Source organism: Tamandua tetradactyla, chromosome 14 (genome assembly GCF_023851605.1).
Source record: "Tamandua tetradactyla isolate mTamTet1 chromosome 14, mTamTet1.pri, whole genome shotgun sequence".
NCBI lineage: Eukaryota > Metazoa > Chordata > Mammalia > Pilosa > Myrmecophagidae > Tamandua > Tamandua tetradactyla.
Genome location: NC_135340.1, coordinates 52,139,643 through 52,211,731, shown reverse-complemented (window position 1 = coordinate 52,211,731; position 72,089 = coordinate 52,139,643). Strand labels below are relative to the sequence as shown.

The 72,089-nt window shown below is 38.8% G+C and overlaps 1 long non-coding RNA gene across 1 annotated transcript; it reads right to left on the bottom strand.

Moving 5' to 3' along the window:
• Positions 1-23,060: 23,060 nt before the first annotated feature.
• LOC143655109 (uncharacterized) lies at positions 23,061-34,460 on the bottom strand. Its single transcript, XR_013162054.1, has 3 exons — positions 33,949-34,460; positions 29,256-29,325; positions 23,061-23,201 (listed from the first exon to the last, which is right to left on the bottom strand). It is a non-coding gene; the product is annotated as an uncharacterized LOC143655109 (long non-coding RNA).
• Between the last annotated feature and the right edge of the window lie 37,629 nt (positions 34,461-72,089).

Below are 72,089 nucleotides of genomic sequence, written 5' to 3'. Positions count from 1 at the left end.
TCTCACAAGTTGTTACTGGTAGTGAGAACAGGTGTCATTGTCATCAGTCGAAATGGTAAGGTGGTTTCACCTATCAAAAGGAAAAATGCACAACCCAACAATGCTGCTCCTAGTTATTTTGTTTGTTTGTGTTTTGCATGGGCAGGCACCGAAAATGGAACCTGGGTCTCCGACATGGCAGGCAAGGACTCTGCCGCTGAGCCACCGTTGCCCACTCTGCTCCTAGGTATATATACCTAGGTCTACATTTCTGCTTCTGAGAAAGGAGCAGTATTTTATTGAAGCATTGCAAAAATATAAACTGAAATAACCTAAGTGTCTAGTAACTGGGGACTGGTTCCATCAATTATGGTGTATCCATGAAAACGAAATACTGGGCAGACATAAAAAGAAAATAGCAGCTCTATATACACTGTTAGGAAAAAAAATCTTGAACATATAACCTATTGGGAATACTTTAAGGTTAGTGAGAGTTTGTATAGTTTGCTACTAATTATGTGAGAAAAAATCTTTAAATGTTTATGCTAACATAGACTATGTCTAGGAGGATACAAAATGAACTGGGAAAAGGGTTCATTTTGGTTGGGTACTAGAAAGAGAAAAACTTAACCTTTGTACCTCTTTGAAATCACGTATTTCCTACTCAAAAGAATAATTTTTAAATTACATAAATCATTCTTACTAGTTATTATAAAAATACAAAATAAAGCATAAATGAGATACTTTTCATTTTTCAGCTTGGTAAACATTAAAAAGAATGATAATATTCAATGTTGGTGAAGTGTGGGAGAAGAAAGGTGCTCCCACATACTAATGGAAGTATAAATTGGAGCATCTTCTAGAGGGAAATACAGTGGTCATTATCAAAAATTAAATATGCATAGCTTTTGGCCCAACAATTTCACTTCTAGAAATTTATCTTTAAAAAATACTTTTATATTGTATTAGAGAAAACACACACACACACACACACCAGGTTGTTTATTTCAGTTTTATTGTAGTGGAACATCAGAAAAAACTTTAACTGTCCAGGGGATTAGTTAAATAAATACAGCTGAATAATGCAATGCTATTTGGTTTATGTTTAGAATATTTTATATAGTAGTTACATAAATGCATATCTATGTGTATATGTGTGTATGTATATTAGACATAAACAGTCTGGAAAGATGAAGTCTAAATTTTTTCCTGCCATTAAGGAGTGACATCTCAGTAACATGAGTTTAGGGAGAGGATTTCCATCTTTTATTTTATAAATTCCTGTAATTCTTAGAGTTTATACAACATTCATGTATCGCTTTTGGAATTATAAATATATATCTGGAAAAATCTGGAAGTGACACATGCTTGATGTAAACTACTGGAAAATATGAAGTATAAATAAAAAAAGAAAGAAGCTCATTATTATTCCTTTCCACCCTGAAATAACCACTCCAAATATTCTGTCATATTTCCTTCCAATATTTTGCCTAACATGTCTGCTTGTACATGTTTGTGTGCACATGTATACAATGAGAACATACTCTAATGCAGTTTTGTATCTCTCCTTTTACACATGATGTAATATTATGACTATATCTCAATACTTTAAGTATGCTGCAAAACAATGATTTTTAATAACATACTATTTCATCTTATCAATGTTTTCATCTTGCCCCTTTTTTCAGCTTGTCCCCTATTATTAAGCATTTAAGGCTTTTTTTGTTTTGTTCATTTGTTCACTATCATAAATATTTATTTCTTTTGAATACATTTCTAGTACAGAAGTTCTAGGCCAAATAATTTGAGCATTTTTAAGACTCTTGCTCCATATAGCCAAAATACTTTCCAGAAAAGTTGTAAGTGTTTTCGCTTCCATGAGTATTACATGAGTATGCCCATTTCAACACACTCGTTAAAATCTTATACATTTCTAAGGAGCTTAACTATACTATAAGGAATCATACCTGCAAATATAAAATTGAGGAGAAAAGTGGGGGTAGCTCCTCTTCATGTGAAGGATCTTGTAGCTTTAGCCTTTTTAAAATGAAAATCAGCTGCACTTTTGCTCACAGCTCCTCACGCCTTCTACCTGAAAATGTTAAGTCCCACGTTCCCCACCATCACCAGCATCATCTGGATGATTTCTCTGAAATCAGAGAACACTTAGGAACGAGGCATGGGTTACTTGCTTCCCACCTGATTTTGTTTGATGGTACATGTCAATGCCAATATTCCTGGTGGCTTTGACTTTTCCATACGGAATAAAATAAATGGACAACATTGTCAAATAATAATAACCTCACCCCCAAATGAAAGCTTATGAATGAAGAAAAATGACACTAGTTAGTATGGCATAAAGGTAACTGGAACAAAAAGATGGTGCACGTTGAAACTCTGGGCACATCAAGCCAGTTTTCCAGGTTCCCTGAATGATATTTCCCACTTCCTGGAAACCCTGAAGTTAGCGTCACAATGGGGTAAAGTCCAGGGAAACACCTGTATAGAGAAACAAAGAAGCCAGTCAAGGTCAGTTCAACAAAAAGTCAAGTTGCATTCTTTAGAAGGCCCACAAGAGTTTCGTGGTAGATAAAAATCTGAGTTTAGCCCCAAAGATTTAAAATCAATAAACCATTCAAAATCTCAACCTCTAATGGAAATAGTAACATGAAAATACTACTGCCTGCTACTCACCATGGAGATGTTATGATTCCACATCTGGTTACAGACAAGCGGGCCTCTGCCTCAAGAGCTTGACCACAGTTTCACCCTTCTTCTAATCTCAATCATATTTCCTGGATGAAGTCCAGGAGTTTATCAATTTTGTTTGTGCATGTTTCTCTTTATCTCCCTTTTCCAAATTTGACTTTTGCAAACACAAGAATGGACATGATGATTCAGGTCCGCATCACTTTTTTTTCTCCTTTAAATTTGCTTGTGAATCTGTGTGTGGGGGTGGGGGGATTGGTATATACATGCGGGAAGGGTGTTTGTACTGTTGGTGAGAAAATGAAGGATGTGTTGGTGACGCCAAACGCCTGGGTGACTCTGGTCTTCACTTTGTAAAAAAGGAGTTTCTTAATTATACTTATTTTGAATGAACAGAAAGATGTTGTCTCTCCCCTGCCAGTTTATAACGTACTGCAGGCAAATATGAGACTTCATTTCCTATATCTTTGTACCATAGGGCTCGGTATTAAATTCATTTCCTTTTGCTTATTGAAAACCATATTAAGAATGTTCATTTACTTCCACATTAGAGAAATATTTCAGCTTACAATTTTGTAGGCACCGCTAGGCCGGGAAGGAAGGCTGGGTGACAAATAAAGCTAAAGAGAACAGGCTGTCTCTACAGTCGGTTTCTTTGTGATAGGAAGGTGGATGCTCTCACAGTCACCGTGGGGACTCAGTGGGTGAATGATGGGGTTACAGGATTTTGAAGTGTCCTGCAGGTATCCTGAAGGTATCCTCAGTGGGTACCACTTATCAAGCCCCTTTTCCACTGAAGTAGCCCCACCCTACTGGTTTGAAAAGTTTCCATTTCTTTTGTTTCCTTTCATTTGAGCTCCCATCTCCTTATGCTTACTCAGAAGAAGCTTGTTTCACTAGAAGAAAAGTTAACTGTTTCCTTTCTCTTTGCCGCACCCCTTATGGCTGGCCCTTACCAATTCTAGTCACTGAGCATGCTAAGCCTCCATTTAAAGACCAAGCATGATTTGCAATAGCGCCTGCTCCACTAAATCCCACCCCTTAGCCTGCCTTCCCTCAACAGGATTAGCCAACATCATCTCACCCCATCCTTAGACATTCGCTTTAGCCTACTTTCCCCAGAGCAATATAAAACCCCAGGCTCCCTTTTGTTCAGAGAGACTGATTTAGGAGGCTTGTTTTCCTATCTTTCCAATCTTGGCCGGTTGACTATGCAATAAATTCCCCTAAAATCCTGGAGACTCTGTATTGGCTTCTGTGCACACTGGGCAGACCAACCCACTTGGGAGGCAATACTTCTTGTGTCTGCTTCCCTACAATATGCAAAGACTTGGAAAACACTATCGTCTGGTACAGGTTGGGATTCACAGGCAGAAGCGCCAATGGATGCATGAGTCCCTGTTCTCTTGGCTTTCTGCGGGAAGAGATACTTGGGCTGAAACACAGCTGGACACAATGATGATGTGGAGTCCAGAAAAGGGACTTTGTTCTGTGATTGCTGTCTCTTTTTTATATGGCAAGCCTGAGAGTAGCCTTGTATGAAGTGAATAAAGATTTTGGGCATGGGCGTCGGACAGCCTGAGAGTACGTGCCAGGTGTTTAAAAGGGAAGGTCTGGGAAATGCCAGCTGCCCATCATCTAGAAGAGATCTTGGGGCCCTTGGATGTGGATGAACTTCTATCTGGGCATAGCCTCCCTCTTGTTGTCCAAGGAGTCTAGGGTACGGCTAGATGTTGTCAATCAACTGAGAAACCCCTGGGGTAATTCACCAGAGAACCCTGCTTGTCTCCACACCCATCTCTGAATTGAAATATTATCAGTAGCACCTATCTTCTTCATGAACCTATGACCTATTTTAATGACAAGCCACAGATAAATAAAATAAATTGATTTTTATTTTTCAAAAAAATTGGACTCAGTTATGATTGAAGTATAATCCTGTGCCATGATCTGCTGATAAATGTTTAACAACTGACTAGGGAGGGTGGGGAGTGAGAAAGTAGTGAAAGAAGCCTGGTTTATGGAGTTCGCCTATTCCCATGGTGTAAACATTCTCATCGTGGCCAATTTCGAGCTACCAAAATGAGATCACTGAATACATAATTGGAAAGAGATGCACACAATCAGCTCCTGCCAGCTTGGTACTAGCTACCTCCAGTATACCAATGATTTTGTGTATTAGCTGGGTCATTTTTCAGGGCCAGATATCAGCAACCTCTAGGTATATATTTATTCCCTAAAACGCAATGATCCAGGGAGATGTTTTCTCCATTGGAATTTAGATGATTTTTATTTTTGGTATTCAGCTGTGGGACAATTAGTTGCTTTACAATTTAGCCTTTTATAGATCCTACTTTTATAAACATTGAGAAAGGAATGAGACAATTTAAGAAGAAGCGATTTGTTCTGCCATCTATGGAAAATATCTTTAGATGTATTAGAAAGGAATTGTTCTATTTCAGTGACATTTTGAGATCTTCAATTAGAGAGAAACTTAGGCTGAAGCCCTTAGTTCTTATTAAACTAAATCATGCCTTTGAGTTTTTTTCAATTAATCAGGTGAATTCTACCTAGGAGAGAGTGTTTAAAATTGTGAGACAGTGAATATTCATCCAAAGTCTAAATTAAAGGTGGCTCTCCTGAAGTTTCTATTCAAATCTTCCCTAATTATAAAATCTGCAGGGTGAAAGATTACATAATTTTTCTTGTTTAGTTAGATTTAGCAGTTAGAGCCTATTGGGTAGGAATGGGCCTTTGAGAGAGATGCTGAGCCAGAGAGGCTCCAGCTATGGCCTAATAACCTCAATGCCTCAGGCACCAGATGACCTCTGGGAAAGAGAGAATTTGGCATTTTCTTTTAGTCTCAGCTCCAGGGTCAGTTCGTTGTCCAGTCTTTTCAGGGCTGTCTCCCTACTTGACTGGCCTTGTCCCAATTTTTTTTGTTTGTTTGTTTGGGGAATTTCCCTTTTCTCCTCCATGTGCTAATAGGGAAAACTCCCTTTATCCTTGCCCAACTTTCACTGACTGTTTTTTTCTTTTTTGAGATAGCTTCACCAACCTTCCCTCATATCTTGTCATTAAATGATCCTCCATCTGGCTAGCTACTTATTTTGCACACAGAGTTGACAAATGGCTCTGCTGTTTGATATTTATAGGTTGCAAATATCTAGTCCCTTCCTGAGGCTTTTGAAGGGCATTGGTGGATCTGTTCCTTTGGAATGTGGGCATGCTAGGGTTTGTCAGAAATCAGCTGATGACCAAAAGAGAAGGTGGGCCAGGGCAAAGAGCACACTATCAGCTAAGCAAGTGTGCCAGGTCCAGGTCCTGTCCAATCTCTGCGAAGAGCAGGATCCCCTTGAGACTTGAATGCTGCATGAGAACCACAGTCCAGAGAGACAGGAAGGACCAAAGGGATGAGTTGCTGTTGTTTTGTTTGTTTGTTTGTTTGTTTGTTTCTGTTCTGTATTTTATTACCTGCCAACATTTTCATCCTAATGTTTGGTCTAATTTTTCATCTAATGACTTCCAGGCCTCACCCCTGCCCTCTCAGCTGTGCTGAATTGAGATTACTCACTGCATTTGACTTCATTTGTAGCATGTCAAGATCTTGTGTTTCAGTCCCAAGGTCCCTGTGGTGTTATGAGCTGGCTGAAGAAAGTATAGAAAGTAAATGAATGACAAAATTGTAAGGAAACAAGTCCTTCTACAAGCCTCTTCCCCACCCAGAGAAGGACTTACTTCACCTCTAGTCAGCAATCATGTGTGGGAAGGAGAAAAGAGACAATAATAAAAACTCACAAGTCCTTTCTAGTGCTAACAACAGACCTACTAGTTCTGCTCTGAAAACTGGTTCTTTGAAAGAGTGGGCTGATCACTGTGTATCTACTTAAGACATTGCATTTACTTAAGAATTAGGAGGAGTTCATCATGGCAAAACGACCTTGGAAAATTTAATAATCTTTCCAATCTAAGGATGATTATGTGGGCAGGAATCTGAGTTCAAAAACTGAGAGGTCAGTCAGTTGTGATTTTGTTGAACAATTAGAGCAATGAAAGCCCAACCCAGGGAGCTTTAACCTCAGGTGCTCTTCATTACTTTCTACTCACTAGGCAGTGAAGGTCATCAGTCCGAGTTCTTGATCTCACTGATTGTGAATACTCCAGCTATGGGATATTAATTGATTCATCTAGTATGAAAAACTGGACAGCTCCACAAGCCTTTCAAAGCCAAAATGGCAGGGAGAACAACAAAAATTCTGACAGTCTTGATAATCCAGGAAGCCAGAAAACCCTGGACAAGTTATACTTCTGCCTCAGTTTCCCTATTTCTGCCTTCGAAATGTGTCTCTCTGGAATCTTCCATTTATTGTCTCAGAGAGTGTTTGCATGTGAGAATTCCCAAAATCTTATGTAAATTGAGATATAGAACACTTTCCTAAGACAGGGTTACTTACACACAGTTCCAGGGACATTATGAATCCTAAATATCAGACTTTTTGCTATGTCTTAACACAATGGAAGAAAGCCTAAGTAAGAACTGTAACTTCTTTTCACAAACACCAGCAACATATGCTGTCCTAGACTCCCAAAGAGGTGTGAGTTTTCATTTCAAAGATGGAATGAAGGAAGGTATAAGAAATGAAATATTTTCTAAAGTTCACTAGTCCTAGGGAAATTTATGAGTATTGTCTGAGTAATTTCTATCTTAGTTGTATCCATCTGAGGTATAACTTTTTGGCCATAGAAAGGAGCTTGACAGAAATGCAGTTGCTGTGCCAATATGGACGTGCCCTTGGTATGTGAGTCTCAGTGCCCATGATGAAATAAAACTGTCTTAAGACAGAATCAGATAAAAGTGGAGTAGGGAAAAGGTGACTTAGATCAGAAAAGGAAGAGGGTGTGTGTCACCTGTAGAGGTTGACCTTGTCGAGAAGGAAAGAGTTCAGAAATCAGGGAGAGAACATTTTTCCTGAAAGGTCAGTGGCTCCAAAAGAAAGCAATAATGGGCTGAGATGAGACCCAGGAGACACACTATTGTAAGTTAACAAAGCTGAGCACCGGGTACCTTATGGCCTGTGACTTGTACATGGCACATGGTTTGGGTTCTCTAGTAAAGAGGCTCTTGGATGAGAAATAGCTATTCAGAGTCTGAAGCCCTAAGAACTCCTTATAAAAGATACGGAAAAATTTTGATAATGGATGATGGTGATGGTAGCATTTTGAATATAATTATCATCACTGAATTTTACATCTGAATGTGGTTAAAAGAGGAAATTTTAGTTTATATATATATGTTACAAGAATTTTTAAAATTTTAAAATAACATGGCACTGTATAGCATAAACAGTGAACCCTAATGTAAACTATGGACTATAATTAATAGTAAAATTATAATAATATCCTTTCATCAGTTGTAACAAAGTTATACGATGCAAAGTGTTAGTAGGGAAAGCTGTGTGTGTGATGTGGGTATATAGGAACTCTGTATTTTCTGCATGATTTTCCTATAAACCTACAACTTCTTTAATTAAAAAATACAAAAATATGCTAGGAGGGATAAGCCTTATAGATAAAATATATGGCTACATTTTTTAAAAAATAAAAAAAAGAAACAAACTCACTGAACAGGCTGATGAGACAGATTACTCCCAAGGGAAATCCAAAGAGGAAAACTCAGCTTATTCCTTGTTTGGTAGCAATAGAACTGACCAGAAACTAAGAGACCAAGTTCCACTTTCTGCCTCCAGCAGCTAAGTCCATACTCTTTTTTTTTTGCCAGAAACAAAGAGCCACAGTTCCTCAATCTGTGTGGCTGTTCACAGAATTGATCTCACTGGAGCTTTGCTGAACAAGACTCACTCTTCTAAGAGGTAAAAAAAAAGAAGAGCTTATATTGTCATGGTCATTTCTCTAATTTTAGGGGCTTAAAAATTAAATCTTTAGTATTAAGCTTTAACACATTTTCATTTCCATTTAGAAAACATAATCTTAATTTCTTAATTTTTTAGGCATGGGGAAGTTTCAATAATGTCTCATTGCTTTATGACAATATGTTGCTAAATTCATGCATGGTTCAAGTTATGAGCTTGGCATAAACAAAAGAATTACATAATTCGTGTGCCGCTGCCCCTCCTAGTGCCAAGAAGAGCAAAGGGGGAGACGGTAAGAGTGAAAACCCCGTCTAATTCCAAGTAAGCTACTAATCTGCTCTGTTCTCCATTTTCTGTATTAATGACATGCAGAGAAAGTGCTTGTCTCCCCATACTATTTCTTGAGGTGATGAATAATAAAGGGAGAGCAGAGAAGCACTCATTTTTTTCTCTTTGATTTTTTTCCTTTTTTTTTTTGGTATGCTGTGTGGTGGGGTCACATTTAATTCTTTTACCATGTGAGTATCCCATTATTGCAGCACCATTTGTTGAATTTTTTCTTTGTTTTTGTTGGTTTCTTTGTTTGTTAGAAGCACTCATTTTAAATTACATATAAGTGGGTTTAGTTTTGTTTCAACATATAATTAGGAAAGTTGTTTTTGCTCTCTTTGAATTCTTCATGTAAATGGTGTTTCCCGAGAAACAGAAAGGAAAGAAAGAGAGAGTGATCTTTATTTGATGGAATTGGCACATGCAGTTGTAGAGGCTGTTAAGACCAAAATCAGTAGGGCAAGACTGCAGACTTAATCCAGGCAAAAGTCAATGTAGAAGCCTTGAATTCAACCTCAGAGAAGAGGAGGTAGAGGCTTGAGGCAGAATTCCTTCTTTTAAGAACCTCAGTTCTGTGCTCTTAAGGCCTCCAACTGACTGGATGAGGCCTACCCACATTACCAAGTGTGATCTCCTTTACTTAAAGTCAACTGATTGCAGATACTGATCCCATCTACAAAACAGTTCCACAGCAACATCTAACCCAGTGTTGGACCAAGCAAGTGGACACTATAATCTAGCCACATTGACACATTAAATTCACTGTCAGAGAAGTTGAACAGACAGGATGGGTTTACTCACCAGATGGAAAAACATGTAATCATAGCTGCAATTTTGGATGAGAAATAAATATTTTTATACTGGATATTTGCATAATAAGACCCAATCACGCCTCCATTTCCCCACCATTCTGTTCTAGTAGGGACTGTGTCCAGCAAAGTGCTAGATTTATACATCAGGCAAGTAGAGACTAGGTTAACTGTACCACACCAAACTCCCAAATACCAGTGGTTGTTAATAAGGCTTAGTCCTCACTTTTTTTTTTTTTTTTTTTTGTATGCTGTATGGTGGGGTCACATTTTATTTTTTTTTTTCCAGGTGAGTATCCCATTATTGCAGCACCATTTGTTGAATTTTTTGTTTGTTTGTTTGTTTTTGTTGGTTTCTTTGTTTGTTTGGGAAGCGTATGGGCCAGGAATTGAACCTGGGTCTCCCACATGGCAGGCCAGAATTCTACCACTGAACTATCCTCGCACCCCCAGTCCTCACTCTTGCTTTATGACCATCATGGGTCAACTGGATGCCCTTCTCCCCATCCTAATTCTCAGGGCACAGGGCATTATCAGTCATGGGGCAGTGACCAGGAACATGGTGGCTCACACACTGGCTCTCCAACCTGCCAGGATGGACGATGCTGTTTCCATTCAGGTTTTACTGACCCAAACCAATCACATGGTCACAGGTAGCTTGAAGGGTTTGGGAAGCACAATCTTACCATGGACCAGAGATAAAAGAACTGGAAATATCAGTGAACCATTCTAATGATAATCAGAGTTTTGGACGTTGGCCAAATTGCAAAGGATGCAAATTTTATGTTGAATGCACCTGACACTCAGTGTTCTTTCTCTTCCCAGTTCTTGCCTCCCTTTCTTTGTTGCATTCAGTCACCCAGGGCCTTTTTATTCCACCATCATAACCAGGTTATTTTTGCTAGTTTGTGTGATTTTAAGGTCAGTATTACATCTTCTGAGATTATATTTTTAGTTTTATCACTGTTAATGGAATTAAAATCTTTCTGCCAGCAACAGTTGGTTGGGGAAGTTTCTCTTCCTGTGAGGTGAAGGGAGAGATTGAGAGTGAAGAGACAAGAGAGACATCCCACCCTGTAGGTACATGCACACCCATGGCTCTGTCAAAGAGATATAACCAGCTGAGATGATATAGTCCCATTTATCAAAGTGCTTACATAACAGCACTGATGGAAACATAAAGTCATACCTATAAACAAAATGGCTTACTCCCCTGACCTCCAAAAAAGGCATGTTTTAAAAAGAGATTTTAATAAAGTGGTTCAGAGCATGGGCTTCAATGTCAGATAGAGCTAAGTTTATATCCTTGATGAGCCAATCCCTTGTTCTAAGCGATGAGTCAACACACACGACTTCTCTGCTCCTCAGATTCCTCATTGGTATAAGCAGAGGTGAAGTGAACATCTACCTGTCAAAGTTGTTTGTGACTTTAAATCAAGTATTATTTATTTGGCCCACAATATGGCCTCAATGTTTAAATTCATACATAAACTGAGAAATAGCACTTATATATGGCAACATGTATGATGATGATATTGCTTTATGTTTGCACAGAAACTTACATCTGCCAAAATATCTTTACTTATGTGAATCTCATGTAATTCTTAGATAACATTCATGAAGTAAGTCAGAGCTAACAAAGGGCCAAATGGAACACGGCCTAGAATGATCTGAGACAGGGGTGACTAGTGTGGGTTCAAGTGACTAGTGTAGACAGCACATGACACCTGAGCATCCTTTTGGTGGGGGATGTTTACTTTAGCTCAAAATATTTACTGAACACAGAACGTGTATTGTGCACCTTACTGAGTAGCCTGCACTGTCAGGCCCTAGAACGAAGGGTACAAGTGCTGCCAAAGAAAAGCAAAGTGTATTAGGCAAGAGAATGGCATTTTCTTGGCTGTAATAGTGTCCTGCTCATTGTCCATCAATGGGTAACTCAAGTGTTATTATAACTCCAGGTCATGGCTTTAAAAAAAAATCAATTTGTTAAAGTAACTAAAATATTAAGGTGATATTTCTTAAAAACAACTTTTTAGTAAAGTTTTCTCTTCCCTTCTCCTGTTTCTAAAAACAGCATCAGAGCATATTCTTGCTCTCATATATTTCTCTAATCTTTGTATTTCTTTCTTTTTGATTCAGGAAAAAATATTCAAAAAGGCAAAGTCATCTCATTGATTCCAGGGGTAAAATAGAAAAATCAACAACAATAGTCACAGAATCTTACCTAATTTTAAAAACACAAGTTTTGTTTTTTTTGTTATGCTTTGTTTTGCTTTACTTCTCTTAGAAATAACTTCAAAATCTCTTGCTTTAACAACTCCCCCCACTTTTTTTTTCTCCTCCCCACAAGACTCCAGAGTAGAAACACTTTACACCCAACTCCTGATTGGGACTACAAAGTTTACCCACTACATGTGGCTCCCAGACACACGCTAAACATTTAATTTCTTAAGCTCCTCTTCAAATCTTCAGACATCCATGAACATGGATTTTTTTGGCTCCCTTCTCCCCATCATTTGCTGGGTTTTATGTAAGCACGTCAAGGCTACCTCACATAAATTCCTATATGGTTTCCCCAGAAATTTGTTTTGAGCCTGAATACGCTCCATTTATGACTATTTCATATTTCCTACTGATTGGCCAATTGAGACCAAATGTCCTATCTTTCTTTTCATTCTGTGAACCAGGTGACAGCTGACAGGAGGTGAGTAACAGATGGGCAATTCACTTCAAACCATACTTCTTATAAAATTGAGAGTGATGATGATCTTGCAAAAAGAAATGTGCATTCCATCTTGTGGGGCCCTGCTCTTTCCCTTAGACCTCCTTCTGGGCAATGGAAACACTCCCAGCTGGCCAAATCGGCAAACACAGGAACTTTTCTATAGGCTAGGTTACCTCCCGCTGTTTCTAACAAAATGTCTTTCAGAGGCCAGGCATAGCACACTGCTCTGCCAGATTCCGTGTGCGTGCGTGTGTGTGTGTGTGTGTGTGTGTGTGTGTGTGTGTACTTGTGAGTATATGAATGTTAGGAAAAAAGTGACAGGACCCTAATGGAAATTGGGGTAAAGCTCAATTTTGGGAAATAGAGGGGTGTAGAAGAGGCTTTCTTTAGTTTTGCTTCTGGGTAGTCTCCTTCCACAAAGCATTTCATATTGAGTTTTGAGGGGGATGCCATGTGGAAATGCCTACCCTGAGTCCATACTCAATGCCTTAGCTATGCATTCCTCCTCAATCCTGAGTATAGGAGTATAGGGAACCAACACTCAGTTTACTCTTCCCTTAAGGCAAAATGCTGACAAGCTTTACTTTATAATTGTCCATGGGAAAATATGAAATTAGTCCATAGTTTATGATAAAAAAATTAAATTAGCTGCATTGCAATGGGTCAGAACGTGATCTATTTTTAACTGGTTAGCCTTTGAAGAAAGATCAGCTTTTTCAAAATACGAACAATTGTCTCTTTCAAGACATTTCTTTTATAATTAAGAAAATGCTAAACAATGAGAGTAAGTCTCCTAAATAGAACCACCTCAACTATGAGTTTATTATATACCGTTAAATCAAGACCCCACCCTCGGAATCCTTGCTAACCAGGCACCAATTGTCTCATTTCCTCATGAGCATCTTTCTCATCGGTGTGCCAGGCAGCTCCAAGCACCCCAGTGGGGTTGGACTCTACATGAAATGGATTTGCCATTCTCTCTTTCCTATATTTGGGGCCCAAATTTCGCATTTGGGCAAGGAATGATTCTTTGTTTGTTTTTAAGGAAAAATGTATACTGTTATTAAGGATGCTATATGCCAACACATCAAGATTAGAATGAATTATTTGGCGAGAAGGCTTGAGGTCATTGTCTTCACAGTGGCTGCTAGAAATTTGTCTTACAGGGTGTGTTAGTTAGATTCAGTTGTCAACTTGGCCAGGTGAGCATAATTAGTCTTGTTGCTGAGGACATAAGCCAATGGTACATGAACCTCATTTGTTGCTAATTACATCTGCAGTCGGCTAGGAGGCGTGTCTGCTGCAATGAGTGACGTTTGACTTAATTGGCTGGTGCTTATATGAGAGAATACAACGTAGCACAGCCTAAGCAGGTCGGTATTCCTCATCTCAGCACTTGCCGCTCAGCCCAGGCCTTTGGAGATGCAGAAAGCAGTCACCCTGGGGAAAGTTGTTGGAACCCAGGGGCCTGGAGAGAAGACCAGCAGAGACCATCCTGTGCCTTCCATGTAAGAAAGAACTTCAGTGGAAAGTTAGCTGCGTTTCCTCTGAAGAACTAACAAAATAAATCCCCTTTTATTAAAAGCCAATCCATCTCTGGTGTGTTGCATTCTGGCAGCTAGCAAACTAGAACACAGGGACACTATCAGCCTTTTCCAGTCCATTCTATTCCCCCGAAGTCAGAGCCCTGTGGCTCTGGAGCTCGATTTTCATGTCTTACTTTCTCATGATCTCAAGGGTAGTTTCAAAACAGAATGGCAATATAATGTGTTCTTGCTTCAAGAATCAATTGATCATCATGCCTTCCAGGAAGTCCATTGGAAATACCCAAATTTAGTTAAGTGCCTCTTAAGATATTCTTCTACTGCATCATTGTCATGGTATTGGAGAAATCAATCTATGTTCTACCACAACTTAACTGTATGGCCTTTGGAAGCAGGTAGTATTATATTGTTAATGAGGTCCAAGCTTGCACTGAGCTGTGCTCTCCTTAAAATTCAGACCTACCTAGACACCAATGGCCTGAGCTCCTCAGCTATCTGTTTGCATAAGTGAATACGAAGCTCGATTAGAAAAAAAACCACCCTAAGAGGGAGCTAAGATGCACCTGGTTCATGTAGAAAACAGTGGATAATTATGAACACTGTAACTGCACCATGGATTCTCAGTCTCTTTATCTAGACTTTGCCTGAGACTTAGGGTAAATTTGATTAAAACAACAACAATAGCAGCAAGAAAGCAAATCAAAGCCAAAAAGAGTTGTTTTGCTGAAAACTTGTAGGGATTTTGAAGGTTCAAGATTTTGGTAACATAGGTACCAGTATCTGGAGGTGCTTTCCTCGGAGATTGGGCACTGGCAACCTCTATGCAGATCTGAAATTAGCAGAAGTAGAGGGCTTGCCACATCATTGCTACTTTGGGCACAGGTTTAGACAAGGGATACCATTCTGTGGCTTAGATCTGGAGAGGAGAAGAGCAGATATCACATGTAGCCTGAATACTGTACCCACAAAGCAAAGGCTAGACATCATTTGAAGACTCCTAGAAATGTCTGGGAGGACTTGAGTGGGTTGGCTAAAGTTTCCACAAAACTACTAAAGATCAGAAACAGGGAAATCCTGGTTTATGACTCTTGTTGTTCTGTTTTTATCCCCTACATTAGGATAACCTGAAAGACATATTTTTTGTTAGTGAAATGTTTGGTATCAAGTTTTTAATTCATTAATTATTGGCATTAGTCATCATTATGCAAAACTTTTGTTACTAATTTCTGTTTTTAATAAATATGTTATTGTTTATTTTAGATCCCAAATCATTTCTTTCAGGATCTAGGCAAATGGGTGTGGATTTGATTTACATGAATATGCATTATGCTCACATTGGGAAAATGTCTTGGGAGCCAAAACAGCATTTTGACTCCATCAGAAACCTCATTTTCTGAGAGTTCATTAAGACATTTCATAAACCTCTATTGGCCATAAGAAAATATCCTTGTGCACAATATTGGCAAGCTAAATCGCTGTTTTCTCTAAATTATCTTTTCTAATACACAAAAAGCAATGTTTTTGGAATACTCTCAGATTGCTTTTCAAGGATAAACTTCAGAGGCAAGTTCTCTCATTTTTCCTGAGGACTTTGAGTACTGAGCCTTTTCAAATATATATATATATATATTTGTATATATATATGTATATCAAAGCATAGTACTCTTTGGTATTATGTCTTAACCTGACCTTAACTGAGAAGAATGGAGAAAAAAAACTTTCCTATTGTACGACAAGTGGTAAAATTTTATGATGGGTTGTGGCTTCTCGAGTCTGGCCAATTTTCAGATTCTGCTAAAATTTACTATACCAAAGGTCAGATGATTCATATCTTTTCCCATAGGAAAGCATTAATTTCAAGGTACTGCCATAAAAGGAGTTATTTAATAACCCCTCAAATTCAAATAGTACTTTATGCTTCCAACTCTCTTTTACATGCCTAATCTCAGTTTGTGTGATAGAAATCTTGGTGATCTTGCTGGCTTGACCCTCATAGATCTTTGGCGGGGTGCATTGGTTTTCTCTGGGCAGACATTTCAGATTTGGATAATGTTTACTAAGATCACATTGAATTTACCTAATTAGTATAAGCACACTCCTTATAACTGCTATATATAGCGTACTCATACATTGTTATTATGCAAAAAGTAATACTTAATTAGTTTCAAAGGTTTAATGCATGAGGGTTATCTCTCTTGTTAGTCTAAAGTCAGTTTGCATGACATTATCACCTTTTGCATTTCTCCTGATTGGCACACACCCTCTACCTCTAAAGGTCAATACAGTATATCCTGGGCTTCAGGCATGGCATGGCCCTTGGTCTTGCAAACAAAAAGTATAGAATAGACCCAGAGGGTCAGATTTCCCATAGCCTCATTGTATTTGCCATGGGTGCTGGTAAACTTCTTCAAGAGCTAAGATCTTAAAAAGAATAAGCTCCTTGAAATGAGGGGGCATGCTCATTTATTTTGTTTGCTATGGTGCAAATGGGAGTCTCAACTAGGGTTTTCTTGGGATGGTTATGCTGAAAATGAAACCGTTCAATTTATTTCAATTATCAATTTCAATTTTTCCAATTATCTTTCAATTTAATCTTCATTGCTTCCCAGAAAGACTGCGGGATTGAAATAGCAAAGCCAATAGAACCATATAATCCAGAACCATCTTGTCTGGAGTCATCATTTATCTCAATAAAGTGGTCCAGGAAGATATATTGAAGCCCATTGAAGATAAAGCAACCCAGAGATAATAGTTATCAATGTTATTCTCTAAATCTTCAGTATTATTGTGTGTGTCTTCCTAAGAAAAGTTCATGTTCCTAAAAGGAAGAGGTACAAGTGCCTGAGAGGATGTTAAATCTAATCATTCAAAGATACCTCTGGGTATACAGAAAAATTCAGTATGAAGTGTAGCCAAGATTCTTTTCTGTTTCACACAAAGAGTTGGAATCAAACACTTCTTTCTGGAACAAAGCTTGGTTATAAGAAAAAGAAATGTTTTTAGCTTGCTTCCCGGCAATTACCTTATAAATGGAAAATCAGATCATATCAGCCTTCATTTTCAGAGTCCCTGTTCCTGCAAGATAAAATTCAAATTCCTAAGTATGGCATATAAGATCATTTATGATCTGGACTGTGCAGTTTTCTAATCAAATTGATCTACCTGCGTCTTCTGGAATGAGCCAGGCCTGCCCACCCCCTGCCCTCACACCCACCCTCTGCTTCTGTGCCTTTGCACATACTGAGTCTGGTGTGACTCTGTCCTGGTTTCCTAGGACACTCCCGTTTTTCTCCAGTTTACCTAGTGTATATTATTAATAGTATCCTCTTTCACTTTCTAAAAGGTTCCCATTTGGACAATAAATTATACAGTCAACTTTTCTCAACCCCAAATACCACTTTCTTTATCATTAGCTTAAAAACTCCCCATCTCTTGGGATTTAGCACAAGACTCATCTGTTTTTTGAAGAGCTTGCTGGACTTCCCCAGGATGAGTTAAGTACTTTGCCTTTTTTCTCCTATTTGATGATGCTATAACATTCTGCATCTAATTCTATTTTATCACACTGGTCTATAGTAATAGATTTTCTTATCCATCACCCTTCCTGATAGTAAACTCTTATAGCTGCACCTGTGCTGTATTTCTGCCTTACTGCATGCATGCATATATATATATATATATATATTTATCTATATACAGCTATATATAAGGAATGGCTGCTAGGTTTTCCCTCCGAGCATATATATATATTTTATCAGAAGAGTTACTTTCCTATAATCATGAAATAGAATGATTGTAAAGTCTAAAAATGTTCCTTAGTTTGGGCAAATGGGTTTTGAATTTCATTCGCCATTGGATCTAGCATAGTAGCTATCATCTGTGGTGAGCCTGCCTGAGGCCAGGCACTGTACTGGCCCGTCACGGCTACTATTCTATGTCATTCAGTCCTTACAAAACCCATACTAATATCACTGTTCTCATTTTAAAATTAAGAAAATGGAGACTCACAGCTGTTGCCCAAAGCCACACTGCAATTAGGTGGGTGTGCTAGAATATCTGACACCAAACGCTATCCAACCACAGTAGCTAAAGCGTTCCAACTTTCTTGCAAAAATTCTCGGTAATGAGAGAGAAATTTCTTTCAAATCTCAATGGGAATTTGAAGGAAGAAATGGTTTGAGAATAGAATAGTGAAGATGGACTAAATCAATGATCCTAATTGTTTCATTCCCATACCCCAGAACGGGGGTTTTCGCAAAATTTTTAAAAAGTTAAATGAAAACTTTCTGGAGCTAATTTTTTTTTTTTTAGCTCACAATTTGTGCTGTGATTAGTGATCATTCCTCTCAGAGTTGTAGACGCCATTAAAAAAGTTACCAAACCCTGATTAGCAATATCCTTAGGGAAGTACTACTGATCCCAAGAAAGAACGAATACCTGTACCTGTGTCATCTAGTGGGGGAGCCACCAGCAGCACATGTGTACTGAACACTTTGAAATGAGGCTATTCTGAATTGGGATGTGCTGTTAGGGTAAAATACTGCATTTCAAAGATTTTTGCATGAAAAAAATGTAAACTGTCTCCATAATTTCATATTGATTATATGTAAAAATGATATTTTGCATGTATTGGGTTAAACAGGATTTATTATTCAAGTTAATTTCACCTGCTCCTTTTTTCCTTCTTAAAATGCAGCTGCTATACTTAAAATTACATATATAGCTCATTTTTTATTTCTGTTGGACAGCTCTGGCCTAGGCAAAAAATGGATTCTTTTTAGAATCCTTTCTCTGGAGGTACAACTTCAGGGAAGTATTGGAAGGGAGAAGCATCTTACGAGAAAGCAGAACAAATTTGCAATTGTTTTTTTATCTGAGGCTTCCTGAGGGCAGCATCTCTTTAAGGCCTGTGGCCTGAGAACACAGTTGAACACAGAGCTGCCAGGAGACCTGGCTATGTCCTCTAAGAGAAGCTAGTTCTTTGCTGAAGACAGCTGGGTGTGTGTCCTAGAGGAGTTTAGATCACACATTTCCATTTCTTTGTATTCAAATCAAAGCAGTGTCTTTGAACACAGGACCATAGACAGCAGCAATGAATGCCCCAAAGCTGTAAGTTATAATTTCCTGTGATGGATCCTGCATGAAGCAGGATCACTCATCTGGCCGAGAATAGAAATCACGTAACCAGTAGGGTGCATTGAAGACGGTGTCCCTTCTGTGCCCTTGTACCTCCCACTACTCACATTACCCTTGAACATTTAATCTCTATTATCTATCTGTTTGACATAAAACATGCTAATGTAGTCACTGTAAGGAAATGGCTCACACATGATAGAACTTTATTTTTCACATGAGTAAATGCCAAAAGAGTTTGCAATTGATGGGGAGCTCTTTTCCAAGTGGGGATTTGGAACCTTGGCTCTTTTTGTCTTGTCACTTTTCTTGCTGTAACACCTGGCTTCCAGGATCACAGTGCTCATCTTTAATCAGCCAGTTCGAGTTGCAGTCTATGTGTGTGCCCCAAAAGAAGAGGATCGTCTGGGTGGATACAAAGCAGTCCTTCCAATTACATCTTACAGCCTTCTCATTCTCCAAATACCAACTCTTCCTATACATAAGACACTCTCACACTATCCACGAGAGAGACAATGGAAACCCCTGCTCAGCCACTGCATCCAGCTCAAAATCCAGGATGTCCTGATGATGCACATCACTTCTCTTTTCTTGTGATTTTTTTTTTTTTTTTTTTGATATTTTGAATGCTAGGCTCAGCAATTCACTTTGAACTTTGGCTTTAAATGACACATACACAGAAATATCTTAAGCATGGAAATGTTTTAGATGCCACAACAATGGGCTTCCTTGGTAGGGAGGGTCTAAAGCAACCTGAGCCAATTACTTGACATGATAAAGACACATTGCAATTGTGTTTGGTTGCTTTTCCATTGATTAAATGGAAAACTGCTAATGATAACCTTGATATGATCTATATTTGCTCCCCCTTTGTCATGGAAGTGTAGAGTCACTAATGCACATTTTCCTCCATATTCGAGTTTCACTGTCATTCTCTACAACCCAGTGCAAACTTCCAGGTTATTGCCATTCCCCAGAAGTGATGAGTAAGCATGGACAAAAATTCTTAAGGCTTTTATTCTAAATTAATTTTGCTTACAAACACTCTATATCCACCAACCATTCACTTCAAGATTATTTTTTAACAATGCTTCACTCTTCAGGAAGCATGTATCTGGAAGGCAGGAGCAAAATGAGCAAGCCCGTGAGAAGGAGGAGTGTGAGCTTTGTCCCTGAATTTCCCCACTGTTATCATTCTTCAAACACAGTGCCTTTGAATCAGCTGCCACAGCTGATACCACCTCCCAATACTAATATTCAGCATTTCTCTTCTCCCATCTTGGCTAGCCCCTAAAACACATGAATGAAAGCAAAAATAGGCAAATGAAAACAAATATACTCAAATGGTTGCTTCAGGCTGAAGTGGGTCCAAATCCTTACTTACTATTGACAAAGCTGGTTAATTACTTAAGCTCTTTGAACCTCAGTGTTTTCATGGGTAAAAATAATGATGTTACCACCTTCAGATGGTATCTAAATATTCAGAAATATCTAAAAATACAGAATACAGTGCCTGATCAATAATAAGTAGTCAATTTATGATACCTTTTGTCCCCACCCCTTCTTACTTGTGCTTCTTCTCCGGTGACTTCCCTACCAATAAATACTTTGCCCACCCCAACACTTTCACCCCACTCACACCTTGATTGTGGCATTCAGGCTCCTGATTACTAGATCAAGCTATTGATGGTGGACGTGCTTTTGGTCTTTCTTCCCATATGGCAGCCCGTCCTTAGCCCCCAACTAAAAATGCTTCCTCACAACATTTTGGTCTATCAGTTAGTCCCACCACTGTTGGGTTCCATCTAGTCCCAGCCTGCTTTTGTTTTATGCCTGTGGCTACTGATAGCAAGAAAATCAGTGGCCACGCTGGTTGTAAACATACTAAGGGCCCAGGAGTGGAGTGGGATCTGATGAGTTCGTATGAGAAAGAGAGAGAGAGAGAGTGTGTGTGTGTGCATGTATGTATATATGAAAGATATTGAATTAGAGAATGTGCAAGGAAATGTGACTGACGAAAGTCTTATGAGTTTTTAATAAGAAGCATGATGAAGAAATACATAAGTGAGAGGATGCTTGGGAATTGAACGCATAAGTGAGTGATACAGAAGGGGGGTGAGAGATTAAGGGAAGCCAGTGGGGATGGGCCATTGAATTAATGTGAAAGAGGGAGGAAAAGTCAGGAGTGTAATGGAAAGGGGGAAAATGGAATTCTAAAAATATGAATATATATATAACCGATTTTATGTAATTGAGTCATGAAAATTAAACACCGTGTTCCCAAGCTTAATAAGTTAGGAGTCAATGGGGGGAGAGAACTCAATGCTCTATGAGCACCACCCCCACCCCCAGGGGCTAAATATAGCTCTGGTTAAGCAATCTATATATAGAAAAGGCCAGTGCCCTTAGGAGATTAAGGCTTGATTCACAAATAAATAATGATCTGTGTCCAGTCCAGGAAACCCTGCATCTGCCCTTCATCACAATCCTTTTGGACTCGATGCCTTCGCCATATATGGAGCTCTATAGGAAAAGGAAGGAAGTATCTTTCTGGAGTCCCCACAAATGCTATAATTGGGATCCAACGAGTCAGTTTCAAATTCAGAGGAAAAGATCTTTGTTTTATAAACTAGGCCAGAGAGAAGGAAGTAGACCGATAAACAGTCAAGCCTGCTGAAGGAACATTGCTCGGTTTCCCTTTTCCATAGAAGAGAGTCAATGCTGTGAGGCAGTCTGCCCTCATCTGCGAAGGCTCATACTGTACTGAAAGGGACTTTTGTCTGCTACCAGCCCCGTTGCCATCCTGTTTTACTTGGTGACTCAGAGTAGATGAATTGGCATTCCCAGAGCTAGGCCTTTATCGCTGCTGGGAGAGTCCAGCAGCTGTCACGTTCGCCTGACTTCGCGTAGTCCTAGGGTTTCTAACTCTTTTAGTACTTCCGTGCAATTCCCAATAGAGATGAATTTTTTTTGATGCTAACTGGGGACAATTAATTAACAGAAAAACAAAAGTTTATTTGAAAGTAAGTGATTTGACCTGGTTCTGTCCCTGCAATCGACCTTGTTCTGGAAAGAGTGGGAGGTCTCTCAATACAGAAATATTTACAACACAAGAGACTATTATTATTGTTGATGTCGTTGTTATTTCTGCCGAGGGAGATGAGAACAGCACCTCCCGAGATCTTAAACATTCTTCTGGACATCTTAAATCTGATTTGAAAACATATTGTTTATTCATTGACAAACGAGAGACTTCTTTACCAGAGAATGAATGCAGAAATAGATCTGAAAGTCCTGCCGCCCCATTTTCCATGTGGTATACAACATGGCAGTTGAGGCAAATATGGAAAAGAAGAAGTGGAAAACAGATCTCAGAACAACGGTCATTTCTTCAGAGCTTTCTCTCTGCATCACTTTCGGTTTGGGACAATTTTTCAAATTGTTTATTAGAGAAACATATCCAGGAGAATTAACAGTGTCACTGATTATTCACTGACAGCAATTGCTCTAACTCCAACATATAATGAAACTGTGGGTAAAAGAACCAGTCATTTTTTAAAAATTAAATGTTTTGCATGAGATAATTGTAGATTCACATGCAGCTGTAAGAAATAATATGGACAGATCCATTAAAGGGTACCTTAAACTATTGTTAAATGTCACACAAGGATATAGATGTTGATACAGTTTACCAATCTTATTCAGATATTCAGATTTCCCCAATTGTACTTATATTTATTTGCATACTGGGTCCAATGCAATTCCATCACATCTGTAGGTTTGTGTATCCACCTACACAATCAAGATACAGACCAGTGCAATCACTACAATAATCTTTTATATTGCTTGAATCAAGGAACATTTGTCATTGAGTGATACAGGGGAATATTTGTAATTGAAGTATTATAAAAACAAACAAACAAACAGCTACATCCTTTTCTTATAAACCAGTGATTATTATGCATTTGTAGGACAAGGAATTGAACAGTTGATTTTCTTCCTCTTTTATTCACATTTTTGGGGTAATTGTGTCAGACACTGGAAAAAAGCTAACATGTGGTCCTTGAAGGAGAGAGGACCAATGGAACTCCAGTGAACACTGTAACAGAGAAATGCACAAATAAGCAGTTGAAGAAAAATGAGCTATTCAATCAACTAACATTTGCAGCAGTGGTCAATAAGCCAAGCACTAGAGAAACACAGACGCCTATGCAAAGTTTCTATAGCAGAAAATGTGTTCCTTTTCTCCTCTTTTCAATTTTTCTCACCAAATTAAAACCAGACCAAACCAACACACACATACAGACAGAAATGGAAAAGTGACATAACATCATGGATGGACCCCAGAGCCCCATTTGTCTAGAATGACATTCTGAGGGCAAACAACTGTAAAATTGCTCAGCAGGGACCCCACTAATCTATCTGACCCACTTGGGGAACCTTTATATTTTTACTTCTAGTACTTCCAAAAGACCATCAAATTAGTCAAAGGATACATTATTAGATCAATTAGTTAAATGTGTGAAATCGGCTTTTGCCTTGTCATGAAGGCAAAATTGGGTCAAAGTATCTGGTTATAGCTGAGAAGTCTGGCGTTCATGTTCCAGGGAAAGCAGTGTTTGCATGTGTTTGTTTCTTCCTTCCAAGTTGTAGTAATGAAATATCTATTTGTGGAGTGCTACTTTGGTGTATAAAAGATATATAAACATGTTCCCTTACGGTCTAAGTGGAGAGAAGAGATATTTACAAATTGATCAGCTAAATAACAGTACATGTAATTGCATTGCAATTGAATAGAGCGCAAAAGTTGGATAGATAAGAGAGCAGAGATGAACTTCCCTGGAGGGGAGAATTAGATAAGCAGTTGAACAAATAAGCATTGTGAATTCTAGAACAGGGAGAATCCAGACTAATCTTGGAGTTTCAATGAAAATCAGGACTTGTGAGAATGGTTAAACTATGGGCTCAGGGCTTAGACAACCACATTCAAAATGCAGATTCACCACTTACTCTATGAATCAATTGCGAGGTTAATTTGCTTCTCTCTGCCTCAGTTCTCTCCTTTATTATCCTCTGTAAAAGGAGGGTAATTAATATGCTTATCTCATTGGATTATCAGGAGAGTAATTTGTAAAAATCACTTCTCAGAGTGCCTTGCCTTGTACAGAAGTGCTTACTATATAATCAGTTTTACTTGAACTGTGAGACTTATTTTGGAGATCTTTGAATGCCAACTTTAATATAATTAACCTCTAGTCAATGGTAGATCCATTTAAAACAGATCAATAAATGGTGAGATATAGACAATATTGAAAAAGGGTACAAACTGAGACAGGGAAAAGCCTTAGGAAGAAGGAAAATCTTCTTGGCTTGAGATAAAGAGGACCTGATTAGAATAGAGAAAGGAAGACACTTCAAAGGAAAACTGTTTGGATTTAGGGGTTAGTAGATACTATAGATGGAAAGAAAGAAGTGTCAAAACTGATCTTATTTTTTAGATTGTAGAAAATTGCCCATTATGAGTTAGTTGAAAAGGGAGTTGTCAAGCAATAAAATGATAATAATGGGCGGGTCACGGTGGCTCAGCAGGCAGAATGCTCACCTGCCATGCCAGAGGACCCAGGTTCGATTCCCGGTGCCTGCCCATGTTAAAAAAAAAAAATGATAATAAGTTCAATTGTAGATAGTTGAGTTGAAGGTGAGTTGTGCATTCTATACCAATCAGCGTTCAAGCAGAGGAACAGAACCAGTAGAAGGTATATATACATGCACACATATATACACACAGAGTCACATATATGTGTATATGGTATATACTGAAACTTGTATTAAAGATCTATCAGTCTGACAGATGCAATGACTGAGAAATAGATTGGTGAATGATGGTGTATACATATGATCGAATATGTGCTGCTACAAAAAGTAACGAAGTCGTGAAGAATGCAACAACGTGAATGAGCCTTATTTGGTGAGGCAAAATAAGCCAGAAAGAACCATTGTTATATGGTCTCCTTTTGAAAATGCTTATGAGAAAACAGGGGCCTAGATTGTAAACTCTTATCACAGACACATTTAGTTGGAAGTGGTAATAATTATTTCTGGATTGAGAGGCTGTTTTATATATCCATAACCTGGTATTTTGAGGTAAGAACAAAACCAATCAGGTCAAGATTAAGGTAATTCAGAACACAGGGGTAAGGAAGACATTGTCTATATTTTAGAACTGCACCTACATTTTGAGACCAAAGGAAGAAAGGTTTATTTTTTCTGGAACCTAAACTTTTTGTAGTACATAATCTAACTCAACCTGTCTGGATAGCTCATTTGAACAATTAAAACACAGGGAGCCTAGAATAAGAAAGAGATCCTTTAATCCTCTATAGCTTAATGTAATGCCTGGCTACATCCTAGAATATATTAAGCAGATAAGCAAAAAGTATTGGCAAAGTCCCATGAAGGATGGGAGAAAAAAATATGGAACTATTAAACTTTATCATCAGAGAATCCCCTGATACTGTGTCAAACATTAGGGGCATCCAAATCAAGAAACCAAGCCCTTGATATTGAGGCTCAATCTTGTTAAGCTTATGCAGGTAGTGGAGAAGCTTAGCCTGCCTATAGATATGCCTAAGAGTTACTTCTGGAGGGCTTCTTTTGTTGCTCAGATGTGGTCTCTCTCTCTAAGCCCAACTCTGCAAGTGAAATCATTGCCCTCTCCCCTATGTGGGGCTTGACATCCAGAGGTGAAAGTCTACCTGGTGCTATGGGAGATGACTCCCAGGGGTGAATCCTACCCTGGCACCATGGGATCAACAATTCCATCCTGACCAAAAGGGGGAAAAGAAGTGTAACTAATGAAATATCAGTGACTGAGAGATTTCAAATAGAGTTGAGAGGCTACTCTGGAGGTCACTCTTACACAAGCTTCAGTTAGACATTGCTACCTATCATAACTTGCCAAACCTCAACCAAAACCATTCCAGCCAATCCTAAAGAACACCTAGAGCAATATTTAAGATTTACAAAGGTTCCATGCACTAGAGTAACTTTCCAAAAACCTACAATCTCCAGGTGGGTCCCTGGGCCAGATAAATCCTGAAACCTAAAGGACCCAGTCTCTCCAGAACATCAGCTAGTTCCATCTCCCTACCCCATATTAATGACAGCCCCTTCCAACATTTTAGTTAGAATGGCTATACCCAAGTATCCCTAAAAAGTGGGTTAGAAAGATAAAAAATGATGGTGGAATTATACAGAGAAGGTAGGGTTTAACAAATGAACATGATTACTGAATCATTAAATTGATATTTCTTTTAGTCTCCAGTATCTTAGAGCAACTGGAAATAAAAACCTAGAATTGTGAAATTGTAACCCATAACAAACTCAGATCTCTTCTACAACTAACTGTTGTGCTGTGCTTTGAAATGTATTGCTTTTTTGTATATGTTACTCGTCACAAAAAAAGAAGAAAGATGTCAATCGTTATGATAAAAAAAAATGTTTATTCCTTCTAGCCTCCTATATTCTGGAGTAGCTAGAAGGAAAAATCTGAGAGGATGGTATGGTAGCCCCTGACAAACTTGGGGATCTGTCCTATAACTAATTGTCGAATACTGCTTTGAAAACTATTGCTTTTTTCTTTCTTTGCTTTGTGTATATATTATACAATAAAAAAAGGTTAAAAAAAAAAAAAGAAAGATCCATTCATCAATGATCTCACCAATATTTCCAGCTTCACCTTTTCCACTTGTGGCCCCAGTGCTCTAACCATATTGGAATATGATCTATTCCCCAATTATAACTTTCATGATTATCTTCGTCTCTTGAATGTCCTTTCTCCTCATTTTTTACCCAGCAATCACCTATTCATTGTGCACAGCCCAGCTCAAACGCCACCTTCTCTGTTCTGTTTTCTTCAGCAGCAAGACTGCTACAACCTCTTGATGTTGATCCTCTACTTTATTCTCAATAAATTTCACACAGACATGTAAAAATAATTGGTTCAGGGCTATTTTTAAATTGAAAGGCACATACAAAGAGATAATAGTGGTTTCCACAAAGGAAACTCTAGAATATAGACAGTGGAGTTTAGAGGCTTCAGGAAGAAAAACCCAGAGACCTGGGTTCAAATTCTGACTCTGCTACCTACTTGTCAATGTGAATGTGGACAAGTTACTAACCATTGGTTTAGTCTACTTGTTAAACAGAGCTAACACTATCTACTTAGCACATTTTTTGAGAGCTTTAAATGCCTACTTCCATGCACTAGAGTAACTTTCCAGAAACCTACAATCTCCAGGTGGGTCCCTGGACCAGATAAATCCTGAAACCTAAAGGACCCAGTCTCTCCAGAACATCAGCTAGTTCCATCTCCCTACCCCATATTAATGACAGCCCCTTCCAACATTTTAGTTAGAATGGCTATACCCAAGTATCCCTGCACTAAGTAGGCATTCAGTACATGTCAGCATCTGACAGAATGGTTCTTTCCATGCACTGTATAAGATAGCTCAGGGATTTCTTAGCAGAAAGAGAATGCATTTGTCATTCTGCTTTGTCTATGCTCCCATGTAGCTCTTCTCCCTTAATTTCAATCCAGAGTGACCTCTGGAAAAGATAACCTAGGAAACCACAAAACAAATATAGGAGTGTTTTAATTTTCTCAGAAACAAAAATAGCCAGCGTGACTGGTCTTTCTCAAGATTCCTTGATGCATGACTAAGAGAATTTTGAAATGTCTTTTAAGTTTTCCTACCAGGCATATTGGTATTTCCCCACCATCCACTCTAACATACAAAGAATTGTGGTTATTCCCAGAGGATTTTTAAAATCTTTGCTGTGCAGCTATCTTTGGAAATGAGCTAATCTCTTTAGAGGGCTGAGGCTCGATATGCGTGGAGTTTAGTACTGAGCCCCTGGTGGTAGGGAATATATAGATTCATTGAGAGCAAGAGCAAGAAAGTATGAGAGTGGGAATGGAAGGGAGAGAGAGAAATAAAGCTACAGATGGTGAAGAGTTTTCTATGTTGATGGAGCTGGTAGTATAAGCTGGGATGGGGTGATATCGATCCAAAGGTTAAGAATTATGACCTTGAGTTTATATCTCACTTCTGCTTTTTATTATCTGTGTACCCTTGGCAAATATCAGAAACTTTATAAACCTTAATTTTCTCATCTATGAAATGGTTATGCTATTAGTATCAGCTTCATAGAGCTTTGTGATTAAGAAATGAGATAATAATGAATGCAAACTGCTTTGTAATGTGCCAAGCACAAGGTATCCATTACATGGAAGTTATTGTTATTTACTAATGGAGCTTTCTTTTATCTTCCAAAAAACACATCCCATTACTGAACCAGACTCTTGCAGAGTGCCTCTTCTTGACACCTCTGCTGGATAATGTTTGTGGTGCTCAGCATCCACTACCAGTCTTCCTTTGCCTAATTATAGCAGGAAGGCTAAAAACTACATTTCACAGACTAGTATACCACTAGGTTCTGGATATGATATAATTCTACCAATGAAGTGGGCTTACCCAGTAAGGGAGGTCAGCTTCCTGATGCTGTAGGAGCTGGCATGCAAGAACAATTTTGGAGGCCAGACTCCACATTCCAGGGCCAGCTCCCCAATCAGTTGGTGTCGGGCAGTTATGGCTGTGGAAGTAGGGGGAGTAGCAACAGCAACAGATGTTTCCTGATCTGAGCATTTGCAGCTATGATGATATCAGACAGGACATAGACTTTGAGAGAGGGATTTGAGTGCAGGTGGTTTGTTGGGAATGCTTTCAGGAATAGCTCATGTAAAGGAGTGAGGGAGGTAGGACAGGGCAGAGAGCACGTTTGAACTGTGATTCTGTTGCAAGAAAGGCCTCAGCCAATCCCACAAGGAGTTTTGCAGCTGGGTTAAACCTTCAATGATGTCTCAAGTTGAGGTTAACTCCTCATTAAGCAATTATGAGATGTGAGCTGTGGAGAAATATGTAATGTTGAATAAGTTGAAAGAGGCAGCTCCCTTTGATAAAGTTCAACTCCTGAGAAGGGGCTAAATTGTGAGCCATCACAGGCAACACTTTCAGCAACTGGGGGAATTAATGCTTCAGACCTAAAGGAGGAATCTGGTTATACACTATAATTCATCCCTCGTGCCACCTACATCCATTTGCTTCATATTTCTTCAGCCCGTCTGGCAACAGCTCCTTCAGAATTCTGGTTGGTCTCTTTTTCTGGGGAAAATAATAAGATAACTGTTGGCAGGATGAACTACAGCCTCTTCTTCTGTAGGTGGTCACAGGGCTACACCTAAAATTCACCGTATTTACTACCGAGTCTAGATTCTCCTCACTTTTGTCAGTTTCTCTTTCTGATTGAGGTAACTTTATGGTGGAATGACCCAGACTCTCATCCCTAAGGGGTCTGAGCCCTGGCCACCATTTCTTTCTTCTGTCCTTATCAATTTACCATCAAAATAGGCCAGAAGAAAACCAGGAGATTTCCCATGGGTCATCTAGGTGCCAAATATATTCTTTCCTAGCTCCATTCGATAGAGAAAGCCTACCTTCTAATGATCAGGTTCATTTACTCCTAACAGGTGGTGATTCCTTTCTTTACCTGCTGGTTTCTTGGCAAAGGAGTCCAAAGTGACTTGATGCAGCCATACCTTAAGGTTTTAATAACACTCTTGCTGCTCCCTGGTGTACGAAGCAGTTCTCCTCTGAGAAAAAGAACATTCAGACCCACAAAACCTTGGGTTGTGGCAAAAGGAGAGCACAAATTCCCTAAGTGGGTCACTGGGAATGAAGATAAGCAGAGTTACTCTTACTTATACCACATATTATCCTTGTATGCATCCTTGTATCCAGACCCATGCATTTATCCTTTTCGGGGTTACAACACCATATAATGACCACTGTGTATACTTTATCCTTATCTCCAAGCTGACACCAGAGCTGCACCTTCACAAGGGCATTCCAGAGTGCTGCCAATCCGGAAGTTTCTTGGTCATTATGGTTATGTCATAGGCCCAGTAGATTTCGTGGTCACTGTAGAAACTCTGGTGCTATAATGTGAGTTCCTAAATCTGATGTGATGTTATGTAGGATACCATGTTGATGGATCAAACTCTCTCTAAGCCTTTTGAATAGTGGTGCTGGCTGAACCTTTTTAGGCTGGAAAAGAAAACCTACAACCAGAATAGGAGTCAATTCCAGTCGAGTGAATCACTGCTCCTTTCAAGATGAAAGAGGCCCAATGTAGTTAACTCACCAACACAGGGCTGAATTGTCTTCTTAAGGGATGGTGCCATGTTAGGAACTCAGAGTTAGTTGCTGGCATATTAGAAATTCATATTCTAATAACTAGATCAGCCTTGCTGAATGGGATCCTTTACCATTGCGCCCAAGCAGAGCTTCTATTCTTGCAACCATGGCTACTCCATTCATTCACCTTTTGTGCCAGCTTTGGGGTGGCCAATGATGGGAAGACTGACGTCCACTGGCCATGACTTTCCTGAAAGTACTGGGAAATGTGTGCTTTGGTACCAAAGGGAGTTCTGTGGGAAGTGCAGAACAGTATCAACTATACCCATAAGAGATAAAGATGGATAGCCTGCTGAGTGTGAGAGAAAGAGAGGAGTCAAGGATGACTACAAGGCATTCCACATAATCATCTTAGTAAATAGTATAGGCATGTATGAGATGAAAGGACAGGAGGAAAAGAAAGTTTGGGACTTGGCAAAAGGACACGAAATCAAGAATTTGACTTAGAACATATTAAATTTCAGATGGCTTTTAGCCATCTAAATGTAGCTGTTGGATAAATCAGTTTGCATTTCAGGGAGGAGGCTGTGTTTGGCGATTGAAATGTGGGATTCATTATATAAAGTCTATAAGTCAAAAATTAAGATGGATTTCCTGGGAGTTTTCTTCAAACTATCCATTGTTTCTATTTTCAAGAGAAACAAGCAAAACCTCAAGATGCAAGATAAATGTAAGACAAACTCCTAACTAATTTTACTAAAAAGGTTTAATTGAGAAAGTTAGACCAGAGATCTGCAAAAAAACATTTATTAGATCAGTATTTGCCATTCATTATTCTCTATTACTTTAGAATAACCCTTTTTGAGCCTCAATTGCCTTTACAAAACACCACTAGCAATAATAACTTCTTCCTACTGAGAATTTATTATGTGCTTGGTCTAAAGTAAATATTTTACACAAATCTCTTTTAATTTTGACATAATCCAGAAAGTAGGTTTTATCACACTTATTTTACTTATGAGAAAATTGAGACATAGGAAGGCCATGTGTCTTGTAATAAACAATTTAGTCCAAGTCAGTCCACACTAAAGCATGTCTTATGTTCATTTGGCTAGAGTTCTGGAGGAGATAAAACCTTAATGACCTGTGACATCATAGATACTTCTTTTCTTCTCCCAGCCTAGAAGAATTAAGACCAGCTGATTTTGTTTCAAGCTTTTACACAGTCCTTTATCAGCCTAACTTCATCCAAACAAGTGAACTAACTCCTCTTTACCAGAAACCCTGTGACTTGCTCATTTGGCAGAAAGAGGCTTTCTGGAGCTGAGGATTCCAGGTTACCTTGGAGTGGACAGCTGAGTTCATCTCGACCACAACAGGATGGAGGAAAGGGATTATTTCTTTCTTATAGTGAGTTGGCCTGCTGCATGATTTCCAAGGCTGGGAGTCAGCACACAAAGGTTACCTACTGTATTTGCAGAATGACTCATTGGAACAAAATGTGGGTAACAGGTCTCTCATCTGATGACATTTTGCAGCTGCGTTGTCTCTGCAGCTGTGGCCTACAGTTGAGAGGGGGCAGGCGGCTCTGACTGGACTGAAGAGGGGACTCACCTCATCCTATTCTCTTTCTGCCTTTCTAGACAGGGACACATGACTTTATATGACTGGAGTTTACTCTTGCCCTGCCTAATTGTTTTCCAAAATACCTTGCTATGCATGAAATACCCCCTGACTTTAGAATTTTTAATTTTATATTTTGCTGTACTAGATTTCACTCTTGGGAGTTCCCAAAGCTTTATTGCTTATCAGAATAATTGGGGGCATTTTAATAATAAAATTTTCTGGGCTCTAGCCCAGGAATTCCTGATTCAATAGACCTGGGGAAAAAAAAACAGGAAATCGGTACCATTTTTAGGTAAACCTTTTCCTTAATGTATGACATACAGAAAAGTACACATATTTACATGTGCATAGTTTAAATAAGTGTCACAAAGTATACACACCCATGTGTCTAGTATCCCCAGAACTAGAGCTAAGACTTTACTAGCTCACCTTATGCTCCCTACTCCCCCAGGCTCTACCCTCCCCAAAGTAACCACCTTCTACCCGAATTGGCCTCGCCTGTTTGTGAAGCTTGTATAAATGGGTTCATACATTATACATTCTTGTCTCTTATTTCTTTTGCTCAACATAGGTTTTGCTGCCTGTGGCAATATTTTGTCCATTATGAAAGTATCTTTTTCTACTTTGACTAAACCTTTTCAAATTCTTTTAATAGATTAAAAGAAGTCCTTAATTTCTATGTTATCTAACTGACCTATTTTATCTTTATGTTTAATATTTTTGTTCCTATTTTGAAAATATATGTCTTTCCTGTTGAATGAACTAATTATTAGATATACTGTTGATCTTCACATTTTAGAAAGTGATGCTTTTGTTTTATTAAGGAGAAATCCTTGGTTAGATTTCGTTAGCTTGGTTAGTAAAACATGTTTTTGTTTCAAATGAGAAAACCTGGTGGCCCATCCCAGATTAGCTGTCTTCTTCTTCTCCTCTTCCTCCCTCCTTCCTCCTCCTCCTCCTCCTCCTCCTCCTTTTGAGTAATTGCTTATTTTATACATTTAAAAACAAGTAACATTAACATGGAGCTATTAACACTTCAGGGTCTAGAGTCAGGCTTGCAGGTTCAATTTTTTTGCCTGTAACCTTGGGCAAATTACTTCATCTCTCTGTTTTGTTTTGTTTATCTTTCCTAATATTTTATTTTATTTTAAAACTGGGCTGATTTTTACTTTACCTGAGCTAATGTTTACTTTCTCAGTAATACCTGATTTAATAACATCAGTATATATTTTGAGTTACTTTTAACTAAAAATTATGGAAATAAACTATTGAGGTATTACATTTCAAACCAAGTAATTTTACAAATGTTACTCACGTATATTTTTTGGAATAATTTAACCTCCACCCTTTATTCACTGTTTGACCTTAGAGAACTACAGGTATTATCCAGTTACTGTTACCTAAGACTTATATGCCTTAATGAAAATTGCTAGGACCTAACAAATCATTATCAGGGAAAATCAGCTCTAAATGCAATTACAGTGATGTGCCCGATATTGGCATTAAAGAGCAGTGGTTTCATTCTTGTCCTTTTTTCAAGTAATCAGTGAGCCAGCTCTGCATTTTGGCAAGCTAAGACACTAATTAGGCAAATTAGGATTCTAAATTCTGAATTCACAAACACCAGGAAGGCCCACCATACAAAACCACAAGAACTCTTTCTAACTGTTGATGCCTAGAATTCTAGCCAGAGACCTTGGGAAATCCTATTAGGTTAAAACTTTTTCCTAAGAACATTAATAGTTGAAGAGCCCTTGACTCTCTATTTTCTGAATACACTTTTCCTGAGGGGCTGAGAAGAAAACCTCAGGAAGAATCTCGAAATGAAAGTTGAAGGGGTATTAGAAAGTTAGAAAAGAAATATCGGCTGGGAGACACATTGAAGGCCAACTTTGCTGACTCCATAAATCTCTGTGAAGGCAATACTGTCACCTGTATGCCTTATGACAGCAATCATATGCTTACCTTGATATCTGGAATGAAAGAGGTGTCATGTTCTGAACGGGAAAGCCATTGTTTGTCAACTGGAGACTTGTGCGACATCTGCTGACCAATACTGAGTTCACCCTGCTTCACATTTGAAAATTCCAACATACGAAAATTTAGAAAATAGTCAGAAAAGCCTTATGTATCTCTAATTGTTATGAATCTGACTATAAACCATATGGGAAATTCCAATTTTCCAAGGGAAGTTCTTTTAGGTACATGCTAGGCAAAATGGCTGCCCATGTCACTGTGCATACGGCAAGGTGATTAATTTTGCGGTGGCAGCCACAGCAAAATCACCCCATAGCATTCAGGAGAAGTCATCAACAGAGATTACTCTTGGCAAGCCAGGAGGATTTTCTGCTTCAGAGAATTACTTTCTAATTACTAAGAACGCGATATGGAGGAAACAAATGTTGGCTCCAACCAAGTGTGTAATTGATTGAAAAGTTCAGTCCCAGTTTAACTGAAAAGAAGCAGAATCAGTTGGCCTGTTGCTGGAATTCTGTGAGTGGGTGGGGCTGGATTTTCTCCTCTTTGTGGGATTTAGGAGTTAGATTACTTGCTCTGTCTTTAGAAATTAAGAACTCTCAAGATTCAAAGATAATAAAAGAAAAGCGCTCCTAGGAACAGAAGAATATGTAAGCTTATTGTATCAGCATGGCCCATTGCCCTGAGGGCATTGGCTCGGTGGTCCTATGATACGACTAAAATGTTAAAATAGCAGATGAACATTTACTAGATGGACAAAAAGCTTATCCTGATGGCCAACTCCACTCCCCTGATTTGGAAACAAATGTTGGTTTCTTTCATTGGGGTGCTCACAAGATAGAAACAAAGACATGCTCTGTAAATGGGGTGGAAGGATGAGGAAAAAAAATCAACAGTCAAACCAAAGCAATTGAAATAGGAAAGGGTCATGTGAGGAAGTGAAAGATATGGATACCCTTGAAAAGACGGATGAAAGGATTTTTCTCAGGCTTTTCTCTGTGTGGTATGCTGACACTGAGATTGCGAGAAGCAGTGGATGGAAGCTTCAGGATCTCCAGGCTGCTGGTATATGTTGGCAGGCCAAATCTCAGGGTGTTACTAGTCATTCTTTTGGTTTGTCTAAACATGGAACGCATTCCTGGAAAACATTCAAGGCCATGTTAATGAGCCATTTGAATCTCGAATCCAGAATAAATTTTTAGTCATTCCAGTAGCATATTGTTTTTTCTGAGCAAAGGATAGTGACCAAATCAAGGGATATCTGTTACCCCTGGCATCATTATGAAAAGTGAGCATGCTCTTTTCTCATTTATGTTTTCTGCTAGTCTGACAATGCCTGGGTTACATCACAAAGCAATATTGGACCTCTGGACTTCATCCTTGAAAATAATCTGGATTTGCCCTGGGGACAAAGACAGAATCAAACTCATTGCTGCTTTTGCATCTGCTTCTGCTGTTCCACTGGGCTGAAATTACCTGGATCATTTTCTCCTTACCTCTTCTCAGCCTACTTAATGTTAAGTTCAGCTCATTTTGTTCAATAAGTGACCATTGACTAACTAGCAGGTGCCTGACCCTGGGAGCACAAAGATGACCTGTTGCCATTTACAGTCTAATAAATCTCAATTTTTTTTACTACTTACCACATGAATCTCTTCCTTGGACTTCCTGGATTTGGTTCCTTGTTCTGCCACTCAATAGCTGTGTGACATGGTTAAAGACCACCTCTACCTTTGCACATAGCACCATGGATCCAGATACAGTTTATGCTCCCTCTGCCCCCCTGCCCTCCATCTGTAAAATTCTCTGGCTCTGGCCAGAGTGACCCGAGGTTGTTACTGTAACTGTGGCACAAAGTCATCACTGCTACCCCATCCCTACTACACACTGAGATGCCACATATATGACATAGGCTGGCAAAAAGGGACAGTGGTAGGTAGATTCAGGTGTCAACTTGGCTAGGTGAAGGTCCTTAGTTCTATTGCTGTGGACATGAGCCAATGGCATGTGAACCTCATCTGTTGCTGATTACATCTGTAGTCGGCTAGGAAGTATGCCTGCTGCAATGAATGATGTTTGATTTAATTGGCTGGTGCTTAAATGAGGGACTCAACGTAGCACAGCCCAAGCAGCTCAGCATACCTCATCTCAGCACTCACAGCTCAGCCCAGGCCTTTGGAGATGTAGCAAGGAATCACCCCAAGGAAAGTTGTTGGAACCCAGAGGCCTGGAGAGAAGGCCAGCAGAGATTGCCCTGTGCCTTCCCACGTAAGAAAGAACCTCAACTGAAAGTTAGCTGCCTTTCCTCTGAAGAACTATATGTCAACTAAATACATCCCCTTTTATTAAAAGCAAATCCATCTCTGGTGTGTTGCATTCCAGCAGCTAGCAAACTACAACACTACCCGTGCAGGGACCAAACTTCTCTTTTGAGCTTTGGCATCTTTGGCCACTTCTTAGAGAGCCCAAAGTTGCCACAGAGAGTGCTCGGGGTCCTTAAAGCTGACTTCGATCAATTTATGGTGGGGAATGGGGCAGATTCTTTTCTCTTGAGGTCCCTGGACTGTCTGTTCTGACATGGCCTTTTTGATAACATTCGGTTGCTAACTGAGCAGTGGCCACTTTGGTCAGCGCATCCTCTCCTTTCTTCTTCTTTCCTCTGTGCCACCACCCCCCTTCTCCCCACACTTCTCCGTAAAGGGTCATACATGAGTTTTCCTTTAAGCTCTTTCTCTATGATTTTGAGCTAAGACAAATGTTGAAGCCTGGAACAGGTCCAGAAACTGAAATAAAATTATCCACCTGGCTTCTACCTCTACCACCCCACCAAAGACCTTGTCATCAGATCCAATAGGCCCCTCAGGCCTTGCCTTCCTTAATCTTTCCACATACAGGACATTTGGCCTGTCTCCCTTTTAAAGCCATCCTATCTGTTGGCTTCTGAGACACCAAATTGCCCTGTTTTCCTCGTCTACTTCCTGCTCTTCCTTCTCAGGACTCTTCACTGTCTCTTCCACCTCTGATCAATTTTGAGTGTTAGAGAGCTCCAGGGCTGAATCACACTCCACTCTGTGAATTTGACTTTACATGCTGGCTCTAGTCTGACTGATGAGTCCTAAATCTTTCTTCTTGTTTCTCTTTGTATTTTTCTAACTTCACTTTCAATACCTTAAAACTAGTGCATGTAAAACTGAACACTTAACCTTCCCCCCAGCGGCTAACCTTCTGGCCTTTCCCTTTTTTTTCAGTCAATGGCTCCTCATGTGAGAAGCCCAGAAGTCATTTTATTAAATTATTTTTATTTAGGAAAACAAACAGTACACTTAGAAACAACAAAAATGGATAACTTACTTAGCTTATCCATAGGCATATTCAAATAAAGTATCCAAATAAACATTGTAAAGCCTGTGTTTGTACAGTAAGTTTCATAAACCAATTTAAAATGAAGGAAAGTAGGGAAAAAAATCTAGTTGCAGATATGAAAGCTTTTTAAATTCTAAATGTTAAACACTGTCTTAAAAACCATTTGATTAGTTGTCAAAACTGTGAATTTTCTCAAAATATCAAGTAGAAAGTTATTACAAATATTAATTGTGCTATAGTAATGACCTGTGTTACTGAACACTTTCAAGTTTTTTATTTCAGGAAAATACAAAGATGCAAATGTTTTTACAATTAACATATGAAAATCTTAACCACCAAAAACGGGTATCTTAGTTTGCTTATCCATAGACATATTAAAATAAAGTATCCAAATAATCATTGTAAAGCCTGTGTTTGTACAATGTTTCATAAACCAATTTAAAATTAAAGCAAACAAGGAAAAATCTATAGACACAGATATCAGAGTTTCTTAAATTCTAAAAATTAAACACTATTTTAAATACCATTTGATTAACTATCAAAACTGTGTACATTCTCTAAATATCAAATAGAAAGTTACTACAAATATCAACTTACTTTGCTACAGTAATGACCTATGTTACTAAACATTTTCAAGTTTTTAATTTCAAGAATCTGCTTTAATATTACTATAGCTACCTATAGATTTTATTTGTCAGATCTATATATTCTTTTCCCTCTCTCAGTTTTTATCCTTTAAGTTATCCTTGCTAATACTCTTCAATCCTGTACCCTCATCCATACCTCCCTCTCTGAATTTTTTCAGTTGCAAGAGCTTCCTTTAATATTTCTTGTAGGGCAGGTCTCCTGTTGGCAAATTCTCACAGCCATTGTTGGAGTAAGCCTATTTAGATTTATTCTGCTTGGGATTCACTGGGCTTGTTTGGTTTGGATGTTTATGTCTTTTGTAAAGTTTGGGAAGTTTTCCCCATTATATATATCTTCAGCTAGGCTTCCTATACCTTCACTCTTCTCTTCTCCTTCTGGGATACCAATAATTCTTATATTTGTGTGTTTCATGGTATCTATCATTTCTTTGAGATTAAGTTGCATTTTTTTTCCATTTTTCCTGCCATTTGTTCTTTTGAACATTCAAGTTCAATTGCCCTATCTTCTAATTCACGTATTTTTTCATCTACCTCTTGAAATCTACTATTATGAATCTTTAAAATTCTTTCAGTTTAGTTTACAGTTTCTATTTACTTTTTCAAATTCTTCTTTATACTCCTCCAGTGTCTTCTTGATATTCTTTATGTCCTTATGAACAACCTTAATTAGTTCCAAATTTTGGGTCCCCTCGGGTAATTTAATTTGATCATTTGGCTGAACCATATCTGCCTGGATCTTCACATGCTTTATGATCTATTGTAGACAAGGGCACTTTAATGTCTTAATAAAGGTTATTTTGTAGGTTTATTTCCTTCCCTTATCTAAGATTTTGAATCAGCTTGCATTAGCTTTGAAGATCCCCCTTTGGATTTTGTTTGTCAACCTTGCCCTTGAAACCAAGTCCCTAATCTCAAGGGAGGATTGCAGTTCTACTTAGGGTTTTATTTGTGAGCTGCATAGATTGGCAATTTGTCAGACTGCAATTTATGCTTCTTCCAGCAAATGGCGTGCTTGAATCTTCTCATCCCCCAGGCCCACCTGTCCCCGACCATAGGTACAATGTCTGTTTGCCAATTATGGTGCTCAGTTCAGCCAGCTTCCTCAGCTTCCTCAGCTTCATTCTCTGTCCACACATACCTGTGGTCTAAGGCCTCCATGGGAGAGGACCCAAACAAGTCTCTTTCCCTGGGTGGATGTTGGACCAGGGGGATGTCATAATAATCTACTATTATGAATCTTTAAAATTCTTTCAGTTTAGTTTACAGTTTCTATTTATGTCTCCCCCTGTTCCTCAGGGAAGGACCCACTAGTCTTTGCTGAAAAAACCAGGCACCCACAGCAGCATGTCACAGGGGTGGAGAATAGGCACTATACCTTGACTAATGTAGTCTGGGCACAGGAAAAGGACATCTATTCTTCAACTCAAAATATCCACAGGATATTTTGCCACAGGAGCTCCCAGCTATGGTGCCTAAGAGAAAATCTTCCAAAATCAGCTGCAGGGATAGGCGGAGTTGTGACCGAATATATTCACGCCGTTCCCTCCAGCCAAATTTCTCTGGTTTTCCTCCAAAGGCCTCATTGCGTAGGTTAGAAGACCCCCTATAATCATGTGTGCCCTCTGTAATCACTCATACCCTGGAACCACTGTCCCTATCATTTTTTTAATCACATCTCTCATTGTTGATGGAGCCAGGGTGAACTCATCCTCTCCTATTCTGCCATCTTGCAAAAAGTCCCCAGAAGTCACTTTTATATTACCTTGACCCATTCACCCAATCCACCCAATCATATCATTCACTTAGTCTCCACTGCTACTTCCCTAGCCCAAGGCCACCTCATGTCTCATGTAGATTTCTGAAAGAACCTTCTAATGGGACTCCTTCCATCCACTCACCCTCTTTCCATTCAACTATCAAAGGAATCTTTCAAATAAATATGGGATCATGCATTCTCTTCTAAAACTTACAATAGCCTACCATTGTATTTTGAATAAAAATTTACAATTCTTATCATGGCCTACATAATGTACATGATCTGGTCCTCCACTTGTTTCTCCAACACCACTTCATGCAGGTTGTTCTGACCCTTTCTTACAAGGCACTAGCCACAGAGAATTGTTCTCTGTTTTTCAAACATCTAAACAAATTTGTGATTCAGGACCTTCATTTATACACCTGCTCTCTAGAATCACCTTCCTATTGTCTTTGCTTGTTGAATCACAAATTGCCCTTCAACTCTCAGCTGAAATGTCATTTCCTTAGAGAAACATTCTTGATTATGCCCTTGCCCATTTCCCACACCAATAAATTAAGTTTCCGTTGTTTTTGTGAACATCTTCTATGTATTAAATTAATACCTACCTAGCAATCTAACTACTAGTTTTTAAGTTTCCTGAGAATAAGGTCTAAAGGACTTTGTAGGTTGTGCTTGGCATTGTATATGCCACAGTTAACACAGTGCTTGGCTCATAGAAGACCCTTAGTAAATAGAGTGAATTCATTCACTAGAATTTGGAAGCTGTAAAGCCTCCACTGAAGACTCTCTGATCCCAGTTGCTCCAAATTTGCCACAGGAACTCCCAGCTATGGTACCTAAGAGAAAATCTTCCAAATCCAGCTGTGGGGATAGGCAGAGTTGTGACTGAATATATTCATGCCATTCTCTCTGTTCTAGTTTGCTAGCTGCCAGAATGCAATATACCGGAAACGGGATGGCCTTTAAAAGGGGGAATTTAATGAGTTGCTAGTTTATAGTTCTAAGGCCGAGAAAATGTCCCAATTAAAACAAGTCTATAGAAATGTCCAATCAAAGGCATCCGGGGAAAGATACCTTGGTTCAAGAAGGCCGATGAAGTTCAAGGTTTCTCTCTCATCTGAAAAGGCACAAGGCGAACATAGTCACAGTTTCTTTCTTGGCTGGAAGGACACATGGCAAGCAAGGCATCATCTGCTACCTTCTCTGTAGAAGGCTTCCTGTTTCATGAAGCTCCCTGGGAGGCGTTTTCCTTCTTCATCTCCAAAGGTCACTGGCTGGTGGACTCTGCCTCATGGTGCTGCAGCATTCTCTGCTCTCTCTGAATCTCTCCTTCTCCAAAATATTTCCTCTTTTATAGGGCTCCAATAAACCAATCAAGACCTACCCAAATGGGTGGAGACATGCCGTCACCTAATCCAGTTTAACAACCATTCTTGAGTAAATCACATCATCCAGGGAGATGATCTGATTACAGTTTCAAACATACAGTATTGAATAGAGATTATTCTACCTTTATGAAATGATATTTTGATTAAAAGATGGCTTTTCTAGGGGGCATACTTCCTTTCAAACCAGCACACTCTCCATCCAAATTTCTCTGGTTTTCCTCTTCTGACCTATGTAGGTCAGAAGACCCCCTATAAAGACAAGTAGTTGTCTGAAGACAGTTGTGAACTCATTCCTCTTTGTACTTCATTTTCGATTCTAATATATTCAGTCCTCAGGTGTTCTGTCTTCACCACCTCTTTGGATTGTGACAATAAATGTTCTTATGAAATTCTTACAGACTTGGAATTATAGAAACATAGGGTAGACAGAGCCCTAGTGATTATCTAGTCAAGTCTTTGACTAGACGGATGTGCACATTCCATCTTTAAAATACCCAGCATGGAATTACCTTTTCTCTGTTGGAAAACTCTACTGGCTAGAACATGGACTCCTCTATCCCATGAGGCAGGTTATTGTATATTTGAACATCTCTAGTTGTTAAAATGTTGTTTTCTCATATCAAACCAAAGTTTATCTTCAACCCACCTGGAACTTGCACCCATTGGTTTAATCGTGCTCTCCAGAGGCACACCAAGGTCAGTTATGTGAAGTCAGTCAGCTATTCTGACCCCATCCAATCTTCTAGTCTTTAGAATAATCATTCCAAACTCCTTCAACTGTTCTGCATATGATATTATTTGGAGCATCATAAGAATTCTATTTTTTATATTCTTGTCTTAAAATAGTTTGCAAATGCCTCAAAAATTGCACAACTCAAAGCTGAACAAAATAGTGGGGGCTCCTGAGAAGTAAAAGGAAATCTACATTAACACTCCTCTCTGTGTGTGTGTCTCTCTCTTTTAACAAGGTAACCTCCTTTAATTGGTGGCATGTGTAGGCTTATACTTTGGTGTGCAAGGTGGAGGAAAGAATTATAGTGGAAAATATTCTGGATCTTTGGATTGGACCAGGGAGAGTAAATTGAGTACTCATAGTCTGTAATTTAAATTCTTCCCACAAAGAAATTATATGTGAATCTAGCTCTTAAAAATAAAATAATTGCACTCTTGAGTTCACACTCAAGATTTATTGAAATAAGCCACCATAAGTTGATTTTGGTAGTGGAAAGAGCATGCTGTTTTCTATGGTAAGAGGATAAGAAATAATGGGCCAGATAAACTGAAGGAATAAAAGATGGTGAGTAATTCTTCCCTGCACTTAGGTATGGTGGCAGGAGTCCGTGAGCTTGAAATCAGTACTTGACACTCAGTGTTTAGCTACCAGCCAGTGAGGAAAATTCTGCTCCATTTCACCACATTTTGAGACTGCTTCCTGACCCTTAAACCCAGGAGGAGAAGTGTATAAACATAGTGAAGGTAAAGGAGCCCTTTCTCTCAGCATGTGATGTTTCCTTGATGAGTAGTCAGCAGATCTGGTTTTTATTTAACCGCCTCCTGCCATCCTGGCACATTAGAAATAAAACCACACTGACAACCAGTGTGAAGGCAACATACCTCACAATGGGTGAGAACTTTCAGTCTAGTAGTTTGTGTTTTGAACAAAGGTCTTTAAAAGTTATAACATAGGTAGCAATTGGTAAAAGAGGTAAGAGCCCTCTGACTCAAATTTGATGGTTTAAAAGATTCATATAGCCACAAATATGGGGGAGAATAGGTATATTTAAAAGCTCATATGCAAGGTTCATTTCCCAACAGTCCTGTAAGAAATGTCTCCTGAATTTCCTGGAATAAGTGGTAGGTCCTTTTCCATGATTCCTGCAGGTGTTCTTAGGAACAGTGTCAATATTTTAGAAGTGTGGCCTATTTTGACAAAGTAATCAGTTCTCTCTCCAACATTCCCAGCAAGTGTTTACCTAGTGGGATGGAGACCTCACTCTGACCTTCAGTCATCTATTCCATGTTCATAATGTCCTGCTAGAAAAATCTTCATGTGGAGGAAAAAGCTGTTTACCTGGAGCTCATAATATTTAACCCATAAATGCCCACCAGGAATATACGGAACATATCTAATACTTGTTTGTTAAGCCAACCTGTCAGCTATTTGAACATAGCCATCATGCTCTGTGGGTCGCATGGTTGCAAAGTATTTGGCTTTGGATCCAGACTACTTGGGTTTGATTCCTGGCTCTGCCTTTTACTAGTACTAGGACCCTGGGGAGTTGACTAAATTCTTTTTCTCATTTTTATGGGATTAAATGTGGTGATAGATATGAAAACACATGGAGCACTGTCTGGGACAGAGTAAGTGTTCAATAAGGGCAGGCCACAGTGGTTCGGCAGGTTTGGTGGTTCACCAAATTATAACAGATAAGCCTCTTTACTACCTGATTTCCAGTAGTGACAGGGTCACTCTAATATGTGCCACGAATCTAAATTTTCAGTAAATTACTAACCTATGCTTCAATGAGGTAGAGTTTTATTGAAAAAAGTGAAAGAAAAAGGGCTGATCTTCATACCTAGATTGACTCAGGGAAGAAATGAAACATGCCAAGATGCAAGAACACAGAGCAAAAGAAAGAAGCTTGAGGAATGAGCCCTGGATACTTTGTAGAAATCATGAAACAAGCTGGTCGATTCTCCCCAAGTCATGTAATTGGGGTTTTTTTGGTTCAAGCTTAATAAGATCTCTAAGGTACAAGGATGCCTCAGCTGACATTTGAGTTACAGAGAGCTCTGCTCTTCTTACTTCCAATTTATGCCCTAATCTAATGCACTGGCTCCTAATTCTTTCTTGTTTTCTCATATCAATATAGGAACTGACAGGTTTATCTATTATAGTAACTCAGGTCTGCACTTTACTTGCTTGTTCTAGGCCAACCTCTCCTTCCCAGGATCTCCTTTCTCTTCCTTTTCTCTCTCTTTCTTAAATGTCTCTTGGCTTCACTTCTCTTTCCCAAAGAAAATCACACCTAAGGAATTTACAGTGGAATGTAACTTTATGAAAAATGAACCCAAGGCTTATCTAGCAGTTACATGCGATTTTTAATTGAACAAAAACTACATTGGAGTTCACTTCATTGAAGAGATACCCAAACATTCTCTTTGTCCCAACGATATCCATGACCAGAAGCTTAAATCTTCTCTTGGGTCCATCATTCTATCACTGGGCAAATCTGGTGGTTAAAAAGGTATTTCTGGTTAAAAACAGGAATCTGATTTCTTATATTTCTGACTATTGGGACTAATTCTTCTATTGTGGAACCACACCGAAATGCTTGTTACTACTTCCATTAGCAGATGTGCAATAGTCCTGAAGCAACAGCCCCCCTTCTCATCATCTCCCCCAGCCACTACCCCATCCTCCCACATACATCCTCACACAATTACTGATAGTTTTCTCTAAGCAAAACCAGCCCAGGTTTTTACACACACTCTTCATGTGACTTGATGAACCATGGGTATCTCACCATTGTGAACACCCACTGTGAAAATGCCATGTCAGCCCTGTTTCTATAGCCAATTTAGCAAAGAGGGTGAAGGCAATAAAGAAGGGTTGGGAGACTCATGCTTAGGGGACACTTAAAGATTATTCAAAAAATTGGTCCATTTCAAGTTTCAGTGGGCCTCTCTACCCTGGGCTTGCTCCACCCACAGACCATTACTCTACCGAGTTATGTACGCACTTCCCTCCTTTATCCTGACCTGATATTATGTTGGGAAATTGTGGCTTCATCTGCACTGATTTTTCTCCCCACTTCTGGATTTTCAGGACTTGAAAGTCATTCTTCCTCTGTTAGATAGTTGGATTCAGTTCCATTCCTTCTATAGACAGCATGCGAATCTGGAGTACCAGAAATCAAAGGCCAGCACTGCAGAATGGAATTCATGTCCTGGGCACTGAGTTAGCAAACAGCAGATGGTGTCACCACAGAGAAATTGGCGGAGGGGAGGGGAGGGTGTAAAGGGACAGTGTAGATCAGAAAGGAAAAATGGCTTTTTTCTGGCCCTTTGCTGGTCATGGGGATACATAAATGAATAAAATACAGCCATAGTCCTACTATAGAGATTTATATCTGAAAATGTTGGGCCACTGCTCCCCATGTATTTCTTTTATGAGAAAAACTGTGTGTTGTTATGAAAAATGCTGAATTGGAAAGTAGAAAACTGCTCACTAAACCTCTAATAAGTGATCTTACCTCTCTGGACCTCCTTTCCCTCATCTGTAGATCAGGAAGAAGGCATGGATTAAAAACTCTGTAAGGCAATTATAGTACTAAAGCTTTGTGATTTTAAGGTTTTCAACACAGAGATTGTGGGGTAATAGAGTAGATTGGAAGAAATTATTCAGGACTGAAGCAGTTAAGTAGTAATTCCACATTAAAAATCATTGTTAAATATTTAACATAAAGTAGGTATTAGCTGTTAATCTTTAACCAGGCTGGTTTCAATATTTGACGTTTAAATTAAATAATCATACCACTTTTAATAATAAAGTCACTGTATGTTAAATAAATACTACTTGGTTATTAAAACCATATGTTACTCTGACCACATTGTGAGGGATTCACATGTTTTCAATAACCATCTGATCTTTATTTCATATACAGCACAATGCACATACTGTACCCTGAAAAGTACAGAGACTATTTATGTCAGTCCAAAATAATTATTTTAAAATAAATGTACTGGGCTTGACTTTTCTACTGATCCACCTACCTAATAATCTATGTATCTGCTGCATAGGAACTGTCAGTGAAGGAGTTATGCTGGTAACAACCTGTCTTCCTGAGTAACTATCATGTTGTGCCTACATTGCTCAAGTAGTAAACTGAACAATAAGTACCACTAGTGCCAATCAACCCTTCACTTTGCTCACATGATGCCAGCCCATTTTATTGAACTGATTGACAGGAATGCAAACATTTCATTTTTCACACCTCTCTGGGCTCTTAGAGATATTGCTTTAAATAGAAAGTTCCCATTTCCATTCTTCTCTCAATACAACAAAATTGGAGTCACCAAATGTCATGAGGATATGAATGAGTTCTTATTGTTTCATTGTTTTCCATTTTCTCAAGTACTAGCAATTTGTGTTTTTACTATGTATATTAACAGCAGCCTTGCAGCCTCTCTCTGCATTTGCAATGCATCAGCCATGCTCATAGCCTTTGCAGTAAGAGGAGAGAAGGGGGCAAACGTAGATAACAAGAGCAGCACACCCATCTTAAGGGTTTTTAGTGTGTTTTCCAGCTTACTTTTTGGTTAATGCCTATTGGGGAAAGCTGCACATTTGCTATAATCAGTTATTTTCTTGAAACCCTATGCAAAAGCTTATTTTCTCCCAAGAAAATTTTTAATCTGCTAATCATTGAAATCTATGATGTGCACGAGATCCATGGATGAAAATTCATTTTATGTTGTGCTTAACGTTAGAAATTATATGCACTGGGAAAAAATCTGCAGGAGGGGTATTAGAGACTATCTAGTCCACACCTGGATTTTAAAGATAAGCAATAATTCAGAGCATTTAAATGTTTAGTTCAAATCACATAGCTAATTAGTGTTAGAGTTTCCAGTCATACCCAGGGCAGGTAATTCAATCCTTACACTACACTGAATTGCTGTGAAATTCTGCTTATTTTTAAAACCATATGCCTATACTTTCTTTTTACTTTTCTTTATTAGCAAGACTCAAGTTTGTTATAAACTTGACTCCCTGTCCTGCTCCCAAATGAGCTGTGGGCATTTCTTTCTATTTTATGGTTGTCATGTGTTCTATCCCTTCCTTGAGATCACCTATCTGATCATGAGAACTTGTACAGAGAGACAGAAAGTTTGAAGATCAACCTTGGCCAGGGCTTGGTCCTATCTAGCATCTTAATTCCTGAATCTCCTTTCTCTTTGAAGAGGCCACAGCCACTGCTATGGACTGAGTTTGTCATGAATATGGTCTCACGCAATGATTCTCTGAAGATGTGACACACGTGTTATCTTGGGACCTGAGATCATTCCTCAAACCTAGGCTGAGGCTATACAATTAATGGATGAATCCTCGTAGAGGTGTTCTGGCTGAACTTTTGGAGCATTCTAGCCAGTAACCAGTAACAATTTGCTGACTTGGGGACAGGAGGAGAACAACTACATTTCTAGGATTCTGTTGATGATGCCACTGCGCAGAGCAAAACTGTGGTCAGAGTCTGTGTTACAGTCAGAGCCTTTGCACTCATTCATAGGAAGGCATAATGACTGCCAGGAGTGAACAGAACTTTCTCAGAGAGAAAGGTTTTGAGTGAGGAGAGAGGAATAGGAAGAATAGTGCCTAAGTGAGATGTGGGCCATTGTGAAACCTTACCAAAAAACCAAGCTGAATCCAATCCAGCTTCTAGATCTATCAGTTTACAAGAAACGTGGGGGCAAAGGAATGTGTTGAGTTAGTCCACAGGCAAAATCCTGCATGTGGAAGACTCAACAGCTCAAGCATTCAGTTTCTTCAACAAATTAACTGCAGTGGGGAAGAAACCTTATTGATTAAAAGAGACTTAATCAATGACAGCACAGAGGACCTTGGGTATTGATCCAAACAAACTATCTGAAAGCAAAACAAAGCCAGGGGATTTGAACTCTGATGAGAGAGTTGATGATTCTTAGGAACTGTTGTTGTTTTTTAGGTGTGTGAGGTAGGCTGAATAAGGGCTCCCCAAATATGTCCATGTCCTGATCCCCAAAACCTGAGAATAGGTTACTTGATATGGCAAAAGGGACTTTGCCGGTGTGATTAAGTTAAAGATTATTCTGGATTATCTGAGTGGACACTAAATGAAATCACAAAGGTCCTTATAAAAGGGAGGCATGATAAATGAAAAGAAGGTTGTGTGACTACTGAAGGAGAGATTGAAAGGACACAGCTAGGAGCCAAGGGTTGTCATTAGCCTTTAAAAGTGTGAAGTGGCAAGGGACAGTTTCTCTCCTAGAGCCTTCAGCAGGAACCAGCCTTACCAACCCCTTGATTTTAGCCCCTTAAAACTCATTTCCAACTTCTGACTTTCAGAACCATAAGAGAATAAATTTGTGACATATAAGTCACTAAGTTTGAAGTAATTTGTCACAGTAGCGACAGGAAACTAATATAATACAATAGAGTATTGTGATTCTGTTTTATGAATTCTTATCTTTCATATTTCATAGTACATATCTATAGAAGAGTAAAATAATGTCTTAGATTTGATACAAAATAGTACAGTGTAGATGGTGAAAAGAATGCGTGTGTGTGTGTGTGTGTGTGTGTGTGTGGTAGTAGTGGTAGTGAATAATGATGAAGCAAGATTGGCAGCAAGTTATGAGTTGATAATTTTGAAGCTGGATCGTGGGTACACAGGCATTTATTTTGTATTTTCTTTGTTCTTATATACATTTCAATTTTTCTAAAATTAAAATTTAAAAAGATGGGACACGAAGATAAGCTTCTCCTAACTACCAGTTCTTGCCAGTGCTGAATCACCTGTGATGGTCCTTTTGTCTTCCCCCTTCTTCAATGTTCTCAGCAAATAACGGAAGAGGGGTTCTGGTTGAATTCCTAAAGGCCTGGAAGAGCTAGCGAGGGAATAGGTTATATAATTGTTATAGGAAAGTTGGTTTTATTGGGATAAAATGCCAGGCAGGGACCTGACAGTGCTGGTGAATCTTTCATGGCAATGTTTTCTCTTTTGCACAAACCTATACTAAAGAGGAAAGAGACAGAATGTCACTGCATCAGTTATCCAGGATGGATTTATGTAATTTTGCATTTTTCTAATTAATAAATGTAGCAGGGAAAAGTAGTCTCATTTACTTTCTATTTTTTCCTAGATAAGAATTTTGAGGCTTATTTTCAGAGCAATGCCATGCCTCATTCTGCATCCATTTGCCTAGAGAAGTTTAATACAGTGGTTCTCAGTAGTAGCTATGCTTTAGAATTAACTGTGGCTTTGTTTTGTTTTGTTTAGTTTTCTGCATAATTTCCAAGGCCACTTGTTAGACTTTAATCAAAAGCAATAAAAAACCAAATTTTTAAGTAAGAAATGTCACGGTCATATTTTGTTTTAGAAAAAAAAATGTTGATAGAGTGTGGAAAATGGACTATACAGGAGAGAAACAAAAATCAAATTAGGGGAATTTTATAGTGATGCAGGTGAGAAGTGATGTGCAAATTAATTTGTGATTGGAGATGGAAAAAGAGAGGGTAGATTTGAAATATTTCTGAGGGAGAAATAATACATTTTGGTGGCTGAAATGATGTGAGGAAATGAGTAGAGGAAAACGTGGAAGCTGGGATAATTCTCAGTTCAATAGAGGTAACAAATATTGCTCTGAAATCTCAGTGCAATCTTAGAGGCTCAAAGAAAGAATCCTATTCCTTGCCCTTTTTCATCTTATTGAGACTACCTACATCCCTTCTCTCATGGCCTCTTCCTCCATCTTCAAAGCTATCAGCAAAGTATTTTCAAATCACTCCCTCTCTCTCTTTCTCTCATTCCTCTGTATCTCCATCTCTTTCTTTATCTCTGTCTTTTTCTCATGTTCTCACCTTGAGAACTTTTTTTATCATCACCTCTCCCTCTCTGAATCTGATTCTCCTGCCTCCAACTGTCCCTTTTGCCCTTTTAAGGACTCTTGTGATTACGCTGATCCTACCTATATAATATAGTATAATCTCTGTATCTCAAGATCCTCATTTTAGTCACATCTGCATTGTCCCTTGTGCAATGTAAATTTGGGTTAGATTATGGACATCTTTGGGGGCCCATTATTCTTTCTACTGCAATCAACCCTCTAGTTCCTAAAGATTCCAGTCCAACCCACATGAAGAATACATTAACTCTATCCCAACACCTACAGATGTCTCAATCCATACTGCATCAAATCAAAGTTAAACAATCTTATTTTGCCCAGAAGCCTCCAATCTCATCCTCTTAACTCAGGTATCAGTATTTAGTACTCAGGTACTAAATCAGGTATGAGTGAAACTTCTACTGTGATCCATCCTGGGACAAAACTCCTCTGCATTTGTAGAAATGTAAAACTAGTTATCTGCTCCTAAAATACAATGGTGCGATAGGAGAGGGACAGAGAACAATCTGAAGAGTCTATGAATTTTCCAAATCATCAAGACCTGGTTACTTATTTGCTTAACCATTCTCTCTTCAATTTGCCTTTCTTCTTGCATTTTACTATAAGCAGCAAGAAGAAACCATGCTATACCTTTAACACTTCACTTGAAAATCTCTTCAGCTAAATATATGAGGTTCATCATTTGCAAATTTTGCTTTCCACATAATAGAGGACAAAATTCAGTTAAATTTTTACCACTATAAAGCAAGAATCCCCTTTCATCCAGCTTCTTGTAACATTTTTCTCATTTCCATCAGTGCCTCACTGGCAATACCTCTGGCATCTATGTTCTTAACAACAGTGTATTCTTGATGATTTAGGTATTCTCTAAGATGGCATATGTTTTCTTGGCCATGTTCCCTCCTTCCTTTGGAGACCTGCTAGTAGAGACTTTAATATCCACATTTCTACTGATAGCTTGTGTATTAGCTAGGGTTCTCTAGAGAAACAGAATCAGCAGGAAATATCTGTAAATATAAAATTTATTAAAATGTCTCACGCAACTGTGAGGATGTAAAAGTCAAAAATCTGTAGGGCAGGCCCCGATCTGGCAGCTCCAAAGAAGGTCCTCAGTGAACTCTCAGGAGAGGCTGGCTGGGCAACTCCGAAGATGTAAGACTTCAAGGTCTGTAGGGCATGCCATGAGCTGGCAGCTCCAGTGAAGGTCCTCAACAAACTCTCAGCAGAGGCTGGTTGGCTGAAGCAGGAAGAGTGATTGTCTCTTCTGAATCCTCCTTAAAAGCCTTCTGGTAATTAGATTAAGCATCACTCGTTGCAGAAGACATTCCCCTTAGCTGATTGCAAATGCAATCAGCTGTGGATACAGCCAATGTGGTCATGACTTAAGTCCATGAAATGTCTTCCCAGCGATAGGCAGGCCAGCGCTTGCCCAACCAGACTACTGGGCACCACTACCTGGCCAAGTTGACACATGAACCTGACCATCACAGCTTGCTTAAAGCAATCTGAGCTTGTCCTTAACATTCTTCCAGCTTTCACTCACTGCCAATCCAAAAGCCATGTCCACATTTTTGGTATTTGTTACAGCAGCACCCCCTCAGAACCAAAGCCTGGATTAATTTCCTATTGTTGCTATAATAAATTAACATAAAAGTAATGGCTTAAAACAATACAAAATTATTTCTTACAGTACTGAAACTCACGAGTTCTAATTGTGTCTTTTGTGGCTAATATCAACACATCGGCAGAGATTCTAGAAGAGGATTTATTTCCTTGCCTTATCTAGCTTTTAGAGGCCACCTGCATTCCTTGGTTCATGGCCTGTTCCTCCAGCTTCAGCAGCATAGCATCTTCTAATCTCTCCCTGCCCCACATACACATCCCTGCTTCCATTTTCACATCTTTCCCTTAGGAGGACTCTTGTGATTGTACACAGCTCTATCCCACAGAAAGCAATGAGAACCTTTTAGCCAATGCCCTCCTCAGAATTGCCATCTCCACCTTGTGGTCACCACCTACCTTAACAGTGGAACATAGTTTACATCAGGGCCTTTCCCAGAAGCTATAACTGTTCCCCTCAACAGTTCCTTCTCTCAGGCTTCACTTTTGAGTTTTGGCTCTTGTATGGTTTCCCTATATCCCAACTTGTGCTGTGTCCCTTACTCAGAGAATCCATTACCTGTATGAAGTCTAAGGGACAGGGGCAGAGAGGGAATGGGTACCTTAAGAGACATGCAATTTGATTACAACTTTCCCCACCATGAGCCTTGCCTTCTTGGTTCCCCCATCTCAAACTTCTCTGGAGTTCATGAATGCTTCCCACTGATTTCATTTTCCCTAAGTGCTGATCTAAAAAATGAACAATATTAATTCTGATTAGGCAGAAAAATTCAGGGAAGGTCACAAGAGGTACAGATACAGCTCATCTCCATCTTCCCAGTGTAATTAATGTAATTAAGAATATTTCTTCTAAAAGATGCCTGTTCCTTTTTTTCTAGGAAGGTGGTGAGTAGGGTAAGATTTACATGGGTTTGTGAAATGTGGGTATAAAGAGGAAAAAAGAAAAACAGAGAAGTTCCTAGAAGAAAGAAAAAGTATGGAGATATGTCTTCACCAGGCGCTGGAAACGTATTCCTCTTAATTTTTCACAGTGGTAATGCCAAATACATGCTGCCCTCCTCACACCTGTTCCCACGCTGCTCACTGTTGGTTTCACCTTCCAAGTCACCTGAGTCTCTGGCTGGCCTGGAGGGTCACCATTGTCTCTGTACTTTCTGGACATGGACATGGCTCTGGCCTTGCTTTCTTCCATTCTGAACCCTCACCCAAGAAGAAAACCAAATGTGTGGATCTTTCCTATTTCCTACATAAATTACTATTCTATGTGTAAAAAATTTAGAATGAAAGCATGTATATTTTATGTCTATGTAGGTCATAGCTAAAGAATGTCTCTAAAGAGGAATAACTATTCATAGCCTAATTAACAAGTGTTTTACTTATTAATATTTTTTTACTGTCAAATGTAATACCTGGGCTCTTCTTAGTTTATTGCAGGAAGAACATCCTGTTAGGAAGTGATGCTGTGCTTTAAATTCTTAAGTACATGTAGACTAGATGAGTATTCTAGCAGAAACCTATCTTTTGGCAGCACGTACATAAAAAGGAAAAGTCTCATGAAAGCGTATGATGCTCCTTAAACTAGCAATTGCCAATCCTCCCGATTCATGCTAAAAACAGGACTCCAATAAATGATATTGGCAAAAGTTAGTCTTAACATAGACTTCATTGTTTAGGGAAAAAAAATACCAAAGCTGACAGTCTCTCCATGCCCAAAACTGATGAGAATGCCTGTGATGTGAGGTGACTCACCGAGCTGGATGGACACCTTGGAAGCAAATGAAAGACAGGGAAAGACTGCGTGGCCATGTCTTGAACCTTTCCTTTCGATAGAGGAGAAAACAGATTGTGACATTTTGTTATCATTAGCTGTCACGTTATTCCACGGTTAGTTGTGAGAACCTATGTTGACCAGCTTGCTAAATATAGCGATATGTTCTTTCCACATGTGTGAAGAGAGGAAAAGTAGCGTAGGTAATAGTGTTTGTCAGACTACTTAGTTGCCAACTTCTTTGTTGTGAGTGCAAATTGTCTAAAACCTTCCTGGTAGCTGTTTAATCACTTGGAAGGACAAATGTCAAAAAAAAAAGGGGGGGGGGTGTTTCTTGGGAGACTTTTAACAGCAGGAGATTCTTTAGAGAATCTTGTATTTAACTTGTGTTTAAAGCCCCAGCAGCTGAGTCTGTGATATCCCTCAGGTTCTTCAAAGAAAGCCCCAGAAACCTTGTCATGGGAAAGGTTTTCACTATGAAGGCAGACCCGGCTCACTCTTCCTTTCATCAACATGTGTTTGTGTGCAAGTCCTTTCAGTCAGGGCTTTGGGCTGATGCCTCTGGCTGGCCACAGAGGAAATTAACAGCAGTACCCCCACCAGCATCTATATTGGTAACCATAGAAACAGATCACTCTTCACCTTTGCTATCCTGACCCTCATTAGACATTTTCTTCTTCTAATATCAATGCTGCCCTTGCTATTCTTGAGGAATGACCCAATTTCCCCCTATTGTAGTCCCTCAAAATACTGAATATTGTCATGGGTGGCCATTGCTGTCCATTCTCATCCCCAACAGTTAATACAAGTTTGACCTCTGCTGAAATCATCAACTAACAGAACTTGACAGCAAAATCTGTTTTGGTTTGCTAAGGCTGACTAAATGCAATATTCCAAAAATGGGTTGACTTTTACATTGAGACTTTATTTACTTACAATTTAAAGTTCTTGAGCCATGAAAATGTCCAAATGAAGGCAGCAACACAATGATACCTTCTTCCTGATGAAAGGCTGCTGGCAATCAGCGACTCCTCTGTTGCACGGGATGGCAGATGGCCATGTCTGTGGGTCCTTCTCTCTTGGGTCTTGTTGTCTTCACTTCTCAGCTTCGCTATATATTTATCTTTCTTAGCATCTGTTTGCCTTAGCTTCTCTGGGCTTCTCTTTTTCTTTTTTCTTTTCAATCCTCTTAGGAAGGACTCTCATAAGGATGAATAAGAGTATAATAAGGATGTGATCTTGAATGAGGTGGGTCACATCTTGATTGTAATAACTGAAACAAAAGGTCCCACCCACAAAAGTCTTCACCCATAGTAATGGATTAAAAGAACAAGATCTTTTCTGGAGTACATAGCAGCTTCAAACCGTAGCAATAAGGTACCCAAATATAAAAATGATATAGTCTTTTCCTTTTGATAATTATAATCCAAGCAAGTTGCTTTGTTGTTTCTTTACCTCTTTCCCCTTACTATATCCTTTTTAGTCATTGGGAGAAGATTCATTTCCATTATTTTGCGATGCACTGTGCATGCATTCCCAATAAAATTAAAGCAAAATTCAAGAATATTGATATGCCTAGAGTCTAGTCTTTCATCTTGGCAAATCATGGAAATTTGATCATTGAAATAAATTTATGTCTCTTGTTATATCCTAGTCAATATCGTTTTTAGATAACATGTAATCAGCTTTTGTTGTTCCATGATTAAAATCATTAAAAGCCAGTTTTAGAAAAATAATCCAACAAATTTTTTCTATCTATGTTCATACCTAATAGAAATTTCAAGCACACAGCCCTCAATCTCTATAATATTACTAATGGTTAAAACTCTTTGAGTAATCACTATGTGCTAGGCACACTGCCCAAGCAACTGAAATTTATTTAATCCTTCCCATAACCCTATCAGTAGGTTCTATTACAATTTCCATTTTACTAATGAGAAAGTCTTAGGGAAGTCATGCACTTTAACCAAGTTTACGTAGCTAGATTCAGATGTATTTGACTCTAAAATCTATGCTTGTCACCACCATGTTTTACTGCCTAATCATATGATTAGAAGGTCATTGTCACACTATGACATATAAGCCCTGATTGCTTAGGGGTGCTAAAGTGGCTGACTGCTGACTTTTCTTGAAGAGAAGGAGTCCATAAGTCTAAGCATGAGATTTCTGCGGGGTAGCAGAAGGTGTGTTACAATTGAGGGGCCCATGTTTCAAGATCAATCTTGCCAGACCCATTCCTTCCAAGGCTGAAATTTAAGAGAGTCTGCTATCTAACTCTTGACCCTTACCTTCCCTCTAAAGGAGTTGAAGTTGAAGAAAGCAGCCTATAGTCTTGGAAGGACAGAGAAGGTTATACGTATGGCCTCCTGGCATTGTTTGAAGTGAGTGCCTGTGACTCGCTAGGTTTTTCCCTAATTCAACACTGTCCATTTCAGATTCAAAACTTTCAGAACTTTACTGAGAAGTAACTTGGTGCCAAGAAATTTGTTGGCTATTGTAACCTACATTTTTGCAGTCACTGCTCTCAGCAACTGCTATACCCATGTAAAAGAAGAAAAGTTGAGGTTGTGAGTGGCAAAATGACTTGCCCCAGATGAGTGCTATTGAATGGTTCAGCTGAGATACAAATTCAAATCTGGCACTTTCCACATTTCCTGGAAATGTGTACTGCTCCCCAGAACACAAGTTCACACTAGTACACCCCTCTCAAAACTAATATGAATACTAAGCACTTGGCTTGTTCCAAAATTTATAGACCTCCCTGGAAATACATTTTGCTAAGTCTCTTGACTGTATTTTTTTAAAAAGTCAGTGCTTTTTTCTTTCTTTTGTTTTTGAGAATAAAGGGTTTCCATAGATTAGTGTTTCCAGGCTTCTTTATGTCCTAAGGCCTTAAAAATTAAGAATACTGCAGTCTTGCAGTGGTCACAATGTTGAGAACAGGAAACCTCGCTACCATTAACCCTCACAGTACAGGCTGGGCCTGGATCCCAAGCTCAGGGCATTACTGTCTTCTTTACTGCTTTCAGTAGGATGTCCTATAGGATTGGGTTGAGCATCTGGTCTGCCTCATGCTTTGGATATTTGTGAGTCTGTCGGATTTGTTTTTTGTTAAAATGCTTAACCACAGTGAAGGGATGGAGAAGAAACACACACACACAAAACAAAACAAAACTCACCTTCCCTCTACTGGTCTGGCCTGTTTGAAATGAATAGGAGCCCAGAGAGATTTCTCATTTTCCACTTCCCACTATCAAAGCAGGCAATGGATCCAGGGCTGTGTTTGGAAACACAGCTGTCTGATGCCTCCAGGGCAGCTGAGTGGGAACAGTGAAAGGAGACCTGGTCTGGGGAGATCCACAAGTGTCCCATTTCATCCTGAATACGGATTGGGCTGTTCAAGGTCATGCACAGAAGCTGAACCGGTGACCCACAATTTGATTCCTTCAGTTTGGATATTCTGGCTTTAAAAGGCTTTCCATTCTCTGCTCTCTGCTTCTCCCTGCACTTGCGTGAGCCTTTCCACTCCAATTTCATGCAACATCCAATCCTTTGAGCTGTAAGAATCGCTTCAGTTTCAGCAGCCTCAGGGTGCAAAGGTGAAGCCGTCTTCCTTGGGGATCATTGTTCTCTTTCTGATTAACATCTCTAGACAGTTAAAACCATTTCTTATCACTAAAAATATTGTACATCATTCCCAGCTTCATGCTTGAATGGCAGCTGGAGAGTTTCCTTTTTTTTTATTTGTCAATTGATAGTATTAATGAGATGAATGAACTGGGGAAGAGAGAACTTTCTGGAAGAATCACTAACAATAAAAATAATTTCTCCCTTGGGAACATGTTGCTGGCTCAAAGGATGCAGACAAGGGAAAAGAAGAGCAACCACAAACTGTAAGCAGGGGGACATTGACCCTGAGCTCACCTGACCCTCAGTCACTGCAGAACACAACACTAAAAACTCAAAGTAAACACAAAGGCTAATACCGCTTTATGGTTTCTCTGATTTATGTCATATCTCATTCCTCCAAGCCAGCACAGTGTTTTACTCTTAGCCCTAACTGATAATTCTTTTACTTGTTGATCTATTTTGCTTTCTATCTCAATTATTTTTTTTAACTTTGTAACATTCTGTAAACTGCTTTAAATTCTTTTTGTAATAAGATGGGAATATAAATAAAAATAAAAATACTGGATATTTATCCATGTACAGGTATGTAAATATCAAGCAGATGAACAAATTAATAACATGTTATCCACCATTAGTGGATCTTTTCTAAGTTATGTTGATGCTATTCTTCTCTACATGGTTATGATTCAGAACATATGGGAAACTTTAAATACACGGGGTGTCTTTTCCCCAGGTCATACCTTCTAGAATAGAATATCTACACACAAATATGTATGTAAATTTCACAGTGGTAGGAATGACCGGTCAATCTGTATTAGCAGTGGTTGAAGAATCGTTGCTTCTTTTTCATTTATTCACCCCTATCATTTCTCTATTCATTAAATCACATGCAAATTCCTGCATTCAAAGAGTATGGATACAAAGTAAACACATTTCCTTTTCTTAACAAGCTCATCACTTTACGATTTCACTGAGTCTTCAATAAACATAGCTGAACTGACGTCAGTTGGCCTTGTAAGAAAAATTCCTAGGCTCATATCCCTGAAGGAATTCTTCTGAAGTTGATAACCCAATGGCTAATCTTCTCTCAGATTTTTAGAACCAGAGTCCCATGATTTCATTTATAATGGATCAGCACACTTGAATTAGCTCCATATTTCCCATTAAATGAGCGAAGGCAGGTGTGAACAAAGAAATATCCCATCTATAACCTTGTCTCCTAAGTCTTCATCTATGTTTGGGAGGAAAAATTTTATTTAAATTTGTAAGTGGTAACTTGTGAATTTATTTAAATTGCAGTACATACTATTTCATTAGAAAGGTAAGGTTCTTCTGTTAAAAGTTTTTAAAACCATTGATTACTACCATGTTTTTAGCCTTGCAGTTTGCTTGAGGGTCATAATTGAGTGGCAGGCAATTCAGATGAGGATACATTTAAACATCTGAACTAAATGCAGACCCATTGTCCAAAATGAAGCGCAGTTATATAGAGCTGTGATAGTTGTGGAGTGTGGATTGAGGACATCATTGAATAGTTTTGAAGTGGACTTTACCAGTTCTTCCTTTGGAACGTTTGAACACAGTCAGCGTTGCCCCCATCTACCTCAGGAGGAAATGTATACATAAAGGAAGAAAATTCAGAGGAGTTATTTTAAATGAGCAGGCATAAACTGCTATTTTATGTTATTTTTTTTTTCATTCTTAAATGTTTCAAGTACCCAGGCAACTGACTGGTGCATGCTGTTGTAAGAATGCAGCAGGGGCTGATGGCTAAAGCCTGGTCTTAGGAGGCCACCAGCCCTTCATTCAACTGACTGCACCCCTTTTTAATTGAGGGACCACTTAGTCCTTTCCAAGTTTCTATTTCCCCATATGTAAAATTGGCATAATGACAATATCTGTCTTTAAGGATTAAATGATCAATGCATGTAAAGTGGTGAACATCCTGCTTGGCACATCATGAATCATTAATGAGTTTTCTCTATAAAAATATTTTTATTATTATTATTCTTGTTTGTATTATTACATGTGGTTTGAGCAAGATGATCTGGTGGTTCTCTGATAGTTTATGAACATCTGGAATTTGTCAGGAAGTTTCTCCGTATCTCCTTTTCCCTACCTAATTTATAGCATAGGAACAGGGAACAGTTATGATTCCATATTTATGCATGCTATTTAATCCATTTTAAGAGGTCGTTCAAGGAGGGCCTTGAGATTGCCCACAGGCCTATATTAAACACTTGGCAATCCACTCACACATGCTGCAGAAACCTTTGTATCTTCCACTAACTACCTAGAAAGACATGTCCCTTTAGCTTTCTAAACCAGGGAACTAGCATAGTTCCATAGAGATATTAGAAAAATATCTTAAAGTGTAGGTGTATTTTATTTCCCCCTCTATTCTTTAATAATCTTAATTTCTTGCCTCCATGATCTCTTATGAAGCCAACTGATGTTGCAAATGACAATAGCTAATGTCTTTATTTTCTCTTACACAAAGTTAGCATGCAGTTTCTTTTACCACAGTCTATTGCTTGAGCCAATTGTCAGGGCACTTAATGTATTACTTTTTGTAATGCATTACTATCCCACAGAAATATACCCCCCCAATATAATTGCATACCTCTTGTCTTGATTATATGTAGGGATTGATGAAGGAACATAAAGTTATTGATAACTAAATTTCAAGGGCAAGAATAAGATTATGGCAAGACACTAACAATTCAAAATTATTGCAGGCTGGAACCAATCTCTGAAGACATGTATGGTAATCCTGTTTAAATTACTACTGTCTTAATTAAAAGCCATAAGTATTTATTAGTTAAAGTGATAAATGATTGACAAAAACATGTCTCAGTTTTGAGAGGAGAGAATTGGCCAAATTCTAAGAAATGGGCTAAAGCCCACTATGTTTGAATCACTAACAAAAAGTTTCTAAAACATTAGCTAATCTAGATGAGATGCTACCACATTATGGGGGATCTCATGCTTTTCTGATTCAAAGCATCAACCTTTTATTTAGTCCTGGGATTCCAGATAAGCCTGCTCTTTTATTAGTGGAACATAAGTCTCAAGGATTATGTCTGTGGGTCTTAATATTAGAGTCATGTAGGCGTAGTTTTATTTAAAAAGTTGAGCCATTTTATAGGTCCAAATTTAAAGGCATAGCTATGACAGTAGCCAGGGAGCTTTTTGTCTCTCAGAAAACATCAAGGTCTGGGCCAATTTTTGTTAAGTTCTATTCTGTAGGTTGCATCTTTTAAAAAATGACTGAACTAACAAACATTACAATGAACACCATCAGAGAATCTGGAAACAAAGGAAACGAAGATCTGTAAGAACCATGCTGCATATAATTTAAACATTTTTTTTTTGAGAATTGAGATACATCTAAATAAATATGTTATTGTGCTGTGTTAAAATATAATAAACTAGGGCCACGGTGGCTCAGCAGGTAAGAGTGCTTGCCTGCCATGCCTGAGGACCCAGGTTCAGTTCCCGGTGCCTGCCCATGTAAAAAAAAAAAAAAAATATATATATATATATATATATATATATATACACACACACATATATATATATATATATAATAAACTAGAGATTATAGAAGTAAACCTGAAGTAAGCCTTTCATCGAGTTCTAAACCCTCAGTAAATCCCACTTCTGCTCATTGCTTCCCTCAACCCTATCCCTAACTCCGACCGAACCTTGGTGTGGCACCACGGTGGGGCTGAGTGCTGGCTTGGCCCTGGTAGCCGAACTCCTGTAGGTCTCTGCAATCCTCCTTTCCAAGTCATTTGTCATCTCCTGTGTCTTCTCCATCATTGTAAAAGTAAATGGGGTCTACTTTCCCATTTTTAATCTTTACCATTTCTATGTTCTAGTGGGTGCCCATTTTTTTCCCTCACTGTATTAATTCCCTCTTTTCCCACAACCCAAAACACTGTAAATTCCTGCTTTTGTGCTAGTTCTGCTTGGCTTTTGTAGCTAATACCAGTTATTAGCAATTTGGTAATCTTCTTTTTTTTTTTTTTTTTCTTTATGGTCAGTATAACATCATCTTCTTTTGTTTTTAATATTTGATTCATCAACTACTTTCATACTAAGGGCTGATCAAGGGCTTTAAAAAATTAGGATTTAGACTTTTGAGGTTACCCAGATTGAAGCATATATATAATGAAGAGAAATTAATACCATGGTATGTATGAAGAAAAATTCCCAAATTAATTTCCATACTGAGAATGTTACTTGACTTTCATATAAGAAAGAGTGTTCATCTGTTGTGGCGCTTCTAATATCCAATCGAAGGCATTCTGGAGGGACCACAAGTGTTTCCTTTTATCACTTCATCTCTCTCATTCTCTGTCTCTCTATCACTCATACAAACACACACACACACACACACACACACACACACACACACACACACACACACTCATACTCCGGTGTAGTGATCTACTTGGAGAAGGATAGAGTGGAGAGAAAAAACCCCAGAAAATAAATATAACTAGACCAAATGGAGACTAAGTGAGCACTGTGGTGGTTTGAGGCTGTTTGAACCCCAGAAAAACATGTTCTAAAAGTTAATCCATTCCTATGGGTGTGAACTCATGGTAAATAGGATCTTTTGTTGAGGCTACTTTAGGTAAGGTGTGACCCACCTCAACCAGTTTGGGTCTTAATCCTATTCCTAAAGTCTTTTTTTTTTTTTTTTTTTTTTTTTTTTTTTTTTTTTTTTTAAGGAAAGACAGAGAGAAGGAAGGAAGGATAGAAGGAAGGAAGGAAGGAGGAAAGGGAAACATTTTTAAACATTTTCTTGTTTTTTATTGTATTCTGTTTCTCCGTTTTTGTTACATGGGGTGGGGCCGGGAATCGAACCGAGGTCCTCCGGCATAGCAGGCAAGCACTTTGCCCGCTGAGCCACCGCGGCCCGCCCCCTAAAGTCTTTTTTAAGAGAATGAAATTCAGAAAGAGAGAGAGAGAGAAAGCCACAGAAGCAAGAAGCAGAAATCAATGAAATGCAGAAGAGATGGGAGAGACCAGCAGTCGCCACCATGGGACTTGCCACATGACAGGGGCCAAGGGTCACTAGTCTTCAAAGAGAAAGCATAGCCTTTATGATGCCTCGATTTAGACATTTTCCTCGCTTCAAAACATGTACCAATAAATTTTCATTGTTTAAACGGAACCATTTCATGGTATTTGCTTAAACAGCTTAGGAAACTAAAACAGATGCATTAATCAATTATGAGTTATTTGGCAAAAACATATCTCTCAGGGAGATCACAATTCACTTCTAGAATATCTGCCCACCAGTTTGTGCATAGTTGCTGGTTGTTCCTTTACCCTGCACTCTCTGTTTGCCAAAATCTACTTTCTCATCATTTATTTTCATGTGTCCAGTTGGGTTTTATGACAATTGACTTGGAAAGGAGGACTGCAGAAACCTAGAAGAGTTCTGCTATGAGGGGAAGGCAGGCACTCAACAGCACCCTGTTGCCACACCAAAGTACAGCTGGAGTTAGGGAACAGTTGAGGAAGACAATGATTAGAAATGGGATTTGAGTAGTGTTAGAAGTTAATGAAAGGGCTTACTTCTGTAATCTCTAGGTTATTATGATTTAGCACAGTATAATAAAATATTTATTGGGATGGATCTTGATTCTTAAGAAATTTTTAAGTTATATACAATATGGTTTTTATATATCTTCTTTTCCTTTGCTTTCTTGATTCTCTGAAGGCCTCCATTGTAACGTTTGTTTCTATAGTCATTCTCCAACATGAACAGTAAACTATTAGCTATTACATGCTTATATGTCTATGGACTGGGCATCAGGGAATTTTAAAAATATTTTATATCTGATTTTCCTTGAAAAGAGTTACAGTATCATTACCTAGAAAGCTCTTTTTAGTATTTGAGGACAGCTAACCTACCCCAAAAGGTTTTGGGTAGGAAAGACAAACAGATATTTTATACCATGAAGTGATAAGCAGATGCTTAGTGTTATAGGTTGAATTGTGTCCCCCAAAAAGACTTGTTCAAGTCCTAACCCCTGCCCTTTGAATGTGACCTTATTTAGAAACTGGATCTTTGCAGATATTATTGAATAGAGGCCAACTGGACTAGGGTGGGCCCTAATCCAATATGACTGGCACTCCTATAAGAAGGGAAGATTGGACACAGACAGACAGACGAGGGGAGAGTGCCATGTAATGACTGAGGCAAAGAACACCATGGATCTCTGTCAAGCCACTGCCAGGAGCTGGAAAAAAATGGGGAACCGATTCTTCCTGCAGACTTCAGAGGAAGCACGGCCCAATACCTTGGCTTTGGTTCTCTAGCTTTCAGAGATCCAGTTTCTGCTGTTTTAAGCACCCAGTTTATGGAACTCTGTATTCACAGCCCTAGGAAACTAAGACAATTTGTAAAAACAAACAAAATAGCAGTTGGTAGCATAAGTGCCAGGTTTGTCTCCACCTATCATCATCGTCTCTGCCTATACAAAACCTTTATCATTTAAAGTGGATAGTTGGTCAAGAATATTTGCAATGGGCTTAACATGAATATATAAGCCATATAATTGCTTGGAAAATATATGTTATATGCAAGAGAAAAGTTTAAAAGAAGGGATTTGTGATGGCCTCAAGTTTAAAATCTGACCACCCATGATTTGTAATATTCTTTCAACTAGATACAGCTATTTGGGGTGTGTGTTTCTATTTAAATGTTTGACCAAATAAAATAAGCTTCAACAATCATGAGTTGGGGGAACATCAAAATAAATCTTTCAAATTAACTTCTCCATGTATATTTTTCACTTTTCAAACTCTTTGTACTTGTGTAAATTGATGCTTTCCAAACTTGGAATCAGTATCATCTGGAGAGATCTTAAAAATACAGACTCCCAGGCTGTACCCTAACCCTACTGACCCTGAATCTTTCGCTTGAACTGGGAAATGTTTATTTTTAACCTATTTCTAGAGATAATGCTCATGCAACCATCTGAGCACAAATCCTCAGTATTTTGGAATTGAGTGAATCCTGAAGGAGATGGGTTGCAGCGTTAGAAAGGGAAACTCAGAATAGTTTCTCTGTCCATATACCACCACCCACCCCACCCCCAACACACACAACTGCCCTATGTAAAGTACAGAAATATATGTGATGGCTGTGTGTACCTGAAGGGCAGCAACTGAGCTAAACTGGAATATCCACATCTGGTCATCTACAATTACAGAAATAGCTGTGTATAAATATCCTGTCCCAAATGCATTTGACCTGCCAAAGCTTGGTGTACTTTTCCAGTTGAAGTCCTCGGAGGGTGCTTGCTTGGGTGAGTTTGCTTTGCTTTCACAGTCCCTGGACTTTGGGCTATATTAGGTTTCTTCTGTCCTAAGGATATTTCCAAAGCCTGGCTCCCTCAACAGTGTTTCAATCACCCTCTGCTGCTTACCCCCATCTCCTTTTTTTAGAACTATTCCAGGATTCTGGACTGAAAAGCACCCACTCTGCTCAGGCAAACAGCCCCTGTTTTGTTTGTAGACCTCCCTGGAAAGCAATCTCTGTTAATGACATGTTGGCGTGGACACCTGGAATAATGGGGGCAAGTATGTTTAGTCTTTTCTAACCGACTGAGTTACCTGATTCTTTTTCCCAAGAAAGGTTAAAAACAAAAACAAATAGACTGCTGATTCATGACTTCAATTTGACATTAGATTTGGTATAAACAGGAGAGAAAGGTGACCAGGGTTTAGCGTGTAGATTCGCCCATCTCCAAATACGTTGTTAAAGGAGTTTTTATTATTTTTTTTTCTTATGGGCCAGGTTGCCCAGTAGCCAGACCTATAATCCTCTGGGTTGTCTTTCCCTTCCATTCAGGTACTATTCTGAACCTCCCTGAGTGATCTCCAGGGCCTTTGTCCACTCTGCTGAGGACAAGTGCTAGTGCAAATATCTTTAATAGATTCAGTTCAAAATCATGTTTGACTTTAATTAGATGCCAGTATTTTAGCACAGCTCAATATGTCCCACAAGACTGGGAAAGGGATACTCTGAAGGATAGGCACTAAAACATGCTGCCCAGGCAAAGGGGTGCTCTGGGTCATAACAAGCTGTGTCCACAGGCCAGTGGACAGGCAGGAGGGAGGCAGCTCCAGCCAAATGAACTATGTGAACCCAAGCCCTACCAGGCCATACTCAAAGCTGCCCTCCTGGCCATTCAAAGGGCTTTTTCTTGTTTAGTCCTGTTTAAAGTGGCCTTGTACTTGGGACCCTCAAACTGGCCAGATCACTTTGGACACTTCTGATATCCAGTGTCATGTCTGATTTTTCATTTTTAACGAAGAGGAGGAATATATTTAATTGGCCATACAATCAATTTTATGCCACCTCATTACAAAAGTAACTTTGCAATTAATACTTGTATATTCTGCATACACACTTGCACTCTAATTTATAGATGCTGGGGAAGTAAAAACCATTAATGTGTTATGTTATCAGGGAGTAGGAACTAGGGCACAAGCTCTGAATTCCACTTGCATCCTCTTGTAACTATAATCCTGAGGGATCTCTGTCTTTTGTGGTGGCTTAACTAACATCCAAACAAAAGACAGTTCTATGATACATGAGGATTGTTCTATAGTCAGGAGTTTGACGCTATTTCTAAATGATACTAAAACTTTCAGCTGAGTAAGGAAATATTCAGTGGTACATATAAGCCATTTAATTACAAGTAAAAGGTAAGAAACCCACATCTCTAAAACTCTAAATTTACTCTAAAAAAATTAGTTCTGTTAAATTAGTATGTGTATAGATGCAATATTACTCCATTTCAAGGTGTGTGTTCTGTGTATGAACCTAAAACTTTGGATACTTCTCTTTCCTGATTACTCATGAAAAGAACCGCTCCATTTCTCAATTCACTAGTACGTATTTAATTCTTTACTCCTTTCCATTGGGTTTTGTCAATAATTGGTAGGTCAGATTCTCTTCATCTATCTACTGATCTCATGTGAAAGCCCACATACTACTGTCTCTTCCTTGACCCAGATCCTGGAAGGGGTCCACACTTATTAGCTACTGGCATGTTCTCCCACAAGGTTCATAAAGCACTGGGTCCAGCCATGGACAAGCGCTTAATTATGGACCAACCATCTGTTTAATATAAACTGCATCTGCCAGCAACCTTTTGGCAGTCTGAGGAATAATTTTTCTAAAGCAAAATGAGAATTGGTCATCAAATGGCAACAGGGAAAAGACCTTCTTGAAGCTTTCCCATTATGACACCCTCAGGTCTTCTAAGGCCAACTCAATGCTTGGAAAATAACATCATGTTACTCCACTTCAAAATTCAGAGAGTTAAGTGTTCCCCAGAAATTTAACTCAATCTGGCACAAATTATCCAGGCACTTATTTTTCATACTAACTTAGGCTTTGAAGATGGTAGGCTAAAGAAAAAACTTAAGGGAGAAAAATGACCGAATGTGGGCATAATTTCCCATGCAGTAATCTGGTCATAATCTCATAGCCTGGAAACAACATCATATTATATATAAAAGGCAATCATATTGTGAAATATCTAGTTTTAGTCAAAGGTTGTTAAGGTGTAAAAAGCAGTAAAGCACATGATAATGGGGGTTGCTCACTCTTCTCTTTCAATGACATTTGGCAAGTCAATTCTTACCTGCTTCCATAAACTTTCGGGGGAATTGCCATGCCACAGTCCTGCAAGAGGCACCTTCTAGGCCACCGTGCTTAGCATTATTCAGTCTCATGCTACAGCCAAAGCTGACTGGACCACAGGGGAGCACCGAAGCCAGCAGCCTTGGGCTAGCCAGCAACTTAAAAATAGATATGTAAAAGATGGGAGCCCTAACTCAGCTGCTGTCCCAATTATCAATCACTCTACTTCTTTAATTTTGAGGTGCATGTTTTCCTCAGGAGTTTTTGCATACATGAAATCAAGATGTCTCATAATCTATGGTATGTATTCTGTGTGGTTGTATTGCATTTATCCCCTAATACGTCTTATTAAAGTGATGCTACATTATATAATCAATAGCATTTTTGAATCATGGTGTCACAGTAACTAGGGGTGGAAACTGAAGCTAAAAGGACATAAAGGGCTCCTGAGGGTAGTCAGGACCACAGCGGAGAGCAAGACAAAGTTAGGAGGAAGCAGAAGTTATGGGTAAACAAAAGAAGCCAAACGGTGGAGGTAGGAGGGGGAAAAGAATTATGCAGAGACACATATGGCCATGTGGACCTGAGAGAGGACAGGAGTAACATCAAGTCTTCAAATTCCTCACAATCAGCCCTTGGTCTTTAGACCCTTTTGGTAGATTCTTTGGAACAAATAAGCTTGAAAAGTATAAGGGGGATATTGAAGTTATTTAAGTCTCTTTTGTCTCTTAGCAAGATCCTGAGATTCATATTAACAAAAACATTTGAGTTCAGAGAATTACAGGTTTCTATGCCCATCCTAGCCCCTTATTAAAAAAAAAGTAATTGAAAGCTGATATAATAGTCATACCCTGATGAAGATGGCAAAGTGGCATGGTTCAGGGCTCCATCCCTCCACAGAAGCTTTGAGCAATTGGCAAGAACTAGCAGAAGCACCTTTCCCAAACCTCCAGAAAACAGTTACAGGGCTTTAGTAATAGGATGAGCACTGAAACAATAAAAAGGCAAATTAAAAGCTGTAGGATCTTCAGTGCCCTCACTGGCCCTTTTCTTTTCCCCTCACCTGCTCGATGCAGAGCCAGCCTAGACTCTCAGTTCAGGTGTCTGGTCCCAGTTCTAGGGGGAGCAGAGTAACCCTCCTGCACATAGTGGGAGCATATATCTGGCCTGGTCTGTCTTGGGACAGCTGAGGAGCTGACCCACGACAGTTGTCACAGGTTCGCATCACAGAACGTACCCTGCATGCAGAAGTTAGCTCACAGAGCTCTCCTAAGAATTTTGTGGGTTATCAGTCACGTTATGGCTGCCTGGAGCAAAGGGCTTTTGGCTAATGGACATACAGTATATCGCCTGGGGATATGAGGAAACTTTCTTAGAGAAGAGGGGACATTTATGTCCTGGTAAACAGGGGAAATCCTAAGGCCATGTTTGCATGCTCAAAACAAGCCACACGCACAGAAGGGATGAGGGTGGTACCTACATTTTGGCCTTGAGCTGTCCTGTATATTCATTGTATGGATAAGCTCTGAAGGAGAGCATTTGCACAGGTCAGTCTGCAAAATATTGAGGCGGATTCCTTTTTGTCCTTTTGTTGTTGTTGTTTTTCGCTCCTGGCAATCAAGGAAAACTGTGGTAACAGTAGCTGGATACAAGCTTAAGGAACAGACACCTTGGAGTCCAAATTCTAGTGATAACACTTTAAAATATCAAAATTTCCAGGTTTAAGCAAGAATTATGAAACATACAAAGAAAAAGGAAGTGATGGCAGAGGCAAAGGAGAAATTAAAGTATTAGAAACCATCAATGTAGAGGATCAGACCTTGGACATACCAGACAAAGAATTTTTTAAAGATCCTAAACATGCTCAGTGGGCTAAAGGAAAACATGAATAAAGAACTGAAGGAAATTAGAAAAATGAGAGATGAGTAAAAAGAGAATATGAATAGAGAGAAGGAAATTATGAAAAAGAAAACAAATAGAGGTAAGGATCACAGTAACAGATATTAAGAATTCCTTAGAGGGATCAACAGCAGATTGGATCTGACAGTGAAAAAAAAGAGTCAGAAGACTTGAAGTTAAGACAATTGAAATCATCCAGTCTTTTGTAGAAAAAAAAAAGGAAGAATGAAGGAAAGGGAACAGAGGTTGAGAAACCTGCAGGACACATCGAGTATATCAATATACACATTGTGGGAGTCCCAGAAGAGAAAGAGAAAAAGAGGCAAAAAAGAAATATTTAAAAAAAAATGGCTTGCATCTTTCCTAATATAACAAACGACATGACTATAGACATCCAAGATGCCCAATGAACTCCAAACTGGAAAAATCTGAAGGGGCCCTTGCCATAGTATTTTATAATCAAACTGTGAAATGCCAAAGATAGAGAGAATCCTGAAAGGTTCTAGAGAGAGTGAACATGTCACATAAAAGGGACCCTCAATAATAAGTGCTGATTTCTTACTGGAAACTATGGAAGTTAAAGGCAGTAGAATGACATATTTAAAATGCTGACAGCAAAAAATTTCCAAGCAAGAACTCAATACCCAATAAAACGGTCTTTCAAAAATGAGAGTGAGATTAGGACATTTCCAGATAAACTGTAGCTGAGGGAGTTGACCACCATTAGACTGACCTTAAAAGAGATGCTAAATAGAATTCTGCAGGTTAAAAGAAAAGGAAATAGATAATAGTTCCAAGCTGCACAAAAAATAAAGATATCCAATGAGGGTAACAACAGGGTACATATAAATGCCAGTACTATTGTGTTTTTGGTTTCTAACTCCACTTTTTACTTCCTACAGGATCTAAAGGACAAATGCATAGAATGTAATGATAAATGAGTGATTTTTTTACTCATAATGTAGAAACATGTAATTTTTGACAAGAACTATATAAATGTGGAGGTTAGAAACAAAGGGTTATAGAAACATTATTGAAGTTATGTTGGTATCAAAGAAAACAAGACTGTTATATATTTAAGATGTTAAATTTAAGCCCATGGTAACTTCAAAGAAAATATCAGAGACTATGCAAGCTCATATCGACAGAAAGTAAATACAGGTTGCCAGGGGCAGGGGACTGGGGGAGTTAGTGGGAGGTGGTACCACCACACTGTGAATGTGACTAATCCCACTGAAAGGTATGCTTGGGAATGGAAAGTTTATATGTTTAAATGTGTTCACACAATTAACAAAAAAGAAAGAGCAAGTAAAAAGATTGGCAAATGCAATGCATGATCCTGGATGGAATCCAATAAAGGAGGAGAAAAATCTCAAAAGGATATTACTGGGTGTATGAAACAATTGGAATATAGACTATAAACTTCTAACAATGATAAATTTCTTTAACTTGATAATTGCACTTGAGGTAGTTTCATGAATGGATATTCCTGTTCTTAGGAAATATATGTGGCAATATTAGGTGTTCAAGGGGTATGATATATACATATATATGTATATATGTGTTCACAAACACAATCCATTTTCTGAACACAAGTGTTAAACAGATAGACACAGAGACAAATAGGCAGACAGAAGAAAGATAGAAGGATGGATGGATGGATGGATACAGAGAAAGAAAGAGAGAGAGAGGGAGAGACAAAGGGAGGAAGGAAGGGAAAGGAAGGAAAGGAAGGAAGGAAGGAAGATAGCTATAGATAGAATGATGTAGCAACCATGGCAAAAGCATTTGGTTATTTAGGGAATAGGGATATGTTTTACTTTTCCAGCTGTCAAAACAAATACCATAAAATAGATTGGCTCAAATAATGGAAATTTATTGGCTCACAGTTTTGAGACTAGAAGAAGTCCGAAGTTGAGGGATCAGCAAGGCAATGGTATTGAAGACTGGCATTCCGGGGCTGGCTGCCAGCGTTCCTTGGTCCTTGGTTTTCTGTCACATGCAATGCACACTGAGGCCTTCTTCCTTCTCTTCAGGTTCTGTTGACTTCTGATTTCTTCCTTCTCTCCATGGCTTTCTCTCTCTCTGTCCAATTTCCTTTGCTTGTAAGAACTTCAGTCATATTTAATTAAGGCTCAGCCTCATTCAAAGGCCCTACTTACATATGGGTTCACACCCAGTGGACAAGGGGTTGGGACCTGAACATGCCTGTTGCAGAGGATATGATGCAATCCCCAATGGTGTATATTGAAGTTCTCTTCATGGGATATGTATTATTTTTGTAACTATCCTGTAAATTTGAAAGTAATTAAAAATTTAAAAAACATATTTATACATTAATAAAAAGTAATGAAAATCTGGTGAATGGGTATTCTTACTGATAACAAAAGCATAAAGTTGAAATTCATACCTAAAATCATTCCCAGGGGAGAAACAAGAAAAAAATCGAACACAAAAGAATGTTCATCTTCATGGTTGGCAAATGTTAAGTTGGAAGATAGCCTTTAGACTGGTGTTAACACATATGATGACAGAAACTTTGGCCCAAATGAACTGTGATTGATAGTTTCCTTTCTGTTATGGAATTCTGTGGCTAACTTGATGAGGTAATTAAAACTGAATCACACAATGATGTTCACAAGTTTTCTTAGACAATGGTGTAAACTGTCTTTCCCCAATTACTCTATTGTGGCACCATGTTAATTGTTTAAAACACTTACCACGATTTGTTTTTGTCATATTTGTCTCCTTGAATATTGTCTCTTTCACTAAAATATCTGTCTTGGTCACCACTATATCATCAACATAAGGCCATGCCTGGTTCATACTAGATACTACATAATATATACATAGTTTTAGATATTGAAATGATAGAACAGATAAGTGTAACTGACTTATTGAACATGCTAGATTTGGTTGGGTGCAAACAGAAAACAATTTCATGGATTAATACACATATAGCTTTTTTAACATAGCAACTGTTAGTCATTATTTTCTCATTATTGCCTATTCCAGTTGCCCTCTTGATTTATTCACTTCATCCCATATGAAACCTTGGACAAGTTCCTTAGGTTTTCTGGTTACTCCTGCTTTGACAGATGTCCAAGGCTGACTCTCATTTTTGGATTTTAGAGAGACCACCACCTCATCACTAGGGATCTCTTACCTGTAGGTTCTTGATTCAGGTAATGCCTCCTCTAGTATATACTTATAACCTATTTCCCATCCCTGATTCCTGAGCATCCCCTCCTCTGTTGAGATCACTTCACCATTTAGTGAGACTTGACTTTTCTCTCAAGGTGACCCAATTTTTCCCTCTCTCAGAGTCCACATATGGCCCATGGAGATATCAAACTCTAAGAGGACAGGTCAGTCTGATGGCAGCCACTGCTCCTATTACCATTCAAAGATTGCCCCAGCTCTGGCTGCTTACTTTCAGCTTTCCCCAAAGTGGAGTTAGATGTAGTCCCTATGTTCTCAAACTCCAAGGAATACATATCAAACTCTACAGGTGTTTCCTGTGACGCTTCTCTTCAGTTAACTTCAGGCAGGGATAAGAAGCCCCTCTACATCCCCACTAGAGGGAATGGACATCAAAGACCACCATAAATCTTCCCATGACATTCTTCCTTACTGGCCCCTTCAACCTGTCTCATGTAGCTAAGAGATGGGTGATGAGCAAAACTGATTTTATAATCTTTAACTT